Below are 72089 nucleotides of genomic sequence, written 5' to 3'. Positions count from 1 at the left end.
GTGTTCAAGCCTGTCTATGGAGCAGAGTTTAGACTATGAAACTCTTAAGAAAACTGTGCTGCAGGCGTATGAACTTGTCCCTGAAGCATATCGCCAGAAATTCAGGATTCTTAATAAAGCTGCTAACCAGACTTTTGTTGAGTTTGCGCGAGAAAAGAATGTGTTGTTTGAGAAATGGTGTTGTTCATGTAAAGTTAAAACCGTGGAAGAGTTGAAAACTCTTATTTTGCTGGAGGAGTTTAAAAAGTGTCTGCCGGAACGCATCGTGACTTATTTAAACGAACAAAAGGTGTCGTCTCTCACTAACGCGGCTCTCCTGGCTGACGAGTTTGTTTTAACACACAAAAGTGTGTTCCGTGCACAGAATTCGTTTCAGGAAAATTTATCTGAACGAAAATGGTCACCAAGTGCAGTGCGTAAAAACGTACCACAGTTTAGTGCTAAATCAAACGGTCGGGAATGTTTTTATTGTCACGATTCAGGGCATTTGATTGCTGCGTGTCCAGTATTAAAAAGAAAAGAAGCGAGGGGCACTAAATTTCCCGCAGGCGTGGGTTTGATTAAAACCGCTTGCTCGCCAAAAGTGCACGTGGAGGCTGAACAAAACCCGAAAACTGACGTTGATCCGCAGTTTCTACCATTTGTGTCATGTGGCTTTGTTTCGTTGACAGGTGAAGAACATGATAAAGTGCCAGTCACGATTCTTAGAGATACGGGTGCGTACCACTCGTTTCTACTAGAGTCTGTGCTGCCTTTGTCTGAAAAAACATCCTGTGGTTCCGACATACTAGTATGGGGAATAAAAATGAGCGTCACCAAAGCCCCTCTGCATATGGTGCACCTGCACTCGCCGTTAGTGTCGGGCTACGTTAAAGTCGCCGTGCGCCAGCGATTACCAATCGAAGGAGTTTCCTTCATTCTTGGTAATGATCTAGCTGGTGGGCATGTTTTTCCCCCGCCAGAAGTTGTTGATATTCCTGCCCTTGCTGCTGACTCAAGCTCCACTGCTTCAGAGGTGTTTCCTGCGTGTGCAATTACTCGTGCTCAGGCTCGTAAAATGGGTGAGATTGTGGATTTGTCGGGGTCGTTTATGGCTACGCTTGATGAAGACGACTCTTTCGTGTCACCCATTGATTCTGTGAAACTCTCCACATGTGACGTCCCTGAAATGATACCTGAGGACATTAATCAGAGCTTGAATATTACCAGAGAGCTGTTGATCAAAGCACAGCAGGGTGATCCTTCACTGGTGCCTTGTTTTTCCTCTGTTGTGGACAGAGAGGGATCTAAAGCTCCCGTAAAATATTTCATTGAGAATGGTGTACTGTTGCGATCTTGGTCTCCTGATTCAACTGATTTGCATCGGGTAAACCAGGTTTTGGTGCCAAAGGAATATAGACCCCAGATTCTCAGTCTCGCGCATGATGCCTGCTTAGCTGGACATCTTGGGGTCAAAAAGACGTATCATCGTGTATTACGTAACTTCTTTTGGCCTGGTTTAAAATCAGATGTGGTGAAATATTGTCGTTCGTGTCATACATGCCAAGTGGTGGGAAAGCCAAATAAACCGATTCCGCCAGCGCCTCTTCACCCGATTCCAGCGCTGGGTGAGCCGTTTGAGAGAGTTCTATTGGACTGTGTGGGCCCGTTGCCAAGAACAAAATCAGGCCACCAGTACATGTTAACGGTAATGTGCGCTGCCACTCGTTTTCCGGAGGCAATTCCATTACGTACCTTAAAGGCAAAGAACGTTGTGAAAGCCCTCACGAAGTTCTTTTCGACTTTTGGGTTACCCAGGGTTGTTCAAACTGATCAGGGAACAAACTTTATGTCAAAAGTGTTTGCCCAGGTTTTAAAGGAGTTAAAAGTTAAACATCAAACGTCCAGCCCTTATCACCCAGAGAGTCAAGGTGCACTGGAACGATTTCATCAAACCCTAAAGACCATGTTGCGCAAATACTGCCTTGAATCAGGTAAAGACTGGGATGAGGGACTTCCGCTTTTGCTTTTTGCTGTTAGAGAAACCACCCAGGAATCCCTTGGATTTAGTCCGGCTGACCTGGTTTTTGGACACACTGTACGCGGTCCCCTGCGACTGCTTAAAGAAAAGTGGTTATCTGAGTCGCAGCGAGCCGAGCATAACGTGTTAGATTATGTTTGCAGTTTTAGAGAGCGTCTTTTCCGGGCATGTCAGTTGGCCCGTGACAATTTGGAGCAAACACAAGGCAACATGAAAGCCCGGTATGACAAAAAGACAGTGGTCCGACATTTCGCTCCTGGTGAAAAGGTTCTAGTGTTGCTTCCTTTAGTTGGGTCTAGCCTCCATGCGCGGTTTTCTGGTCCCTATGAGGTGGACAAAAGGATAAGTGACACTAGCTATGCAGTAAAAACCCCTGATCGAAAGAGAAAACTGAGGGTTTGCCACGTTAACATGCTTAAACGCTATGTTTCTAGAGAGGACGTGGCAGCTGACAAAACTACACCCATAACGCCTGTCTCTGTGTGTTCGGCACCCCCATTGTATGTTTTGCAAGATGATGACTTGACTGACAAGAGCAGTTGTATGCCGTTGGCCCGTTTGCGAAACTCAGAAGCGTTAGAAAACTTAGACTCTTTCCTGTCGCATCTGTCAGATTCCGCCCGCAAAGATATCCTTGATCTGATTGAAGCTAATTTGCTGCTTTTCTCTGACCATCCGCGGCAGACGTCTGTGCTCTTTCATGATATCGTTGTGGAAGTTGATAAGCCAATAAAGCAACATGCTTATCGAGTAAATCCAACCAAGCGGAATTTAATGCAACAGGAAGTCGAATACCTGGTTAAACATGGGTTAGCTGAGCCCAGTAACAGTGCGTGGAGTTCACCCTGTATTTTGGTGCCTAAACCAGATGACACCCCACGTTTCTGTACCGATTTCAGAAAGGTTAATGCTGTCACAAAACCGGATTCTTTCCCTCTCCCCAGAATGGAGGACTGCATTGATCGTGTCGGCTCAGCTACATACGTCACTAAATTAGACCTGTTAAAAGGATATTGGCAAGTCCCGTTAACCCCCAGAGCTTCTGAAGTCTCCGCGTTTGTAACTCCAGATCATTTCCTCCAATACACGGTAATGCCCTTTGGGTTGCGAAACGCACCCGCAACATTTCAACGTCTAATGCAGAAGGTATTGTTTGGAGTGAGAAACTGTGAGGCATACTTGGATGACATTGTCATTTATTCTCCAACATGGTCAGAACATCTGGAAACGCTCTCTGAGGTGTTCAGACGTTTTTGTGAATCTTCTCTCACACTAAACCTCTCTAAGTGTGAGTTTGGTAAAGCCACCATTACTTATTTAGGGAAACAGGTCGGACAGGGGCAAGTGCGCCCTGTTGCTGCGAAAGTACAGGCCATTGTTGATTTTCCTGTCCCGCAGACAAAAAGAGCACTGCGTCATTTTTTAGGAATGGCCGGTTTTTATCGAGGGTTTTGCAGAAATTTTTCTGATGTGGTTAGTCCCCTAACTGATCTTGTTAGCCCCTTAAAACCTTTTATTTGGTCTCCAGCATGTCAGGTGGCATTCGAATCTGCCAAAGCATTGTTGTGCAGTGCACCAGTGCTAGCTGCGCCGAATTTTGAGCGCCCTTTTAAACTAGACGTTGACGCCAGCTCGTGTGGCGCAGGCGCTGTTCTGTTACAGGAAGATGATCACGGCGTAGATCATCCCGTCTGCTACTTTTCAAGAAAGTTTAACAGACACCAGACCCATTATAGCACCATTGAAAAAGAGGCCCTTGCCTTACTCCTTGCGTTACAGCATTTTGAGGTCTATGCTGGGTCAAGTGTGCTGCCTGTGCAGGTGTTTACCGATCACAACCCACTGGTGTTCCTTTCCCAAATGCGCAACTCCAATCAAAGACTTATGCGCTGGTCCTTGTTATTGCAAGATTTTAACTTGGAGATCAGTTACAAGAAAGGGAAGGATAACGTATTGGCTGACACCCTGTCTAGAGCACTGTCTCCTTGAATTAAACATTTTGGGGTTAATGTTAATTCTTGGGTAAGGGGGTGTTACGACTGTGACCGTAATTGTGTGTGGATTTGAGTGTCCAGGTGCTCCTCCGGGATTGGTGCATCCAGGGTGGATGGCTCACACCGATTGGCTGAGGACTGGGAGACAGCGGATAAGAAGAGCCCGCCAGGGACTGCCCAGTCATTCATCCTCGGCCCAACCCAGCCGGCAGACCGGTCACTGTATCGACGTATTATGTAATGTAAGAGCATGTAGGGGTGGACCGCCTTTTTGGTTGATCAGTTTTCTCCTGTTTTTGTTAGGTAGGGAGGAAAGTGATTGTCGTTTTGTTTAGTTCCTTTGAGTAGGTAAGTTTCGTTTATTCCTGAGATAGGCTACTTTTGTTTGTTGTTTTGGCCTTGGGTTCACCCTGAAGCTATGATATGCTCCCTTCCTTTGTTTAACCGCACCTATTGTAAATAAATCACTGTCACAAAATAGTAAGTGTGTGACGTGCTGCTTGGGGTTGGACGGGGATGGATCACCCTTTATGTTGTGGTCTGGCCGCGCCTAGACGGGCCATAACACTGCAGATCTTAAGTTCTGAGGAAGAGAGTTCCACAGTATGGCGGCCACAGTAGCAAAAGCTCTATCACCCTTGGTTTTCAGTCTTGTATACTGAATAACAAGTAGGCCCTGATCACAAGACCTCAGGGACCTACTAGGGGCATAGGGCTGTAAAAGTTCAATGATGTACGCTGGTGCTTGTTCTTGAAGAGCTTTAAATGTCAGAACCAGAATCTTAAAATGGACTCTGAATTCAACGGGGAGCAAGTGCAGCTGTATAAGCAATGGTGTTACATGAGAGTATTTCAATGTTTTTGTCAGAAGCCTTGCTGCAGCATTTTGGACAATCTGCAGACGCTCCAGGGAGTTTTTGTTTAGACATGTAAATGGTAAATGGCCTGCATTTGTATAGCTCTTTTCTAGTCCATAGGACCCCAAAGCGCTTTACACTACATTCAGTCATTCACCCATTCACACACACATTCACACACTGGCGATAGCAAGCTACATTGTAGCCACAGCTGCCCTGGGGCGCACTGACAGAGGCGAGGCTGCCGGACACAGGCGCCACCGGTAGGCAAACATGGGGTTAGTATCTTGCCCAAGGATATTTGGCATGCAGCCAGGGTGCAGCCTGGGATCGAACCACCGACCTTCTGATTAGTGGCTGACCTGCTCTGCCACCTGAGCTACAGCCACCCGCTGTAATTCACTGTTTACAGTGAATTACAGTAGTCCAATCGTGATGAAATGAATGCATGAATAACAATCTCCAGTTCAGTATGAGATAGTATGGGGCTCAATTTAGAAATGTTTCTTAAATGATAGAAGCAGGACCGAACCAGAGATTTGACGTAGACATCCAGGGTAAGAGCAGAATCAAAGGTTACCCCTAGGTTCCTGATAGATGATTTCACAAATGTTGAAAGAGGACCAAGAGCATTCATTATGTTAGGTACATGTCTGTCTGGAGCACATACAAGCACATACACATTTAGAATCTGCAGCTTAGAAACATCTTCAGGTTTAAAAGATATATATAGCTGGATGTTGTCTGCATAGCAGTAGTAGCAAATGTCCTCAAAGGGGCTCAAAATATGCTGGAGAGGAAGTAGATATATTAAAAACAATAAGGGCCCCAGCACAGAACCTTGTGGCACACCATAGGACAGGGACATGGAAGATGACCTAGAAACCGCCACAGAAAAGTATCGTTCATAGAGATATGAGGAGAACCACTCTAAGGCAGACCCAGATACACCAACCCAGTATTTCAGCCATTCAAGCAAAATATAATGGTCAATGGTGTCAAAGGCTGACGTGAGGTCCAACATTAGGAGTACAGAACACTTTACTGCATCGTTTTGCATCAGAATGTCATTGGAAACTCTAAGAAGGGCTGTTTCAGTAGAATGAGCTCTACGAAAGCCAGACTGAAATAGATATTATGTTTGTCTAAAACTGATGTAAGCTGCTTAGCCACAACCTTCTCTAATATCTTAGCAATTAACGGTATTTTTGAGATTGGTCTGTAATTACTAGTGAGAGATGGGTCCAGCATAGGCTTTTTTAACAGGGGGTGTATAACAGCAGTTTTAAAATAAGCAGGGACTTTACCAGATCCCAGTGAGGTGTTAACTATGGTGAGCACACAGGGACCAATAGAGTGGAAGACATTTTTGAATAACGATGCGGGTAAAATGTCGAGTGAACAGGAGGATGCTTTTGTTGCATTAACTATTTTTTCTGATAGTGAGACGGGTAAAAAGCTTTCTAAAACGACAGGCCGAGCTGGCGTAGGAACTGACAATGCAGATGCTGATGGGGACAATTGTTTCCTTACATTACTCCTCCTAATCATGTCCTGGGTTTTAAGTAATTAATAATAGAAAAGGAAAAAAAATCACAAAAAACACTTAAGGTCATGAAAATTAATTGCGATTTAGCAATTCAATGAGGATTCCACCTTATTTATTGAAAAGTATTGGTATCAGTATCGACGATACTGGCCCGTATTTACTTGGTATCAGATCGATACCAATTTATGTATTATCACACACCACTAGAGCTAGCTGCTGGCATTACAGTTTTTTACAGATGCTAGGACACATTTCTCAATACTTAGGTCACTTTTGCAAAACTCCTCACACAGTGAGCACAACAGAAGTCTATGTGGGCTAAACTGAGGATCAGTTATCATTGTTTTGGCACAAAATGCATTCAATGACTACATCTCTCAAATTTCATGAAGTATTTTCTCACTCAGACACAATGTAGCATAGAAAAGATGGTCTCTCAAACTGATGGTTCACAATCCTTTTATTAAACAGCCGTGTATGTGAACACACCGTAAGAGCTACAACATACAGAATAAAAGACTATTAGTAAATCAAACAGTGTGTTACCTTTAACCTTTTGACTTATTCATTAATCACAAATTAATTCTCCTTACCTTACATAACAAATAACACTAAAACTTGTAAATTATTGCATATAACAGGGAAATCGTTACATCGCTGCCTAAACATGACGAGGTACGTTAGCACCCTCTAGTGGGTGAAAACTTAGCCTTTATGCTTAGTAGCGGTCAGCAGCCATATGCTCCGTAAAACAACAAAATACATATCTACAGGTCAAACCTTGTTACAAACCTTGTTCCCTCATTAACCAGGTGCTAAGAAACTGCTTTCAACTCAGTGTTGCACCTTAATAGCCGTTCTTTTTTCCCATTCCCGTCCATTAACCATAGAGCACACCTTCTCTCTGTGCATTAAAACTCGCGCTTCCGCCATATGGTTTACGCCACTTGATTTACGGCACCTTGTCGCTCTGTGACTTTCAAAATAAAAGCATTCACCCCAACAATATAATAGCCACTCATAAGTTTACAAAACACTTTACCAAATATTAATGAGGTCATTTACACACAACAACTGCCAAAAATCTTTGTACGTACAGGACATTTTGCATCTACTTACATACTGTTTTCAAAACTGTTAAACTTATGGTCAAAACAATAACATACTGAATAACTGAAATACTGAATAAGACAGCAAAATTCAACAGCAATATTTTATTGAAACATATTTTAAATCTAAAAATGCAGTTTAACCAGCCACAGCTGATTCTCATTGTAGATGAACATCTACACAGGTGTTACTCCTTCAATTTCATTACAAAAGGCGACAACTGTTGAATAGGTTTGTTTTGTGATGTAAACATGGACCCAGCCAGAAATGGAGAAGTGGCTGAAAGAGGAAGAAGAGTGGCTGGGAGGGGGCGAGGAATACGTATGCGTGGTGGAAGAAGAATAAGTGGAAGATCAAGAGCTGTAGTCTCAGATGAGATCAGAGCTACTGTAATTGATCATGTAGTAAATCATGGTCACTCAATGAGAGAGGCTGGTCAGAGAGTGCACCCAATCTGCAACGCTCTACAGTGGCATCTATTGTTAGACTTTTCCGGCAAACCAACAGGTAACTTGTATTCTGCAGGGGCATTTGCATATTTCAGATGTAAATAAGCTTTTGTGTAATTGTTGTTGCATTTCTGCTTAGGACTCAACGGTTACCTCACACAGGAGGGAGAAGATGGATGTTCACTAATGTGCAGGAAACTGCCATTGTTGATATGGTCATCAGAAACAATGGGATAAAACCCACTGAAATTAGACACAGAGTCTTGGCAGACAACGTTACTTTCACAAATATTCACAGTGTAAGCATAACAACAATTTCTAGAGTCCTGAAAAAACATCAGGTCAGGATGAAACAGTTGTACACTGTGCCTTTTGAGAGGAACTCTGAACATGTCAAGCAACTCAGGAACCAGTATGTCCAGGTAAGATCACAATAAAATACAGATCTGTTTTTGAACAAAACCAAACACACACAAAGACAATTTTTTACACATTTATTACTGTAACAGTTTATGTTGCCTTTTGGATTTATGTTAGAGAGTCATGGAGATTGAAGGCAGGCAAACGCACCACATTTTCATCTTTGTGGATGAGGCAGGTTTCAACTTGGCCAAAGCACGGCGACGAGGGAGGAATGTGATTGGGAAGAGAGCCACAGTGACTGTCCCGGGCCAGATCGGTGCCAACATCACAATGTGCGCAGCAATATCCACTGATGGACTGCTGTTACACAGACCACTAATTGGGCCATACAACACTGAACGGCTCCTTGCGTTCCTGCATGATCTCTATGGAAGGGTTGTGCTAGGTGAGGAAAGGGATGCGGAGAGAAGGAAGCAGCCAACATTTATAATTGTATGGGACAATGTGGCATTTCATCACTCCCGTGCAGTCACCGAGTGGTTTGCAGCCCATCCCAGAATGGAGTCTCTTTTCCTCCCACCTTACTCTCCTTTCCTCAACCCCATAGAGGAATTCTTTTCCTCATGGCGGTGGAAGGTTTACGACCATCATCCACATGATCAAATGTCCCTCCTGGATGCAATGAATGCTGGATGCCTGGAGATATCAGCAGAAGATTGCCAGGGATGGATCAGGCATGCCAGAAGATTCTTTCCTAGGTGTATTGGCCTAGATGACATAAGATGTGATGTGGATGAGAACCTGTGGCCAAATGGAGGAGACCGAGTAGATTAGCATTACTATTGTATGTGTATCAGTGGATGGTGTGTATACAAATTCTTGTATTTTGGGATTACTTAGTGCAAAAAAATAAAAATACATAAACAAATATTAACGAATTCTGCATGATGTCTGATTCATTCCAGTAACATATATTGAAATTATGAACAGCGATGTGTCCTTGTTTTACACAGGAAAACACTGTGTAATGCTACATGTTGTTAGTGTTTTTTAGGTCATTGTTTTGTGGGTGACAAAGTGTGTTTGTCGGCTGTCAACCTTTGCTAGTGTTCTGGAAGAATGAGTTTATTTGAGACCTGAATAAAGTGTTTTGGTAGTTGTAGTGCATTTTGAATGTGAAATGAACTGCTTTGCCAATGTTATGGGTCCCAAAGATGAAGACCACGATGACAATATGTTACCTGTAAAAGCAGGTGAAGAGCGGAGTAAGGAAGACACGATGCGTCTCTGCTTTCCTCCAGAACGTGTCTGAGTCTGATTTATTTCACACAAATAAATGCTATAAAACACTAAACATGAGCTTTCAATATACTGTTCAGCTGGTTCCTCATTCACATCAATTACCTTTACTTATTTCACAACATCAGTGAAATATACTCTTTTAACTGGTTCAGTTTCTTAAGTTCACACTTCTTTCCATAACAACTACATTCTTTTATCATATCAATAAACACATCACATTGTCTTCTGCAGTGTCTTACTGGCTAAACAGTTATATTCAATAACAGCATTGGTAAATACATTACATTTGTTCCCTCCAGTAATTTACTGGCAAAATCACTATTTAGTGCATCATGAAACACAGCTTGTTTAATTAACCCGTGAATGCCTCTGTTAGCTACACAGAGTTGCTCAGAGTGCTTGTGTTACACTAGCTAATCTACTCAGTCACTTTCAACATAACTATTAACATTCACATCTCACAGAACTGATTCGCTTGGAGCATTACAACACGTTTGCACCGAGCATAGGAGCGCACTGACTCTGCTTCACGAGCGCTCCACCTAACGAGCGGGCTCGCGGTGCGGTCGCACGGGACACGCCTCGGGTTTTCTCCCGCGTTTACATGTAATTAACTCGGGCGGACCGCCTTAACTCTCTCATTCACGTTAACGTGGGTAACCATGGTAACAATAAACAACATTTTCGGTGCGAGCACCATTTACCGACCTGTAAAAGCAGGTGAAGAGCGGAGTAAGGAAGACACGATGCGTCTCTGCTTTCCTCCAGAACGTGTCTGAGGAAGCAGCGGAAGGTGGGTTCCACTTACTGCACCCCCAAACCCCGGAGCAAGCACCAAAGTTCCGCCCTCACTGCTTTCTAACATAAAATGAATCCCTATTACATGGATTTTCTATCCTCTTAAAGAACTGAAAATAAATACATATAGCAATGAAAAATGTCCCGTTACATGAGTGTTTTACACAAAATAACATTAATGTGGTCATTCCCTCACAGGGGTGCCACACACTCCCCTACAACAAAAGTGGCTCCTGACACTTGAAACAAATTTACACTCCCAATCTCTGTATTCTCGTCAAATCTCGGACAGTGAATAATCAAACCCTTAAATTAAAACTTCAAGCACTTAGGAATGTTTGGTTCTCTAGGATTAAGCAACCACCATAGTTTAGGGCTTCTTCCTAATAACTACATATGGGGTAGAGAAGAGAGATATATGGGACCTGGACGACCGGTGGGCCTTGGAACGAAGATAGGCTTGGTTGTGGGGGCCACAGGGTGGCCGAAGGCACGAGGTAAGTATCTACCATGTTTACAGTGGGCCGTGACTGGTATGTTGGATGACCTAGAGATGAATAGGTGAGCATTTGGCCTGGACGCCTCTGTCGGGTGGATCGCCTCAGTGGGGCAGGTGAGCTAGACTGAGAGTCTCCTACCTGCTCATCACAGCACTCATGTCGAGGTAACTCAGGTTCCACTTCTGACTGAGGCAAGCTAAGGGCTGCCGAACTGTTACTCCCCTCGCGGTCACACTGGTGAGTCTCAACTTCATCTCCATTCTCAGGTGCCATGGGACCCCCTCTTCCTAATGGACCTCCTTCGTGGGCTCCAGCCACCTCTGACAGATTCTCAACAATGTCCTCGGCATCTATCACAGGTGTCCTTCGTCCTGGCTCTTCAAGATCTCTCGGGCTCAGAACAGATCCTCCTTCAAACTGAGCCTGCGTCTGCCTACCCGGTCCCAATCTGTCCTGGCTGACAGCCTGTTTCCCGGAAGGGACGGTTGTTCTGAACTCAGCCTGGATTGGTGGTACCCTCAGCCAGTAGCCACTACCCGGGTCATCATCTGAATCAGAGGTCTCAGCATTTTCTATCCGTCCTTCACTGTCTTTACCCCTCACTCGAGCATTGGTCTGTTTGTGAGTCGATCTTAAGGTTAGTTTAGTTGGTTGTGGTGGGAACTCTACTGGCAAATCATTGACCAAGAGGAGCAAGTTCCGGTGCAGGGTCCGAGTCCTTCCCTGGTCATTACCCTCTGGATGGACGACATACACTGGGTTATCCGAAGCCTGTTCCTTGACCACATATATCCTGTTCTCCCAGTAGGAGCGTAATTTGCCAGGTCCACCCCGCTCGCCTAAGTTCCTCACCAACACTCTGTCCCCTGGTTTCAGTACCACTCCCCTCACCTTCCGATCATAGTACGACTTCCCCTTAGCACTAGCTGAAAGGCTATTTTTGGTGGCAACCTGATAGGCCTCTGTCATTCTCTTACGCCACTTTTCAGCATACCCCCCGTGCGACACTGGTTCAGTTTCCTCAACCAGGCCGAACAGCAGATCGACCGGAAGGCGGGGGTGACAGCCAAAAAGCAAGAAATGTGGGGAATAACCAGTGGACTCATGACGAGTACAGTTATATGCGTGTACAACCTGTGGGAGATGATCTTTCCATGTTTCCTTTTCTTTGTCTGTCAGGGTACGCAACATCTGCAGCAAGGTGCGGTTGAATCGTTCTGCAGGATTACCCTGGGGGTGGTATGGGGATGTCCGAGAATGACCAACCCCTGAGAGCTGCCCAAGAGTTCGGAAGAGCTCATTTTCGAACTCTCGCCCCTGATCGTGATGGAGTTTGTTGGGGAACCCGAAGCGAGGTATAAAATCATTGTAGATCCGCTCGGCTGCAGTCCGCCCGGATTTGTTCTTGGTCGGGTAGGCCTGAGCGAACCGTGTAAAGTGGTCGACCACCACCAAAATGTATTCATACCCGCCTTTGCTTTTCTCAAGATGTAGGTAGTCTATACAGACAAGTTCAAGTGGTGAGTTGGACTTCAGGTTGCCCATGGGTGCACGCACATGAACTGTGGGTTTCTTTTGTTTAATGCAACAGCATTTCTTAGTGACGTAGTCCTCTATGCACCTCTTCATGTGAGGCCAATAGAACCTCTCTCGTGCGAGATGAAGGACCCTCTCAGTACCGACATGACCCATCTGGTCATGAAGATGTTTCAAGACCATAGGCTGGTACAGGAGAGGTAGGACTAGTTGTTTCCGTTCGGGTGTTCGTCTGTACAAGATTCCACTTTCGAGGTGTAATCGGTCCCACTCGCGGAGGAGTTTACAAGCAGATCCTTCTAACGACCTCCTGATACTCTCACTGAGTCTGACATTAGACTCTTTAAGTCTGATGACCTCCTTCATCGTGGGGTCATCCCTTTGTGCCTGCATCAGGTCATCAGGTTTGACTTCCTGGAGAGCCGCGCCTGGCTGCAGCATGGCATCCTGGGAGGAAGCTAAAAGGACAGCCGCCCACGCAACTTCTTTCTGCTGGGCTACTCTTGCTCCCTCCCAAGCCGCTCTCACCACCTCATGTGACAACTCTTCGGTGCACACTGACGCAAGGTTGTTCACATCCAGAGGAACGCGGGACAGCGTGTCGGCATCTATGTTTGTTTTTCCTGGCCTGTATTTGATGCTAAATCGGAAATCAGACAATTCCCCAACCCATCGATGACCAACTGCGTTCAGCTTAGCTGTGCTCATGATATACGTAAGCGGGTTATTGTCTGTGTAAATGGTGAAGTGTGGTGCATAGAACAGATAATCTCTGAACTTTTCACACACCGCCCATTTAAGAGCCAGGAACTCCAACTTGCCACTGTGCAGGTGGTAGTTCCGTTCAGCAGGCGACAGGGTTCGTGACCCATAGCCAATGGCGCGCAACTTCCCGCCATGCTGTTGGTAGAGTACAGCGCCCAGTCCCTGCTCGGATGCATCAGTGTGCAAAACAAAGGGTTGGTCAAAGTCTGGATATGCTAGCACTGGAGGATGGACTAGCATGTCGACCAGTTGTTCCAGTACCCTCTGATGCTCAGGAGTCCAGTCTATGGGCGCCCTTGATGGCATTTGAGGCCCTTTGGTTTTACTCTGATGGCTACGAGTGGGCCGTTCTGAAGACTTGCTCTGGAGTAGCTCGTACAGTGGCTGAGCTATCCTCGAAAAGTTCTGTATGAAAGAGCGATAGTAGCTAAGGAAGCCCAGGACCCGCCTCAGATCACCCACCGTCTGCGGTGACTTGGTCTTCAGGGCCAAGACAGCCTCCAGATCCTTTGGGTCAATCCTGACGCCCTCAGCGCTAACTAAGCGCCCCACGTAACGAACTTCTGCTTTAAAAAGCTCACACTTCTCAGGCCGCAGCTTCACACCGTGGACCTGTAGGACCTGAAGAACTTTGCGGACCACCTCGACATGGGCTTCAAAAGACTGTGAGTAACAGAGGATGTCGTCAAGGTATGGTACGCAACAGTCATCCCTCAGCGAACCTAAGATCTCTTCCATACTTCTCTGGAAGGCGGCGGGTGCATTAGTGAGCCCAAACGGGATTCTCACCCATTCGTATAGGCCCCAGGGTGTGGTGAAGGCGGTGAGATGGCGGGAGCCTTCATCCACAAACCCCTGGTGGTAAGCCTTGCCTTGATCAAGGATGCTGAACCAGGAGTATCCCCCTAAGGTGTCAAGCAGGTCACGTATCCGAGGTAGTGGGTGTCGGTCCGGAACAGTTTTCTGGTTCAATAGACGGTAGTCTATGCAAAGACGGAGTGAACCGTCTTTCTTCCGTACACACACGATGGGAGCAGCATAAGAGGACTTGGATCTTACTATCCATCCCTTCACCAGGAGGTCTTGCACGTACTCTTTAACCTCCCGTAGCAGCGGCTTAGGTATGGAAGTATATGCTCTCTGCACTGGTATGTCATCCTTTAGGTTTATCACCATTTTCAGATCAGGATTACAACCAATATCATTCCCATCCCTCGCAAAGGCCCTGCACTCGTCGAACAACATTCTCTCCACAATCTCTTTTTGTTCCTCCTCCAAATGTTCAAGGTTCACTGGCGGATGCCATGACGTTGGGAGAGGTTCAGCTGGCTCCACCGTTACCTCGCGAACTGTTACGGTAGGTTGGGACTCGTTTGGGGCCTCGGCCTCCACAATACGTTCAACCGGCTGTAGGGTGCCCAGGGCAGTCTTCCTCGTCAAGGTGATATCATGTTTGGTGTCGTTACTCAGTGCAATGGCGACGTACGGCTTAGCTGGATTCTGTATTTCAACTAACCCCGTCCAAACATCCAACTGCTCTAGGGCCTGATTACCCTCATCAGCCTCAAACAGCACCAAACAATCAGGTGGATTCATGAATGATGGAACCCGGCACTTTACCCAGGTGACCTGTCCAGCAGGGATAATCACATCCCTTTCACCTGTTCTCAAGCGCCCTTGCTTCATGTTTGGCTCTGCCGTCTGGATGAAGCTTACGACCACCTCAGCTTTCTCAGGGGGAAGACAGATGGCATTGCACAGCAAGGTAACAAGAGTAGGTATCAACCGCTCTGGTTGCCCCTCAATGATCTGTTCCAAGACATTGAAACCGATCAATGGTTTGTCCATTGGCAAAGTACTGACGAGGACCGGAGTACTGACGGAGAGGCTGGGGTCTTCACCCCCCGGTAAGTTGATCATGATGGGTACCCAGCCATCAAATGGTATGGTTTCCCCATTGACTGCGCACACTTTCAACTCATCAATTTCCTCGATGATCTCTGACAGAGGTCGCATGACTAAGTCAGGCAAGTATCTGTCTTTCCAATCTCGACTTATGATGCTAACTTGAGCACCTGTGTCAAGTAGTGCTTTCACTGCTAAGCCATTCAAATTACACTGTATGAGAGCTTTCTTACCGATTAGCTTAGCAACTGCCCCACGTTTAGTGTGGGGTGTCATAACACCAGACGTAGCGAGTGCCTCACCCTGCTGCCGGTTAACTCCTGATGTGACTGGTGAGGGGAGACTGGGTTTGCTACTGTTAAGGCTAGGTTGGGTCCTCACCTCCCTTAAGCGCTCACTGTGGGGCTCTCTTTTGGACTCGGTCACTGGGCGCCCCGCTGCAGAGACCGGTTCACGTTTCCCTGGTTCTTAGATTTTTTTAAGCAGCCAACCGCCCTGTGACCCTCTTCCCCACAGATGAAGCAATGGCAACAATCTGGACGGTTCTGTTCAACACAGTTTGGACACCCAAAGGTTTTGTCTTTTCTGTTTCTTGACCTGTTTTGTGAGTATGGGTTCGCTAGGTCTGAGGCTCGTGCTAGAGTCTGTTGTCTCATTGCCTCCACCAGCCCAGCGAGCTCATTAACTTTAGCTGTGAGTTCTTTAATCGGGTCAGTCTTAGTTATGTCAACTGGTCGGTCTTGCTTACTACATTCCTGGATGGTGTTGAGCTCAGACTGAGCACTATGTGCGTTAGTTGTGTTCTGTCGACGGGACGAGCCTATTCTCTTTTGCCTCTCACTTTCCTCGCTAGTGATTCTCATTATGTGGCGCAAAATTGTTTCATCACTCACCTCTCCGCTTGACAACAGAGGTTTTAACTCTCGCCTAATGTCACTGTGCTTATACCCAAGCCCCTGGTAGACTGAGTGCAAGAAAACATCCTGAACAGTAGCTGGACTGTACTTTATGCCTGCATCAGACATTTTGGAGGTGAAGAGGACCCGCTGCTTCAACCCTATCACCCGGTAGAGAAACTGCTGTGGTGTCTCACTCTCGTCTTGTCTGGCACACATTAATTCCTGAAAGAGTTCTGTACTATTTTTCTCTCTCAGGTGGGCCTGGAGGAACCCCTTCAGTTCAAGTACAGTCAAATCGTCTTTATTGATTAGCATATCTTTAAAAGTTCCAGGCTTTATTATCCTGAGCACTCCACGAACTATCTCTGCGTCAGGGAAGCCTTCTCTAATCCCCTCATCCATCTGTTTGCAAATGTTGTTGTAGCTAATGTCGGATGAATGGTCACCAACTTGACCCCCTTGTACTCTAAATTCTCTTCTCTGGAGATAAGAGAGGTCTCTCAGAGAGATCATCCCCTCACGAGTGGGCTGGGCCCGTGACTGCCCGGGTGGGTTGGGTTGAAATGGGTCGCTCTGTGTTAGGTTAGCTTGAACTAGCAAACCTGTTGGCTGTCGAGGTGACTGTTCAGTGGGGACCATTACACTTTGTCTCAGTTTTTTACCAAGCGCCTCATAGTTATTTAACATCTCCTGCAGCTCAGTGTTAGTGATATCAGAGATAGAGCTAGCTAGGCCAGTAAGACTAGTTGTACCTGCAACTGGCGGCCGGTTAACCATGTTAGCTATCGTGGTCACCGGAACAGGTTGCGTAGGACTATCACCCATGCCACTTGAGGGGTGAGCTGGTTGCAGAGTTTGTGTAAGTGTCTGTGTAACAGGTGAATCTGCGTACACACTATCATCACATACTTGTCGATTTTCAATCACATCATCAATGAAGTCCTTTAACATTAACAAGTCCACCATCCCACCATCTTCTGCCTCAAGCAGTGGCTTACTGTACATGAAAGAACTGATGTGGTCAAAGCAGCCCTCCTGGTCTGTTGCGTCGAGCTCTGGCTGACCCGGGTCCGCTGGACCCACCTTCTTAGCGATCTTGTAGAGTTCTCCCATTGACAGGGTGAGTAGGCTTCTCCTAATGTCCCACACTAGGCTCTTCCTCCCTCCCTCGGCCATGGCTGCAACTCCTTGCTGTCCCTCTCAATGGGCCACTCAGCACGACGATGGATCAGTCTCGGCTCCAACTCTCAGCTCGCTCAGCCAGCATCAGCTCGCGTCCTGGTCCCAGATGTCATTTATGGATCAGCCCCGACCACAAGGTGGCGCCGATCCCGGACGAGCCCCCAAGATTTGTTATGGGTCCCAAAGATGAAGACCACGATGACAATATGTTACCTGTAAAAGCAGGTGAAGAGCGGAGTAAGGAAGACACGATGCGTCTCTGCTTTCCTCCAGAACGTGTCTGAGTCTGATTTATTTCACACAAATAAATGCTATAAAACACTAAACATGAGCTTTCAATATACTGTTCAGCTGGTTCCTCATTCACATCAATTACCTTTACTTATTTCACAACATCAGTGAAATATACTCTTTTAACTGGTTCAGTTTCTTAAGTTCACACTTCTTTCCATAACAACTACATTCTTTTATCATATCAATAAACACATCACATTGTCTTCTGCAGTGTCTTACTGGCTAAACAGTTATATTCAATAACAGCATTGGTAAATACATTACATTTGTTCCCTCCAGTAATTTACTGGCAAAATCACTATTTAGTGCATCATGAAACACAGCTTGTTTAATTAACCCGTGAATGCCTCTGTTAGCTACACAGAGTTGCTCAGAGTGCTTGTGTTACACTAGCTAATCTACTCAGTCACTTTCAACATAACTATTAACATTCACATCTCACAGAACTGATTCGCTTGGAGCATTACAACACGTTTGCACCGAGCATAGGAGCGCACTGACTCTGCTTCACGAGCGCTCCACCTAACGAGCGGGCTCGCGGTGCGGTCGCACGGGACACGCCTCGGGTTTTCTCCCGCGTTTACATGTAATTAACTCGGGCGGACCGCCTTAACTCTCTCATTCACGTTAACGTGGGTAACCATGGTAACAATAAACAACATTTTCGGTGCGAGCACCATTTACCGACCTGTAAAAGCAGGTGAAGAGCGGAGTAAGGAAGACACGATGCGTCTCTGCTTTCCTCCAGAACGTGTCTGAGGAAGCAGCGGAAGGTGGGTTCCACTTACTGCACCCCCAAACCCCGGAGCAAGCACCAAAGTTCCGCCCTCACTGCTTTCTAACATAAAATGAATCCCTATTACATGGATTTTCTATCCTCTTAAAGAACTGAAAATAAATACATATAGCAATGAAAAATGTCCCGTTACATGAGTGTTTTACACAAAATAACATTAATGTGGTCATTCCCTCACAGGGGTGCCACACCAAGCTGAAGGTCAGTTAGGAGGATTGTGTGAAGAGTTTTGCAAAAGTGACCTAACTATTGAGAAATGTGTCCTAGCGGCTGTAAAAAACTGTAATGGTCAGTTTTAACTATAATTTGTTTGTTAAAATAAGAAAGTATAAAAAGAAAGAAAAAAAATTTGGACACTATATTTTAGCATATTTTAATCATCTAAACACATGGCAATAAGTCAGGAAATTAAACAAACAACTGCCTCATTTAACAGGGAATATGAGATCTTGCAGTTGGCCTATTTTAAATTCTTATCCCAGAGTCACTTCAAAAATTCTTCATCTGTAGTGAGCGCACCCAAAGTCCTGCATCTTTTCCCTGTTGTCTAGGTTGCAAGTCCACTTTCTACCTAAGCTGTCATTAATTGTGTTTCAGATTAACTGGCTTTTACATCAAATGGTTGACTTATTTACATTTGTTTATCGTGCAATATTTAATCTGCTATTTCCAGTTCATGTGAATGCATAGGTGTTGACATTATCTTCAGATAACAATGCGAATTATAATTACAAATGTTTTAATAAAGTTAAAATAAATATGTTTCTGTGACATAAATCACAAGCAACTATCTTTCTTCTGATTCCACCGAGCAGCTCAACCAGAGTTTACCTGCATTTTGCTGATTTAGGAAACGCATCCACATTATCTGGTGAATATTTCAGCAGGCGAAATTAACACTGATGGGATTTCTGTCTTTTGAAATGTTTGAGCATTTTTAATCCAGATCACTACAGTGTCTTTGATTCATGTTTATGATGCAAAATTCCAGTTTGTGATAAGGACAAAGTATCCTTAACTTCTGCAGGAAACTTTAATGATGACATTTTTAAGGGTGCGTGTGTCGTGTTACTGCTGGACTCGAAGGAGGTGGTCCCACATCAGGCTGTAACTGCTGATCATTTTCATTTGCCGACTGATTTTTCATTGATTGTTTGGTTTATAAAAAATTGAAATGATATCTACTCACTGCTTAAACTGTCTAATAGTCCTCTAAATTATTATAAATGATTGAAAGGTAAGACAAAAAAAACAACTGTTGCTCACCCTAATCGGCTGCTGTAAAAGTGAACAGTTGTATGTTTGACCTTTAACCTCTCTGCTCTTTGTTGGTTCCTCTTTCAGACCAGAAAAACATCACAGTTAAGGCTGGACTGGACGTCACACTGCAATGTCGAGCTCCGGACAACAACATCATAGTTGTGGAGTGGAGAAGAGCTGACTTGGATGAGTATGTCCTTTTGTACAGAGATGAGGGGTCTGTACTTGAAAAGCAGCATCCATCTTTTATGAACCGGGTGGATCTGCTGGACAGATGGATGAAGGATGGAGACGTGTCTTTGATTGTGAAGGATGTGACGAGTAATGACACTGGAACATACGAGTGTCGTGTCATAATGAGAAAAACACGATCATGGAAATCCACAGAGTTCACAGCCACCATCATTAAGAACACCTCTATCAGCATCATCAACCTGAGTGCTGTTGATCCTCCAGGTGAGTGAGTAGAGTTGAGTGTGTGTGTGATCAGAGGTGAAGCTGCTTCCTGGTTGTTGATGTTTGTTTCTAAAGATGTTGTTGATGAGACTTTGTAGGAAGCAGCTGGTCTGAGTGATGTGATCAGAGTGCAGTAGATAATGTCTGACAGCAGTTTGAAGAGGAAATGGATTCTGTTCTGTTCTTCACTCATCACCTACCTGACAGCTGACACCTCACACCTGTTTCTCACCTGCAGGAGGACCTGTTGGACTGATTGTGGGTCTTTCCGTTTCTGCTGTGCTTCTTCCTGCTGGTTTTTTGATCTACAGAAATCTCGATTTCTTGATCAGATGGATTTTTACTTTGTTGTTTCAGCAACATTAAATATAAAAATTGTACTTTTGAGTTAAAATATATATGACAAATATATATATATAATATATATATTTGTCATATATATATATAATATATATATATATATGACAAATTAAAAAGGCATGAACATTTTTTTTGTATCGAAAAAATCGAACCGTGACACCAAAGTATCGAACCAAACCGTGAATTTTGTGTATCGTTGCACCCCTAATATATATATATAAATATATATATGTGTGTGTGTGTGTGTGTGTGTGTGTGTGTGTGTGTATACACATATATACCACCAGTTACAGTTTTTACTGAATGCTTAAACCCTAACTGTGATTCCTGTAGCACAATTTCTAAAATTATTCAGACTTATAGCAAAACCACTCACTGAGTTTGCAAAAGTAAAAGCACAAAAACTGCTTTGCACTCAGTTTGCAATTTTGTAACACACACTTTGCAAAACTGTAGGCACAATTCACTGCACAACACTCAATTACCAAATTTCCAACACACTCCTAGCAAAAGTATACACATGTATGGCTATCATTAACACTAATTTGCCAACTGTCTGGCACACTTTCACATGTGAAAACTGTTTTAGATAATTAGTCCACTTTGCAATCAGCCTAAGCACTATAAACAGGCCACAGGTAAGCTGTCTATGTGGAGTACAATGGAAGGAGCAGTAAGAGTGAGAAGAGTGAGAATCAGAGGAGGCCGAGGGAGAGGACGTGGAGGTGAAGAGGTTGGAGGAAGAGGACGTGGAGGTGAAGAAGTCGGAGGAAGCGGACGTGGAGGAGCAAGAAGAGGACGAGGAGGGGAAAGAGGAAGGGTAAGAAGAGTAAGAAACAGAATAACTGATGACACCAGAGCTACAATAGTGGACCATGTCATCAACCATGGGATGACCCTGAGGGAAGCTGGCCAACGTGTTCAGCCTAAACTGAGCCGCTACACTGTAGCAAGCATCATTAGGACATTTCGAAATGAGAATCGGTAAGTACTTTGTAGCACTGCCATACTCTAATGAGAAACACAACAGTACCATACATGCAAAAATACTGAAATTGTTACTTTACAGAATTGCTAGACGTCCAGATGTTGGGGGCAGAGGCAGAATGTTCACTCCAGAGCAAGAGACCCATATAGTGAACATGGTGATTGCCAATAATGCAATAAGACTGCGTGAAATACAGCAGCGCATAATGGATGATGACACCATCTTTCAAAATATACACAGTGCAAGCATTTCTACACTAAGTCGTGTACTTGCGCGCCACAGAATAAGAATGAAGCAAATTTACAGAGTTCCTTTCGAGAGAAACACAGAACGTGTAAAGCAACTGCGATATAACTATGTGCAGGTAAGCTAGTGTCATTGGTTCTGAATTTGGAAGTGCATACTGTAGTGCTGTGCATGGGCCTGATGTGTTGCATTTGTTTTGTCTTGTCCAGAGAGTGATGGAACTAGAAGCAGATGCAATGGGACATGAGCTACTTTTTGTAGATGAGGCCGGTTTTAACCTCAGTAAAACCAGGAGACGTGGCAGGAACATTATTGGACACCGTGCCATCATCAATGTCCCAGGACAACGTGGTGGTAACATAACCATGTGTGCAGCTATAAGCCAAAATGGTGTTGTTCACCATCATGCAACCATAGGCCCATACAACACTGCACACATTATTGCATTCCTGGACACCTTGCATGACATGCTCACTGTTCAGAGACCAGAGCAGACCCGATATGTCATCATATGGGACAATGTTAGTTTCCATAGGGTTGCTTTGGTCCGCAACTGGTTTACAGACCACCCATCCTTCATGGCACTCAACCTCCCTCCATACTCTCCATTCTTGAATCCCATCGAGGAGTTCTTCTCTGCCTGGCACTGGAAAGTGTACGACCGTCATCCTCATCAACAGGTAGCCCTTTTACAGGCAATGGAGGAGGCATGTGGAGATATTGACCAGGCATCATGTCAGGCCTGGATACGGCATTCAAGGAGATATTTTCCCCAGTGCCTTGGACTGGAGGATATCGCATGCGATGTGGACGAAATTTTGTGGCCGGACCCAGAAAGACAACATGATGTAGGCTGATTGTCTTTTTTTTCCTTTTATTTGTGGAATTCCTATTTTGTGTTCTGACTTTGTCTTGGTTTTGATGAGTGTGAATAAACAGCAATACTTGACGTTTGGATCCTTGTATGTTTACATGACACTATGACAAAGGTGTGACCTCAAATTGACATCTGTACACAGAAAGCAAAAGCCAGATGTGTTTTGTATTCATACCATCAGTGTGCAGTTGGCACATTGTGTGCTTAGTAGATGATGGCTTGTGTGTACTGTTTGATACGAAAACACCATTTTTACAAAGGTGTGAAGAGTTAATCTAGCTGTGTTCGCTTTTGCAAGAGAACTACAATGTTTTGATTATTGGGTGACAGGTTTTTTTATTTGTGTGTAGAGTTTTGCAAAATTAGCCAATAGTTACGAAAAATGTGCTTAAGCAATCAGAAAAAACTGTAATAGAAACATGGGGAAAAGAGGAGAGGAAAATAAAAATAACACAAAAGGGTTTTTTGTTCATCACAACTGTTACATTATTACTATAAGATTACTTAACAGATTTAGCTGACTGAATCGTGTTAAAGAATTGTTTCATTGGAGCTGAAAACAGATGTCTGAATATGTTGTACTAAGTGTCAAAGCTGTGTTTTAAGAATGAAAAGAAAGAAAGGCATCACAGTACTTTAGTGCTCACTATAAAGTACTTTAGCTTATCACCTCTCAAAACTCACAAGCTCTTCCATTCATGTCTTTAATGTCAACGCTAAAATACAACATACATGGGTAACAAACTGTAAGATTTTCATTAAGCTAAACGGGACACCAGAAGAGGCAAAAGTACTGATAGTGAGGAACATGGAGGATCTGGACAAGTATAACTGGCACCAATGTATCAATTACACCAGGAAACGACATGGCAGCGGGGTTGCTATATATGTTCATAACTCTATAAAATATAATGTTGTAACAACTATGTCTATGGCTACTGATGGAATTTTGGAATGTTTGACTATTGAGATTATGAATGAAAAAAAGAGAAATGTTATAATAAGTTGTATATATCGGACACCCAGTTCAAGTATTGACACTTTTAATGAATGGATAGAAAAAACGTTTGCTTCGGTGAACCAAAAATTACTATTTATCTGTGGTGATTTTAATATTGATTTGCTAAATCCAACAAGGTTAAAAGCCATTGACGACTTTACTGACACGATGTACAGCTTATCACTATATCCAACAATAACAAAGCCAAGCAGAATAACATCACATAGCGCCACTATTATTGACAATATTTTTACTAATGTCATGGATTTCCAAATTAATAGTGGCCTGCTTGTCTGTGATATAACTGACCACTTACCAGTTTTTACTTTGTGTGACTGTGATTTAAAAAAAATAGATACCAAGATTACGATAGCAAAGCGAACAATAAATGAAGAAGCAATTCATGCCTTCAATTTCGATTTAGCACAACAAGATTGGAGTTCGGTGTATGCAGAGTCAGATGTGGACAAGGCTTATGATAATTTCCTAGATATTTTTACTATGTGGTACAATAAACATTGTCCTGTAAACGAACACATGACAAAGAAAAAAAAGATTAAAAGTCCTTGGCTCACAAAAGGAATTATTAATGCTTGCAAAAAGAAAAACAATCTGTATAAACAGTTTATCAAAGTAAAAACAAAAGAAGTGGAACAGAGATATAAAGCATATAGAAATAAATTGACTGATATTATAAGAACGAGCAAACAACTTTATTATAGAAGAAGATTATATGTAAATAAAAACAATATAAAAGGAACTTGGGATGTGTTAAACAACTTAATTAAACAAGGATCTTCTGGAACATCATATCCTGAATATTTTACTGATGCAAATGGTGAAAATCACAACATGAGTAATATTGTCGATAGGTTCAATAAATTCTTCATTTATGTTGGCCCTGAACTAGCAGCGGACATCCCGTGTCATAAAAATGAAAATATCAGTAATATAAAATCAAATCCCTTTTCACTGTTCCTCTCAGCTACAAATGAGCAAGAAGTAAGAAATATCACATTAAAATGTAAAAGTAAGTCTTCAATGGATTATCATGACATAAATATGTCTGTAGTTAAACAGGTTATTCTGAATATTGCTAGTCCCTTAACATATATCTGTAATTTATCATTTCAGTCTGGTTGTTTTCCAAAAAATTGTGAAAGTAATACCACTATATAAAAGTAATGACAAACACAGTTTTACCAATTATAGGCCTATTTCTCTACTGCCTCAATTCTCAAAAATTCTAGAAAAACTTTTTAATTCAAGATTAGAAAAATTCCTTGAAAAACATCAAATAATAAATGTTGGTCAGTATGGTTTCAGAACGCAAAGAACCACTTCAGTGGCGATAATTGAGGCAGTAGAATAAATTGCTGATACACTGGATAAAAATAAATATGCAGTTGGTATTTTTGTTGATCTCAAAAAGGCCTTCGACACAATCAATCGCTCAATTTTATTGGATAAATTGGAAAGATATGGTATTCAAGGGAAAGCTGGTAACTGGTTAAAAAGTTACCTAACGGGTCGGGAACAATATGTTAGCATAGGGCATTACCATTCAGAGAAACTTGGTATTACATGTGGTGTTCCCCAAGGGTCAGTGTTGGTACCAACACTTTTCAATGTATACATAAATGATATTTTTGATGTTTCTCAAGTACTTAAACTCATACTGTTCGCAGATGACACCAACATATTTTTCAGTAGCGATGATTATACTGATCTTGTAATGACCGTAAACATGGAGCTAAAATTAATAAAAAAATGGATGGACATAAATAAATTATCATTAAATATAAATAAAACTAAAGCAATGTTTTTTGGTAATTTAAAATATAATATAGAATTACCAATTATCATTGAAGGTGTACCAATTGATAATGTGAGTGAAAACAAATTTTTGGGAGTCGTAATTGATAATAAAATTTCATGGAAACCCCACGTCAGACACATAAAAACCAAAATTTCCAGAAGCCTCGCAGTTTTGAACAAAGTGAAACAATTCCTTGATAAAGATGCACTTCGTACTCTGTACTGTACCCTGGTTCTTCCATATCTTACATATTGTGTGGAAGTGTGGGGAAATACATATAAAAATACAACTAATCCATTAGTCACAGTACAGAAACGAGCACTGCGTATTATTCACAAGGCTGGTTATCTAGATCATACTCACAAATTCTTTCTTCAGGCAAAGTTACTTAAATTCCAGAATCTGGTTAATTACAATACATCCATAATTTTGTATAAAGCTTTTACTAAACTTTTACTGGCAAATTTACAAACTAGATTTGAAATTTGAGAAAAGGTTTATAATGTGAGAGGCTTTGGAGAATTCAAATTACCCAGAACTCGAACAACCCGTAAAGGTTTTTGTGTGTCTGTATGTGGTGTGAAAATCTGGAACAGTCTGAGTTTACAATTGAAACAATGCAAAAATATTCATAGATTTAAATTTCTCTACAAACAGTTGGTCTGGTCACAGTATACTTAATGATGGTTTTTAGTGTTCTCTGTAATGTATGTTCTCTTACCATTGCTGGTATGGATTCCAAAAAAAAAAAGTGTGCGTATGTATGTACATATATGTACTTGTGTGTGTAGATATATATGTATGTATATGTATGTGTGTTTGTTACTTGTAGTTATTACTGCCTGTTACCTGTGGTAATGCAATTTATAATTTATACATTCTGTATTCAGTTATGAAGGCTCTAATTGTTGTTTGCGAGCTGCCGTTTTAATTATCTAATACTTAAATGTCTAAGTCGCTCCAACTTGTGTCGAGGGATCAGCATGTTGTTAGTGTCACTTTTATTCCACTGACTGTTTCTCCAGCAATGATATTTCTCTGTAAGATCTTTTTCTATTGCTAGAATATTGTCTGAACAGACTGTTTGAACTGAACATGAGCAGGAGGAAGTTTCAGACTGATGAAATAAGACATTAAAATACCACAGTGACAAAGCATTGAAAGCTGAACAGCCTGGATGTTGTTACTTATATGATAAATTTAAAGGAACAACAGAAAATGTCTATCACATTTCCTTTCATTGCACATACAATAAATGTGTTGCTACATACTGATATTCATCCTTCTCAACCAAAATACAAATAAAATTATTATTCATAGTTATTGTGGTGACCTCGTGCTTCAACACCAAACAGGCTGAAAACACTTTAAGGCTAGAAGCAGGTTGCGAGGTTAACATCTGCATGCTTCATTTGTGTAAAAACCTTCCAGGCATCTTTGAAGTTCTGTGAAAATTAAGTGAATCCCACGATACATATGTTTGCAGATCCAACTTAAGGAGTTCATTTCCTGAACTTTAATATTTAACCTATTAAACAGAGACTGTGATCTTATTTGGCTGCCTCTCACACTCTTAGTGTCAGGGGCTGGGATCTGTGACCTAGCATTTTGAGTTGATTGTTATATTTGTGATTTCTTAGGTACATTGAAAGGATGTTAAATTCTTGTATTGTTATCAGGTTGCCTTGAGTTTTAAGTCTAGTTTATTCTATTTAATCTTGGTTATGAGCTTGTTTCTGTTTACTACGGTATATTATATGGTCTGCATTTGGATCCGTTCCTTAAACACACCCTGCAGTGACACTTAGTTTCCTTTAGAAGCATTGAGGGGACTGGTTAACAGGACTCCACCTGGTGTTTCTGTGCAGCGATTAGCATCGCAAAGAAAAGAGGAACCCCAACACCAGGTTATACTGTAGAGTCTCCTCATAAGCCATTGTTGGTCTTATTTTCTGTGGTACTTAAATAGCAAAGCTGACTTCCTTCCTGCTTTTGCTCTTCTGTTTAGGTGCAAGAGACATACACGTAGCTTTCGTAGCTTTCTCTTTTCCCCTCTTTTTTGTAAGCAGAATTTTCTTGAATTACAAGACTTACTCTCGCCCTACTTTCCTCCTCCCATATCCTCAGAGCTGTTCACTAAAACTTCTCTGTTTCATTCAGACTACGACACTCCTTAGAGTGTGCGAGATGAATTCTGTGAAAGTCGTGTTTTTGTTTCTGATTTGCATTGTAACATTGTAACACACTGCAATCTGTAGGTGAGTGAACAAAGACTTTTTTAAAAGTCTCTTTTTAACCAAAAAACCCCCCAAAAAACATCAGTATGACAAGTGGGTCATGTTTAAAACTGTGTCCATGTGTTTAAATGACATTTGGTTTTTAAATATTATTTCGTACAATTGATTTTTTTGTGTGTTGTTCAAATCACAAAAAAGAAAAGAAAAAAGAAAAGCTTTCTACTATGTGATAGAGTAGACAGCCAAACCACTCAAACCTTTAACCTGCTCTAACATGCATAGATGAGTCAGCATGTTGCTTGTGTTGTTTTTCCTCCTCAAATTCCTGCCAATGGCTGGATGAGTTTAAACAAGCCTAGTTTAACATTTTAACACAGTTATCACAGCAGTAAAACAACACTGTGATTTAAAAAAAAGGGGGAAAAATACCTAAACACATTTTTTTCTTTTTAGAAAATTTGAGAAAGAAAGCTTGTGACTTCACACCTGAAAACTGTTAATAACAAACATGTAGAGGAACTCCAGGGAGCTGAGAGTCAGTGAATTGTAACTAGTGCTAAAACATCATGAGGTCGGTATTTACTAAAAACACAGGGAAACAAGAACACTACTCCATTCATCTCTGATAAGTATGAAATCGCATGTTCAACAGGAACCTTACAACATTTATTCCTTCATTATTTGATAATTTCTACCTCAGACAAGCTCATCTCTGATCCAAAAGATAAACTTGTTCAACTTTGGTCTCTATCCCTGTCTGAGGACTGTGTCTGTGATTCAGGTTGTTTTCATTGATTCAGTTGCAGTAAATAAAACAGAGGAGAAGCACACTGTCATCACCTTCAGAGTTGGAACACAGTTCAACATCGGGTTTCTCTTTTCAGACCATTCTCTGTAAACTCTATACATGGTTGTGTGGGGAAATGCGACCAGATCAGAAACACAGATCTGAAAGTCGAGTACTGCAGCTGAGAGTAACCACACAACAGACGGCTAGAATAGAGCCTGGGTCTGTAGAAAAACATACATACGAGGCAGCAGAAAAGGAGCCTGTGTGGGTTCACTACCACAGTCTAAAGACACGAATGTCATGTTAACTTCTTACATGTGCTTATGCTGTTCTCGATCAAGCCTGCATATCTTCCCTCTAACACGAACATAAAACTTAAAAACTACAAAAATGTGAAAAAGCAACACCAGGATGTCAACAAGGAAAACCTTTATTCATAAAGTTCACATGAGCAAAGCCAGGTGTTATGATATCGCATGTAATTCAGTCACAGTGAACTCCCTCTGATGGAGCATGAGCTTAGAACTGATGCTCAGTGGTCACCGCCCCAATATCGTCATAGTCCTCACACAATCTCTGCTCAGCATTGGTTGCTGTTGCCATGGGGATAGTGGGGTCATTTTCTGTAACATGAGGTCATCAGAGAAATAATACAAAAGCAATCATAAATGATAATGATAAATTATCGAGGAGACTCAGGGAGTTACCTTTGGCTCTGCCTCGATATAGAGACACCACGATGAAAGTGGAGATGAAGTATGGACAGAACACCACCAGGTGACAGACTACTCTGATCACAAGATGGAGGGTGGTAGAGTAAGGGGACAAAGCAGAGGTAGGTGGCATATTTTTAGAAGTGGTGGGCGAGGTTGTGGTTGTAGGTCTACCTGCAGAGAGAATCCCACATGTTCAGGTGAATATGTGGATGAAGTAAGAGGTGAAATCAGAGTGAAGCTCCTCACCTGTGACAGTGATCCAGCTGGATGGAGACTCTCCATGACCGCTGATGTCACACTTGTAGAGGCCTTCATCAGACCTGGAAACATGCTGGATGGTCATGTGACCTGTAGGCTGCTTCCTGATGAGGGAGCCATCTTTATAGAAAGCAGCTGGGAGGTTGGAGGGAGTGGTCTTTGTTTTACAGAGCAGAGTGACGTCATCTCCCTCCATCACAGGGAGGACAGGACTCTGCAGGATCACTGATCCACCTCAACACAGAGACAAACTACAGCATTTCATCCATTTACACACAGCTTCATCAACACTAACTCCACACACTCAGCTTACCAGTGACTGTCAGGTTAACCATGTTACTGATGGGACCCTCTCTGGACTCACACCAGTAAACTCCACTGTCCAGTGGGAAAAGAGTGATGTTACAGGAAGAACCAACTGGTTTTCCCCACCCATCTCCACACTGAGTGATGTTTCCTACGTTTGTGTTTCTCCTCAGAGTCCATCCAGCAGAGCTGTCGTCCTCCTCACAGCTCAGAGACACAAAGTCTCCTTCAAAGAACTGAGAGCTGCTGGGACTCACAGTCAGACGAGCTGTGAGGGGGATGTTTTGGGATTATGTAAACAAAATAAATTATCTTCTTCTAGTCTGTTAGAACCACTCGAGATTCATACTGTCTGCTTCCTGTGGTTAAATTAAATACTGATCAGTATATTTAGAAACTGGAATTTTTAAGGGTGAATATACTTCCTTTATACTTTGGAAGGTCAATTAATCAGCAGGCTTCAGCCATCAATTACTGTAGTAATTATCATCTCATGCTACAGCAAAGCATAAAAAGGACCAAAGGTATAACCCATTAACTGATTTAAATGGACTGACCTTGATTTGTTGAGCTGCTCAGCAGTGGGATCAGAACTAAAGAGAAATGACACTGAGGTAAGTTTCAGTTTGACATTCAACAGAACAGAAGAACAAACAGAAAACCACCAAACTGTGGAGAACACAGACGTTATGTGTTTGGTTGAGTTACACACTGATGAGTGAAGAAAGTAGGAAACTTCTATATACTACACAGAGTGCTGGCAATCTGTTAATATAACTACAAAGAAAAGTAAAGAAAGTGAAAGCAAAGAAAGTAGCACTTTATAGAGTACAATTCATACCACGTGTCTGAATGTTTTTGAGGTATTTCTTTGTTTTGTAGTTTTATACTTCAGCTCCCGCACATTTTGGATTCAATCACTGTGTTCCTCAACATTTATAATAGATAAAGTTACACATCATTATATAAGTTGTTCTAACCATCTCAAGCTGCAACATTAAAACAAAACACACACAAATAAATGATATCCAATATCACTGATATAATTTGGAAGAATAAGTACTATTTCTTTAGGTATATTACTTTTTTTTGCCTGTTTATCATTATTCAAGAAGGATTCCGACTTTTACTAAAGAGTCAAAAAACTTAACTTATTAACTTTGTTTAAAGTCTTGTGCAGCCATCTGCATAGGTGGAGCATATTACAGTTTTTTCTGATTGCTTAAGCACATTTTTTGTAACTATTGGCTAATTTTGCAAAACTCTTCACACAAATAAGAAAACCTGTCACCCAATTATCAAAACATTGTAGTTCTCTTGCAAAAGCAAACACAGCTAGATTAACTCTTCACACCTTCGTAAAAATGGTGTTTCCGTATCAAACAGTACACACAAGCCATCATCTACTAAGCACACAATGCACCAACTGCACACTGATGGTATGAATACAAAACACATCTGGCTTTTGCTTTCTCTGTGCACAAGGTAGGCTATGTCAGTTTGAGCTCATACTTCTGTCATAGATCCATAAGCATAGAGGGATCCAAACTTCAAGTACTGGTGTTTATTCAAACACATCAAAACAAACACAAGTGTTTATTTCCAAGTATAGGATTATTTGCAATCGCCATAATGACTATATGGGTTACTTGGTCTGCAGTGAACATGCTTCCTCTGCCCCCAGCATCTGGTCATCTAGCAATTCTGTAAAGTAACAATTTCAGTATTTTTACATCAATGGTATTGGTGTGTTTCTCATTGGCATATGCTACAAATCTTTGTGCGAAGTGACTGTACTAACCGATTCTCATTTCAAGATGTCCTTATGGTACTTGCTACAGTGTAGCAGCTCGAGTTAGGCTGGACCCGTTGGCCAGCTACCCTCAGGGTCATTCCACGGTTGATTACATGGTCCACTATTGTAGCTCTGATGTCATCAGCAATTCTATTTCTTACTCTTCCTACCCTTCCTCTCCCCCTCTCCTCATCTTCCTCTCCCCCCTCCTCGTCTTCCTCTTGCTCCTCCTTGTCCTTGTCGTCCTCTTCATTCTACTTCTTCACCTCCACGTCCTCTTCCTCGGCCTCCTCTACTTCTCACTCTTTCTGCTCCCTCCATTGTACTCCGCACACACAGCTTACCTGTATTATAGTGCTTAGGCTGATTGCAAAGTGAACTAATTATCTAAAAAAGTTTTCACATGTGAAAGTGTGCCAGACAGTTGGCAAATTAGTGTTAATGATAGCCATACATGTGTATACTTTTGCTAGGAGTGTGTTGGAAATTTGGTAATTGAGTGTTGTGCAGTGAATTGTGCCTGCAGTTTTGCAAAGTGTGTGTTACAAAATTGCAAACTGAGTGCAAAGCAGTTTTTGTGCTTTTAGTTTTGCAAACTCAGTGAGTGGTTTTGCTATAAGTCTGAATAGTTTTAGAGATTGTGCTACAGGAATCACAGTTAGGGTTTAAGCATTCAGAAAAAACTGTAACTGATAACTCAGTGTTTCCACATCAGTTTTCTACACTGTATTTATTTGTAAAGAAAATCTTTGATTTCCTGTTGACCCCTTTTCCTTGTCTCAATAATAATAACATGATCTAATACCTCTCCGATTCTACACGAAACTCACTGTTTAAATTGGAGTACCAACAGATTTTCATAGATCATTACAGTGCACTTACAGAGCAGCCACAGCAGACATCTGTTCTTCATCCTGCTCTCGGTGATAACAGATCAATAGTTTAACCAGCTCACAGTCACTTATAGTCAAACCCTCCTCCTTTTCCTCTGTGACAGGTTGCCAGTGTTACGGTCATCAGTGAAATGGTTTCTCTGTCAGACTGCAAAAAAAAAAAAAAAAAATCACTAAATGTTAAACCAAGCATTGAAAGTGGCTGAAGTCAATCAGGAAACCACAGACAACAATAAACACATATAAATGAAAACATGTCAGTACCTGCCTCATGCCTTCATTGACAGTTCCCTGTGTTCTGTGTGGCAAACGTTTCTTATATAATATGAGAGAATCTCAAAAGTGATTATCTGTGTATTTGATTAACTTTGATCTTAATCATCTCCTGTGTTGGTCGTGTTGCAGATTTGTGGAAACAATGTGGTTCTTTCTGTAGCTGACTGCAGCTCATCTGAGAGACAGTGACCTGCAGTTGTTTTGATTGCTGCTTCTCTCTGCTTAAACCGTTGACTTGCTGTCAAAAACAGGTAAAACTTCTATTACTGAGACAAAGACCAACACTGTGATTGGTTCTGTTTATCCAAAGTCATCAGTGTGGGAGAGACACATTTATAAAGTCTTTTTTTAACCCCTGACTGTGAAGAAAACAGGAAAGGTTTTATGCACGTTGAGATGTCACTGTCTTTCTGACAACACTGCACCCTTAAATATTACATTGGGGCAGCAGCCTAAACAGAGAAGCCTAAGACCTCCTTCTCCCCTGGGCACCTCCTCCAGCTTGTCCAGGGGAACAAGAAATCGTGCCCAGGCAAGCCAAGATACATAATCTCTCGAGGGTGTCCTGGCTCTGCCCCGGGGCCTCCTCGTGATGGGACGGTCTGAAACACCTCACCGAGGAAGCGTACCTTTCAGATCCCAGAAATACCTATTTTCAATGTGGACGAGCAGCGGCTCTACTCTGAGCTCCTCCTGGATGGTCAAACTCCTCATCCTATCTCTAAAGGAGAAGCCAGCTACCCTTAGGAGAAAGCTTATTTTTCACTGCTTGTATCTGCGACCTTGTTCTTTCAGTCACTACCTAAAGCTGTTCCACTCTGCCTGTCGGTCCCAGTTGCTGCCTCCGGAGATTGAAGGGAGCAATCTTCAGCCTGATTGCTCCCTTCACCTCTGATGTCCACCATTTGTTCGGGGGTTACCACCACAACAAGCACCAACCACCTTGCGGCCATAGCTGAGTACAACAGCAGCAATGGAGGTGTGGAAAATGGTCCGTTTGAGTTTAGTATCCCCAGTCTCCCTCGGAATGCTGTTGAAGCTCTACTGAATGTGGGAGTTGAAGATTTTGGAGATCAGGGCATCTGTCAGATGTTCCCAGTGTACCCTGAGTATACGTTTGGGTGCCTCAGGTCTGTCCAGCATCCTCCCCACCACATGATCCACGTGATCTGGTAACAGAACACCACTTGGGTTCAGATCTGGCAGAGCCTTCCTCCAGGTCTCGCTATCGTTTCCCACATAAGTGTTGAAATCTTTCAGTAGGACAACAGAGTCCACAGGTGGAGCACCTTTCAGCACACCGACTATATCTAGCCAGTACCTCTCAACCTCTTTGCCTAAACTCGGGCTCCTTCCAGAGAGGTGACATTCATTGTCCGAATAGCAAGTGTCAGTAGCCAGGGATCAGTCTGCCAGGGTCTCCCGCTTCTTGTCGCCGCCCAGCACGCATTGCACCTACCCCTATAGTGCCTCATATGGGTGGTGGGCCTAAAGGAGGGTCGGAACCATCCTTTAGGACCTTGTTTGTGCTGTGCCGGCCAGGCCCCATGAACTAGGGCCCTGCAGCACAATAAAGTAGCGATTCATGTTAATCAATTTGTTGTTAATGATGCAACATCATTAGTTTTTTATTTCTGCTTTGATCTGCTTTGCCACAGACCTGAATAGCACTGCAGTTGTAGTAGATGTTTGTTGTGAGGCGTGCTGCAGACAAAGCTGAGAGCAAACACACCACAGATGGCTAAAGTTAAGCCACAGCCAACGTGTCAGTTACAAAGAAAGGTGTCACACGTGAGTCTGCTGGCTGTGATGTACACGAGTCTGTGGAAAACCAGACAGCAGACAGGAGCATGTGTGGGTTTCCTACCACAGTGTAAAGATATGCATGTCATTACTGGTGACATGTGGCTGAAGCCAGAACGTGAGGTGGTCCTAAAAGCAGACTTAAAACGGAGGCCCAGAATGAAGTGAACAAGAATTTAATTCACAGTGATGTTGTGACAATAATATTTACATGAAGTAAAAATGAAGTTACTGTAACATGAAGTATGAGGTCTCAGACAAAGTGAGTGTGATGTACTATGAACAGAAGCTATGAGATTACTGTGAACTTTGAACATAAACTGTGATAGACGCAGCTCAGCAAGGGGAACAGTGGTGATGGAGTGGCACTGAAAGAGCTGAGTCCGAGTTGGTTTGGGAAAATGACAACGCAGATCCACAGTTGAAGAATGAAACAGAGATGGCGAACCACTGATCATTCTATTGAGAGATATGGAGCCAGAAGAGAGGAGGTCCTGTCGTGTATGTGAGTTGATTCTGGTCAATCAGGTGGGTTTGCCAGGTTTTAGTTTTTTTTGTTTACTTTGGTTTTGTGCTTATTTATGTGCGTGTTTCTATCTGAAAATGTGAAAAACTTAAAATGTCAAAAATACGCTTTTCATAATTTCAAAGTTCAAAGCAACACAGCGGTGGCCCAATATCAAAAAGAACTCCATTCTATAGAGTGAGCAGTCATAATGAAGCAGTTTGTTTTATTTTGTAGATTCAAGCTGCTCGTCATATTTTTGGCCACCAGATGTCACCAGAGAGGACTGTGCAAAGCTTCGCGTAATGAGCCGTTTTTCAATACAAGCTTCAATGCGTCAGAAAGCCTCATTTGGCCATCACTGATAAAAAGCAGCTGTGATGTTGGAGGGAGTGGTCTTTGATTTACAAAGCAGAGCGACGTCATCTCCCTCCATCACAGGGAGGACAGGACAGTGCCCTTCATGCCACTCTCGGTAATATCAAATCAACACTGACCAGTTCAAAGTCACTCAAGCCCTCCTCCTCTTCCTCTGTGACATGATGTCGTTGTTGTGGTTATCATGAAAGCAATGGTTCGACTGTTTGACAAAGCTTTCAGAAAGCGTTCAAATGCTCAAACAGAATGATAACTAACTATAAAGGAATAATTTGATGCCTTCTTTGACTGTTAAAACAAATTGTGAGTGGCTGAATTACAGTGGGGCAAAAAAGTATTTAGTCAGCCACCGATTGTGCAAGTTCCCCCACTTAAAATGATGACAGAGGTCAGTAATTTGCACCAGAGGTACACTTCAACTGTGAGAGACAGAATGTGAAAAAAAAAAAAAAAAAAAAAAAATCCATGAATCCACATGGTAGGATTTATAAAGAATTTATTTGTAAATCAGGGTGGAAAATAAGTATTTGGTCAATAACAAAAATACAACTCAATACTTTGTAACATAACCTTTGTTGGCAATAACAGAGGTCAAACGTTTACTATAGGTCTTTACCAGGTTTGCACACACAGTAGCTGGTATTTTTGCCCATTCCTCCATGCAGATCTTCTCGAGAGCAGTGATGTTTTGGGGCTGTCGCCGAGCAACACGGACTTTCAACTCCCGCCACAGATTTTCTATGGGGTTGAGGTCTGGAGACTGGCTAGGCCACTCCAGGACTTTCAAATGCTTCTTACGGAGCCACTCCTTTGTTGCCCGGGCGGTGTGTTTTGGATCATTGTCATGTTGGAAGACCCAGCCTCGTTTCATCTTCAAAGTTCTCACTGATGGAAGGAGGTTTTGGCTCAAAATCTCACGATACATGGCCCCATTCATTCTGTCCTTAACACGGATCAGTCGTCCTGTCCCCTTGGCAGAAAAACAGCCCCATAGCATGATGTTTCCACCCCCATGCTTCACAGTAGGTATGGTGTTCTTGGGATGCAACTCAGTATTCTTCTTCCTCCAAACACGACGAGTTGAGTTTATACCAAAAAGTTCTACTTTGGTTTCATCTGACCACATGACATTCTCCCAATCCTCTGCTGTATCATCCATGTGCTCTCTGGCAAACTTCAGACGGGCCTGGACATGCACTGGCTTCAGCAGCGGAACACGTCTGGCACTGCGGGATTTGATTCCCTGCCGTTGTAGTGTGTTACTGATGGTGACCTTTGTTACTTTGGTCCCAGCTCTCTGCAGGTCATTCACCAGGTCCCCCCGTGTGGTTCTGGGATCTTTGCTCACCGTTCTCATGATCATTTTGACCCCACAGGATGAGATCTTGCGTGGAGCCCCAGATCGAGGGAGATTATCAGTGGTCTTGTATGTCTTCCATTTTCTGATGATTGCTCCCACAGTTGATTTTTTCACACCAAGCTGCTTGCCTATTGTAGATTCACTCTTCCCAGTCTGGTGCAGGTCTACAATACTTTTCCTGGTGTCCTTCGAAAGCTCTTTGGTCTTGGCCATGGCGGCGTTTGGAGTCTGACTGTTTGAGGCTGTGGACAGGTGTCTTTTATACAGATGATGAGTTCAAACAGGTGCCATTCATACAGGTAACGAGTGGGGGACAGAAAAGCTTCTTACATAAGACGTTACAGGTCTGTGAGAGCCAGAGATTTTCCTTGTTTGAGGTGACCAAATACTTATTTTCCACCCTGATTTACAAATAAATTCTTTACAAATCCTACCATGTGGATTCATGGATTTTTTTTTCACATTCTGTCTCTCACAGTTGAAGTGTACCTCTGGTGCAAATTACTGACCTCTGTCATCATTTTAGGTGGGGGAACTTGCACAATCGGTGGCTGACTAAATACTTTTTTGCCCCACTGTAACTCAGGAAGCCGCAGACAGTAAATCCACATGAATGAAAACATGTCAGTACTTGTGCGATGCCTTCACTGACAGTATGATGCCTCTGAGATTACAGAGCAAAACTTTTCCTTTTGAACCTGAATGACTACCAATGACTTTGTTTAATGTTTATCTTAACGTGACTTGTGTTGATCGTGTTGCAGATTCGTGGAAACAGCTTGCATCTTCCTGTAGCTGAAAGCGGTTTGAGAGGAAGTGAGCGGAAACGTTGTGTGAATACTGCTTAATCGACTGCACCTCTCTGCTTTAATAACTTCCCACTGAGGCTGAAAAGCTTCGTGCATGTTGACCACTAATCTGCTCACTGATCAATAATTTCCTGACACAGCCCCCCCCCCCCACAACACGAAACGAAAGAAACAAAACAACAACAACTGTGAGTCACCAAAGAGTCAGAAAACTGAACGGGAATGGAAAAAAAAAGAGAATGACGCAACTCGAACATAAGCATTTGTAAGACTCCGCTGCGCGCCGTGAGGTGAGGAGGCGTCTCAGCGGAAGGATAAATAGTTCTTATATCAGGTATTTTTTACACTGGAGTTTCTTCTTATTGTATTCATCTCCTTCTGTGTCCTCTTTTGATAACAAAATACACATTTAGCTCAAATCAGTGACGTTAAAAATTGAGTTTCGAACATCCAAATCAAGTTCAGAGCAGGAACTTACAAGTCTAAAGTTTCGGTATCAATACGCAGCCTAGTATTGATCCTCCGGTACGCTGTAAAACAGAAGCTGAAACATGGAGTTGTATTTGGAATAAACATGTGGTAGTGCAAAGTATTTCCTTATCTGTATGAGCATCACATCATACACAAATCCACTACAGGTGACAAGCAAAAATGCTTTGCTTTGGTAGGACTGTTATTTGTAAATGAAATGTTACTTACCTTGAAATGTCTTTTACAAAAGCTTGCACCATGCAACCCAACATGTGTGAATTTGCCCGGGCTAGTTAAGTCGGTAGGGGAGGGAATTTGAAATCAGAAGTTACAGTGGAAAAAAAATAAGTTATCTATTCAATTTCTTTAAGTAATTACAACTTGAATTTTATTTTGAACCCACTAACATTGGGATTTAATTTCAAATTACATATAAAATTAATTTAATGTAATTACCAACATTATTAATTCAACACAACCCAAAAAATAAAGTTTGCAACTTAGAAGGCCTATCTTAATCAATAAATTAGAATTTTTATGTTGCAGCCATGGATTTAATCAAGTGGTGGTAGAAGGCCTGATGAATTACTTTTTAGAGTGTACCGCAATACAGCGGTGGTCAGGTGGCTCGCCATCCTGCGCTGATCAGGGGTTTGATAACGGGGAAAAAACTCTGACTTAATCAAGGTTAAAAACATAAATTAGCATTCACAGTTAAATTGGAACAGCGTTCTACTGCCATTACAATTGAAAAATAAATCCATAAATAGAAAAGTCAAATAATTAATGTCATATTTTATATAACAGCCAATAAACCAATAACCAAAGTCATAACATTTGATTCTTATAATGAATTTCATTCAAAAATAATGTTATAGAAAACCATTTGCATGGGTCCGATCAAAGTAAAGTAATTTAGCAATAAGAGTAATAAACATTATCCAAAGTTAATCAAATATTTCCAACACACATTTAATTATATGTGTTGTGCAACACGTTCAATAATCTAAAAGGAATTCAAATCAATTCAGAAGTCCCAAAAGAAGGCCGTTTTGGCATTCACTTAGAAAAGTAACAAAAAACTTCCAAAATGGACAAAACTACAAAAATCAGATCTCTCACTCAACTCTTCAAACAGTAATTTAACATTCAGCCATAGTGAAAAACTGTCTGTCACCAACTGTTTGCCATCTATAATTCAGTTTTGAGATCCTTTCCCAGACACCTTAACACCTACGCACATCCTGGGCCTTTTGACCTCTCATAATAGGACTAGGGTCTTATGGGGCTAGATTTCACAATGAACTCACCTGAAACCTTGGCTGATTGTGACCTACACCTGTTTTTACACCTTGGCTATTGTGATTCGGTAGAGGATCATTAGGGGGTCCATGTCCCTTTTGGGGGGACACTCTTCTCGGTTGAGAGGTGAAATGTCTTCAAGAAACTTAAAGAAGTTCAGACGCTCATTAGACTTGATGTTTGTTTCTAAAGATGTTGTTGATGAGACTTTGTAGAAAGCAGCTGGTCTGAGTGATGTGATCAGAGTGCAGTAGATAATGTCTGACAGCAGTTTGAAGAGGAAATGGATTCTGTTCTGTTCTTCACTCATCACCTACCTGACAGCTGACACCTCACACCTGTTTCTCACCTGCAGGTCAGACAGGAGGACACACAGAGGATGGAGTCATTAGATATAAAGTGATATATTTTCTTTTGTTTCTTGTACCAGCTCTTGTGGCTGTTATTTTGATCTGTAAAAAAAAGAACAAAAATAATCCCCCACTTCCTACTCCTCTGACTGATGAAGTAGGAAATGAAGTTTACTGAACAATCTCTGCATTGATATTAGGGCTGCCACGATTACGTCGACTATCAAAATCATCAACAACTAATTAAATAGTCGACGCGTCGTTTGAAGCTTCGTAAGATCCCAAAAGACGCAGGAATAAGTAGTAGGATTTAAGAGGGTAATAACGGACTGAAACAGAAGATGGCAGCACTGCATGTACAAGGATGCCAGCTGCCGTTAAACCCCGAAGAAGAGGAAACTGTGTCCCAGAGTTCATAGTGCGGCCCTGCTCAGTTTACAACAATGGCGGCAGTTAGTTTTAATATTACTCTTATTATTCTTTCTGGGTCACAAAATAAACATTTAACACATTTTCAGGCGAGAATGTAGCTGTGTAAACCTAAAATATCTGCTCAATTTATCAAGGCACCACATATTTTCAAAAGCGCTCCGACGTCTTCTGTTACCCACCAGCTCGATAGCTAAGCGGGGTTCAAGGCTCACCAGAGCCGGTGAGAACACCGGACTCCCGACAAATCATTTTCAAACCTACCGCGGTCTTTCGCTACTCAGGTTAATTTATAATTAATCTTTGCTATATTATTAGACCTTTATTTATCCATATAAAAATCTCATTAAGATTCAAATCACATTTCCTAGCAACATGACAACAAAAGTAAAAACACATACAGCATATAATAACATAACAATATCTATATCAAATTGATATTACTAGAATTTTTCAATAGTGTTATGTAAAATCAAAAGTATCTCTAAAACATCAAACATCAATCAAACTGATTCGATGTACAAGGATCTTTGATATATCAAATCTTGTGATTTGACATCAATAGGGCAGCACGGTGGCATGGTGGTTAGCACTGTTGCCGCACAGCAAGAAAGTCCTGAGCTCAATTCCACCATCAGACCGGGGTCTTTCTGTGTGGAGTTTGCGTGTTCCCTCCGGGTACTCCGGCTTCCTCCCACCGTCCAAAGACATGCAGCTTGTGGGGATAGGTTAATTGGATAATCCAAATTGCCACTAGGTGTGAATGTGAGTGTGAATGGTTGTCTGTCCCTGTGTTTTAGCCCTGCGACAGACTGGCGACCTGTCCAGGGTGTACCCCGCCTCTCGCCCTATGACAGCTGGGATAGGCTCCAGCGCCCCCCGCGACCCTGAAAAGCAGAAGTGAATGGATGGATGGAGATCACTTGTCATCGATCAAACTCTGATTCGATGTACAAGGATCTTTGATATATCAAATCTTGTGATTTGATATCAATAGATCACTTGACATCGATTACACTCTGATTCGATGTACAAGGATTTTTGATATATCAAATCTTGTGATTGATATTGATGGATCACTTGACATCGATCAAACTCTGATTCGAGTTCGAGGCAGCAGAGAGGACCTTGTATGGGTTTACTACCACATTCTAAAGGTACGCATGTGATGTCAACTGGTGAAATACAAATTTGACACACCAACATCAGGATCAGTGCTTTCCCTCAGACTGACATGTAGAGAATGTGAGCTGACAGAACAAATAAAATTTATGTACGAAGTTTACACAAACAACCAGGTATTATAGTATATATATTTATATATATTATAGTGGCACACGTAATTCAATTACAGTGATCTGAGAGCCACCTTCTAACTGATGGAGCACAGGCTCAGAACTGATGTTCATTGGTTACCTGCGTAATGTCATCATAGTCCTCAGACAATCTCTCTGTTGACAAAATAATAATAATGTAAGATACTCATAGTGTTACCTTTGGCTCTGCGTCAATATAAAGAAAACTGTTAATATGTCAATGTCAGTTAGCAGTCTAACAAAGCTCTGCCTGCAGTGCACAAGCTAGTCCAAAAACTGTTTAGCAAGAGATGTGTTACAGGGGTACCTGTAACACATCTGTGGCACAACACACACACAGTGGTTTAGCTGTGATGCTTGTGGCCTTATTAATGCAGCTTATTTCAAGCTGCCGTAAACACTGTTGTACACACTGCTTCCTTACCTAGCTTGCTCGTCCTGCACTAAACTCTCCCCTCTTCCTTTCTAGGTCCTGGCATTCTACTGAAGTAGGGAAGGCATCATTAGATGATGACTCCTAGTGATGGTAAGATGAAGCCTTGTGAGGAACTGAAGGTTTCCATCCAACTGGTCGACTCATGGTTCAAAGCATTGTGATGATTCATTTGCTCTACTGCGCCATCAAGTGGACGATTCAAGTGAAACAGGCTCTTTGATTGTAATGATGGGATGTGTAAACCTCTAAACTGAATAAATAAAATGTTTTCATGGTTATTTATTACGAATATTGTCTCAGCATGTCTGATACAAAAGAGAAAGTGGAAACTATCAGGACAGAGCTTTGGTATGATTGTGTAACTGTGTAATCATGCTTATGTACATCTGGATAATCACACAAACTGTGTGGCGCTTCACTTTTTAATAAACCAGTGATTCTTGAGATAAGGGAAGAACATGTCCAGCAGATAAAACCATATTTTGTGGTTAAAAATATGCATACAAGTGTTAACCCAACTGCCTAAAAGACAAACCAAGGCAATGTTTATACAACAAAACTACGATTTTGCATTTTTTATAAATATATATTTATTTTAAATGGTACAATACATTACCAGTACCTTAAAAATCCATTGTCCAGAAGCAGGTGTGATAATATTAAAATACAGAAAAAAAATTAAAAGTAATGTAGTCAATATTTAAGTCAATACCTTATATAATATCAAAATATGCAATTGAAAATTTATTCTGACATATTTTTTAAGTGATTAAAATCGTGCGTCAAGTCGATGTAATCCAAGATTTGATTATTTTTTCTTGTAAAAACAGCCTCATTTAGGTAGATTGTTGAGGCCATAAGCAAATGATGAAAAACAAGATGGCTTCTGTCAGAAAAACATGTGTTATGAGAGAAAGTATGGTATTTTGTCAACACCATCAGATGTCTGATACAAAAGAAAGTGGAAACTATCAGGACAACGTTTTGGCATGCTTATGTACATCTGGATAATGACACAAACTAGTGTGTGGTGCTTCAGTTTTTAATAAACTAAAAGACAGAAATCAGATTATAGGATCTGTGGCGTTGTTTATTTATATTATGGTTCTTATCATTTGTGATATTTATTACTCTGTGTATACTTTATTAGGTGAGATGAGATATAAAAAAAATCTCTTCCTTGCTGGTTACATTGAAGAAGAAGCTCAACTATGTAGCACGTACGTAATCAAATTCAACAACACAATGTGATGGGGGAATCAGCTGTGTTTTTCTGCCCATTTTATTTCGAATCTGGCACACACCAGCAAACCAGCTCCTGAATCAGTCACGTGGTACGGACTGCCCGCGAGGCCTCGAGCGTCACTGCATATACGTAATCAAAGCGTGCCTCGATATGTGCTTCACAAAAACAACTGAGATTACCCGACACACGCTTCGGAGTTTCGACACACACGACACATCGTTAGGCTTCAGTGATCAATTACTGTAATAATTGTCATGTCATGCTACAGCAAAGCCTAAAAAGCATCAAATGTCTGAACTCATGTCAGGTTTAAATTGACTGACCCTGATTTGTTGAACTGCTCAGCAGTGACATCACAACTCAATTGAAATGCCACTGAGGTTAGTTTGAGTTTGACATTCAACAAAACAGCAGAGAAAACAGAAAACCACCAGACTGTGGAGAACACAGACGTTATGGGTTTGGTTGAGTTACTGTCATGATCCTGGGCCATGTTGGCCCAGTATTCTTAGTTCTCATGTGTCTTTGTATTCAGTTCCCTGTTTAGGCCATGTTTCCTGAGTTGCCCTGTTGTGTTGTTCCCTGAGTGCTTTCCCTTTGTGACTCTCACCCCCTGTGTGCCCCTCTGTGTATTCATGAGCCCTCGTCCCCTTTCGTGTTTATTCCGGTTCTCCCCTGCCCGTTATGTTGGTGTTCTACTTGTGCTCTCTCTCCTCCTGTCTGAACCTCTGTACTTCCTGTTTCACCTCGCCCGTCTCCCATCAGTGTTGTGTTCACTCCTGCCATGTCTCGTGATTATTATCAGTGTCACCTGTGTTCCCCGTGTGCTCCCACTTCCCTCGTTAACCCTCTGTGTATTTATGTCTGCGTCTCCCTCAGTTCTGTGTCGCGTTCTCCCTCATGCTGTGTGTGATTCCCCCTGTGTTTCCTGGTGAGCTTTATGTTAGTTTTTCCCAGTTTAGTTTTGTATCTCCTACTATCTTTTGTCAGCAATAAAGCTGCCTTTTGAGTTCATCCCCTGAGTCTGTGAGTTTTTGCGATTGGGTCCTCATCCTGCCTGCCACACAGCCGAGCCATGACAGTTACAGTTACAGACTGATGAGTGGAGAAAGTAGGAAACAGCTTATTCTTCTATATCTTACACAGAGTGCTGTAAATCTGTTAATACCACCAGTGACACAAAGAAAAGTAGTACATGTACTTGAGTACTTATAGAGTATAATTCATACTGTATGTTTGAACCGTATTGATGTATTTTTTTTTTTTTTGGTAGTTTTCTATTTCTGCTCTACTGTATTTTGAATTCAAACATTGTACTCCCTGACATTTATTTAATTACTATGTAATGCTACATTATTATAGATAAAGTGACTCAGCAGTATATAAGTTGTTCCAACCATCTAAAGCTGCAACATTAAAATAAAACCTACATAAATCAATAATTATGATCCTGTATCATCTATATGATTTTGGAGAGTAAGTTCTGTTAGTATTTCTTTAGGTATACTTTTGTATGATTACTATATTCTCTGCACTTATAATCCTGGTTGCGCTTACTGACCTCAAACCGATTTTACGTGGTACACGGTGCTCAAACCCTATCAAAAAATGTTTTAGTATGACTTTGGTGGTTAGAGACAAATGCAATCGCATGGCAGGATGCTGTAAATTGACCTTCAGTCAGGAGAACAACTGAGATAATCCATCCACAATACCAGGTTAGTCATTAATATACTGCAACAACATGGGAATAAAGCAGCTGTGAGAGAATTCAACATGAATGAATCAATGGTACGGAAGTGGAGGAAGCAAGAAGTCACTTGAAGTCACTTGCATCATCTTTCTTCTTGATTCAGATTGTTATCAATCAGGTTTCTTGATAATGACTAGTTACCAAAAACTGAATTGAATTGAAACTGTTTGCTGTGTTGCTCTTTGTTTGCTACACCAGCTGAACTTAGTTTCATTAGAGTTTTGTGATGCTGGCTTGCCTTAGTTAACCCTTAGCTTTTATTTTGTGTGCTGCCAGCTTGCCTTAGTTAACCTTTAGCTTTTACTCTTGACTGTTTTTTTTTTTATGTAATAATGGTTTGCCCAGTGGTCTGTTGAACAGCCCTGTCGGTTTTCTGTTCAAAGCTTGAAATTAAAACCTTTTTCTTTACTCAGTTTTGTGTTGGGGGCTTGTGTATGTTACTTCTTCCCTGACACCTGTTACTACAGTGGTAGTAACAGGTAAATGAACATTTTTTTTAATTATTTGAATATATATGAGTGCTTGTGTATAAATACACAAACAATACACACATGCTTTCAATCATGTAATTTAAGTGATCTAGGTAGCTCCGTTTTGGAAGTTCAGTTCATGCTAGAAATGTGTTTTGGAGTTTGTACATGCTTTGTCTCTAGGGGCCACCGCATATATTTATATCTAGACGTATATAAATAAAACCACTTTTTTTACATTAGTAATTCCTTTTGTGCATAATTTTATATTATTGTTAATAATAAATTAATTAAAGCAACAAAACAACCTGAAGAGCCGGTTCTCTAAAAAGAGACGGAAACCCCATCACTATTGATATGAACGCTCAAACCTACTGCCATGGGACTGTGCAGACAGCGGAGGTACAGCTGTACTTAAATTTACATAACCTGGCAGAATTTGTGACTTTGTGAATTATGAGGGAAAATACAAAATCTTTTATTTCACATGTGCTTATGTTTAACCTTTTTAAATCATAATGACATCAGAAAAAACCCAAATGACCCCAATCAAAAGTTTACATACCTTGGAAATTTTGGCATGATAACAAACAAGTTGACACACACAGGTCTAAATGACTATTTTGGTAACCATCCTTACCTGCCATTTGTTTGCTTGTTTGTGTGTGTTATCAAAAGTCAGTGAGGTTCTGGTCTTCAGACACACCGCTGCATGTTTTTTTGCACTGACGTTGATGAAATCAGAGACAAAGAGACCACAAAAGAATTATCAGAGAATTTGTAGAAGAAAGTTTAACTTTATGAAATAGTAAAATGATATTTAAAGATATCCCACAAGTGAAAACATCAGTCAGCAATGTCCAAACTCTAATTATGAAGTGGAAAATTAAGAATTCTGTAGAAACCAAGCCTCAGTAAGTAAGCCAAAAAGAAATTTCAGCCACGGCTGCCAGAAAAATGTTTGGGATGAAAAGAACCCACAAATAACTTCATCGAGGACAAAAACTGACTGTGGCTGTGTTACGTCCTCACAAATGAGGTCTGGGGGGAGGGAGGAGGGGGGGGGACAGTAACAAACAGGTCCAGAATAAAATGAAAAGGAAACCAGACAGAGGTGTTTAGCATATAATATGGTTTTCAAGATGCACAAAAAAGAGGTGCTTCAAAAAAAAAAAAAAAAAAAAAGGGCTGCATGGTTGAGCCGCTAGAATAAACTTTTACTACATTAATGCCACAAAGCAGCTCGTTTACAAGATGCCAAACAGCTAAGTGACGAGCACAACTGTATGTGTTTTTCAGAGGTGTCTTAAAAAAACAAATATTATTCTATATATTCTTTTGTTTTGATTTGTTTGTCTGACTTTGGTAATCAATTTGTTACTAATGATGTGACATCACTGTTTTCTATTTCTGCTAAACATACAAGGCAGCAGAGGGGAGACTGCATGGATTTACTACCACAGTCTAAAGATATGGATGTTATGTTAATTACTTATGTTGTTGTTGATGAAGCCTGCATACCTTCCCTCTCACTGGTGCTAACATAAAACCTATAATATAAAAATGTGACACAGCAACATCAGGATGTCAACAAGCTCTTTTTATCATTTTGACATGTAAAAATAAAAAACTCTGAGCTGACAGAACAAACAAAACTTTATTTAAGAAGTTCACACAAACAAAGACTCATTTATGATAACCACCATCTGATGGAGAAAAAGCGCAGAGCTGATGCTCAGTGGTCACCTCGGCAATATCATCATAGACCTCTCTCACCAGTTTCTGTTGCCAAGAAGATGGTGGGGTCATTTCCTGTAACATGAGGTTATCAGACATATTTAAATGAGGCAAAAGTAATTGAGCTTAGTAAAAAAAAGAAAAAAAAAGAATCAAGGCTATTCAGAGTGTTACCTTTGGCTCTGCGTCGATATAAAGACACCATGAGGAAAGTGGAGATGACAGATGGACAGATCACCACCAGGTGACAGACTAGTCTCAGCGTGGTGGAGTAAGAGGGCAAAGATATGGTTGGGGGCATGTTTGAAGAGGTGATGGGTGAGGTTGTGGTTGTAGGAATACCTGCAGAGACTTCTGGTCAGTGAATATATGGACAAAAAAAAAAAAATAAAAAAAAAAAATAAAAAATAAAAAAAATAAAGTGTGCGTATGTATGTACATATATGTACTTGTGTGTGTAGATATATATGTATGTATATGTATGTGTGTTTGTTACTTGTAGTTATTACTACCTGTTACCTGTGGTAATGCAATTTATAATATATATATTCTGTATTCAGTTATGAAGGCTCTAATTGTTGGTTGCGAGCTGCCGCTTAGATGCTTGTATGTGCCCGGAGCTGTTGATGGGTCTGTATGCAATGATGGGCGTAGCTGTGGGAAGTTTATTGTTTTTTTTTGTTGATGAGTGAGTATAGGGGTGGGATTTAATAAGTTTTCTTCGTCCCACTCCTTTTTCAGGCAATTCTTGTTTTTTGTTTTGTGTATTTTATGTTCAATATAGGTATTTGTTGTGCCTGAAAATGAATAAATAAATGAAATGAATGAATGAAAAAGAAGGTGAAATGAGTGTGAAGCTCCTCACCTGTGACAGTGATCCAGCTGGATGGAGACTCTCCATGACCGCTGATGTCACACTTGTAGAGGCCTTCATCAGACCTGGAAACATGCTGGATGGTCATGTGACCTGTAGGCTGCTTACTGATGAGGGAGCCATCTTTATAGAAAGCAGCTGGGAGGTTGGAGGGAGTGGTCTTTGTTTTACAGGGCAGAGTGACGTCATCTCCCTCCATCACAGGGAGGACAGGACTCTGCAGGATCACTGATCCACCTCAACACAGAGACAAACTACAGCATTTCATCCATTTACACACAGCTTCATCAACACTAACTCCACACACTCAGCTTACCAGTGACTGTCAGGTTAACCATGTTACTGATGGGACCCTCTCTGGACTCACACCAGTAAACTCCACTGTCCAGTGGGAAAAGAGTGATGTTACAGGAAGAACCAACTGGTTTTCCCCACCCATCTCCACACTGAGTGATGTTTCCTACGTTTGTGTTTCTCCTCAGAGTCCATCCAGCAGAGCTGTCGTCCTCCTCACAGCTCAGAGACACAAAGTCTCCTTCAAAGAACTGAGAGCTGCTGGGACTCACAGTCAGACGAGCTGTGAAGACGATATTTAGTAGTGATGGGACGTTCTGTATCGAGGCTTCGAAGCTTGTATCGAGTAATTTAGGGGGCGTTTCCGCGATGCGCATATCGAGGCTTGCTTCGTTTATGGGAGGAGCTGAAAATGATGACGTCCGAAGCCTCGCTGCCCGGCTGTACCACGTGACTGGTTCATGAAGTGGTTCGAACTTTGCCGCGAGCTATGACAGCGATATAAACCCCTCAGACTTCATTCAAAATGTAGGTGTTTGATGGAGAGTTTGGAGGTTTATGAGAGTGAGGAGAGAAAGTCAGGAGAGAATGGAGCCAGCTAAGAAGAGGAGGATGTCCTCCCCTGTGTGGGAACATTTTGATCTTATTCCTCCCAACAAGGTAAATTTCTACAGAAGATGTATTTTCATAATACTGATGGTGCAATACAATTTATATTAAGCTATGTGCCAGGGAGCTGGGATATAACAACAACACCTCATCCATGCTTAGGCACTACAGAGCTTTGCATGAGAATAAGGGGAACACCGATTGTGGAGCAAGACCAGGTGAGCCATCAAATCCCATGATAATATAGCATGCTGTAATGTTACTAAATTGTATAACAACATTATACAGCTGTAATAAGTTACGTGAGTGATATTTATATTTGTGCTTTGTTTTTATTGTCTTTCCTCAGGAGAACAATCTCAAATAGATGAAGACCTGGTTACCATGGTGATTGAGGACTCCCAGCCATTTATCATTGTGGAGGACAAAGGATTCAAAAGATTTGTTAAATCATTAAATCCTAGCTATGTTCTCCCCACTAAAAAGGTCATAAAAGCAGTGAAAATTTAGTTTTTACTGAATAAAATGTGAACAGGCAGGACTGAGGCCTCAGTCTGTAGCTGTCCATACCTCAACGTTACAAAAGCACAACTACTGTCCACACCCCAACCACACCTCACCTCACAGTAAATGATCATTTCCATTTTAAGCATTTCCAAATGATCATTTTCCATACTGCCACTATAAATATACACAGTATACTGCCATCACTACAATATACATGTTTTACACACTCCTTTTGTTGTTGACATTTACAGGCTGTGTGCAAAAGGCCACACTCTTCAAATTCATGCCAACTAATATTTTTACGTCCAGTAGGTGTCCTACTAGAGCAAATGAAGCTTCAAGAAGCTTTGTGCTGGGATGAACCAATTGGATGAAAAGCTTCAGTGCTTCATGAAGCTTCATCTGCCCATCACTACTATTTAGTAATTTAATTTACATAAAATAAATGATGTGACTCTACTTCTTTTATACTTATGAGGGTCAAATATTTAGCATTCTTAAGTGATGAGTTTCTGCATGATTGTCATGTCATGCTACACCAAAGCTTAAAGAAGGACGAGGCACTTAGTGAGGTGTAGTTCATGTCAGGTTTAAACTGTGACAGAAGAAGGTTACTGACCTTGGATTGTTGTGCAGCTCAGCAGTGAGATCAGAACTAAAGAGAAACGAAACACAGGTTGATTTGAATGTGTCATTTAAAAGAGCAGTTCAGCTGGGCCCACATCCTCATTTTACGTTTGGCAGCGTTTTAGCAGGTAAAGGTGAATGCTTGGACATGACTTGAGCTGGGCTTTGGGAAAGGCCTCAAAGGGGACTGACGACGGCTCCCAGGCCTGGCAGATCCCCATGTACTAAATAGGAGTGAAGAAGTTAAAGAATTGTAAAAAGGAGGGAAGGTTGAGAAATCCGAGACCAAGACCAAGACCAAGACCAAGTTGAGACGAGACCAAGACCGAGACAAAAAAAAAGTCTTTAAACTGCAGCCAAATGCTGCTTTGTTTATGGGTGTCAGGCATATTTATGTGTTTTTGCTTTCACACAGCCCTCCTCACCGCTGTCTCACTCACTTACTGAAAGGACAGACGGATGCTCCACTTGACTGTCGCGTCTCTCACCCTCTCTGTTTTTCACATAATGATATTATCCTATATCCTCGCATGTGATTGGCCACAATATGGAGTGATTGGAGCATAACTGAGCCACTTTGTGAGAGCTGAGCAGTGAAAGGAAATTAAGTGAGGGTAGAAATGACTGAAAGATTATTATGGTCTGTTTTGAGTTTTGTTCAAAAAAGAATGACATATATATATATATATATACACACACACATATATATATACACTCAACAAAAATATAAACGCAACACCTTTGTTACTGCTCCCATTCCCCATGGGATGGACGTAGAGACCTAAAATTCATTCCAGATACACAATATAACCATCCCACCTCACAGGTGTGCCACATCAGGATGCTGATCTGACATCATGAGTAGTGCACAGGTGTACTGCAATGTAATGCCCAAGCCTAAATTCAGTGTTTTATAATATTTTTTTGTAAATAAAATACTTTAAAAAATCTAGATTTCTAGTTTGTAATTACATTAACACACATGATTGGCATAAATAATTAGGATTAACACACATTTTACCGTTTTAAAATGCATTAAATTACTTATTACTTATTTTTAACACACAAAACATTTGTTTCGTGGCTGGTGTGAAAAGACCTTCACACACCAGACACAAATTTGGTATCCACAGCAAAATGTTTGCTCATACTCTGCCGAACCAAACAACATTGGTCATAGTTAAATTACAATTTAATGTTTTAAAAATGTTTTTAAGTTTGTTTTTTTATTTTGTTCATTTTAGGAATTTAAAAAAAAAACATTTAAGAAAATAGTTCCCACGCGCAGTCAGGGTGGGGCCTCACGGAAACGTTGTCTCAGTATCAGTCCGCAGTGTGCTATAAATTCGAAGAAGGACCAGCAGCAAAGCGGCGGCTCTTCTGTGTGCAAAGCAGGGGACTCCAAATTCTAATTCGTATCTCATATCTCATATCGTCTTTTTGATTATGGAAAATATGAATAGAGTTAACATGATCAAAACAGGCGTTATTAGCGAAAAACAACTCAATTGGATTGATTTAAAGAGTGCCTCTGTTGCATATAATTTAAGGTTTCCTGCATACACACTGAAGATCTGCACCGCATTCATGTTTCTGCTGCTAATCACACCTGTCTCAGCCTCCGAAAGTAAGTAGAAACCAGCTTTATTTCTTTTGACTGAACTTTCTGCAGTCTGCCGGTTGTTCTGCTGGGCCTCTTAAATGCATTCTTTATACTTCGGTGTTTTCACTCATTTATTTATTTATTTTCATTCTCTTTCAGTTCACTTACATTTAAGAAAGTCACAGGAGCAGTAGCGGTTTTAGATACGGGCGACACGGGCGGTTGCCCGGGGAAGCATCGTGGTGGGGGGTGGCATCATGGGCATCGGCAAAAAAAAAAAAAAAAAAAAAAAATTATATATATATATATATATATATATATATATATATGAAATATTGCTCGTACTCATGCTGCCCCGACATCAGCCAGCGCATATTGGGAATGGCATAGGCACCGATCGGTTTTCTATCGCCCATTTGCTGGGAGTAAGGGCGCCCTCCGTTTGCGAGGTGCGCCTGCTGCTTGAGGGCGGGGGAGAGGGCGGGGCGGCGGGGGATTCTCTGGCTGGCTGGCAGCGTCTAATAACCAACTCACAAAATAAAACAAAATAAAAACAAAACAACAAACATAAAAACACCAGAAATAATACAGACTTATAATTTGCACCGATGTTTTTTCTAAATTCTATACGCGAAAAGTGAGCGCGAGAGCCCTCGGTGCACCTGCTTGCTGCTAACGAAAACTTTATTGTCATCTCCGCTACAGTCCAGTATATAGAGAGACGAGACGACGAGGCTCCAGTTACAGCAGTGCAAGTGAACAAACAATAAATATAAGAAGAGTAAGAAAATTTACAGTTTGATGATTTAAAGTCTCACACAAAGGGGAGGGGGGCCGGCTGCTTCCAAATAGAGCACATTTCATTCATAATGTTGTAAATCCAAGCCCATTATGTATTCATGATTTGAATCCCGGGTTGTGTGAAATCCCAGAAATAAACCTTAGAGAAAGCAAATCTGTGAACTAAGGTGTAGGTCTATTAGGTTAAGTTGTGGCGATCCTCGAATTGGGGGATTTGTGTTCATACTGGAGTGCAAAATTAAAACCAATATAAGATGGACAAGAAAAGTTCAAAGCCATCAGGTCCTCAGTTTAGAAAAACGAGAAAAGAAGAGCAGGAGAAACAAGATACAGGTAAGCAGATGTGTGATTGGATAATGGCAGGTCATCCTGAAACAATCAGAATCAAAATACTTTATTAATCCCTAAGGAAATTATGTGGGTTACAGTTGCTCCAAAAGGAAATGGTAAAAATAGTAACAGTAACAGACTAAACTCCAAACAATACATCATGTTACAGATTTTAATATTAATTAGTCATTGTCAATTGTTGATTTGTCCTGTTCTCATTGTATGACGAATTATGATGGCTGTTTGGTAGCCGTTTGCATACTATGCATACTCTCTCTCTCTTCATATATGTGTGTCTGTGTGTGTTTCTCTGGCGAAATTCAGTATGGTTCTGACAACAGTTTTATGTTAATGTATAATCCAATCGATAACAGCATGTATGTAATCACTAAATCAGCAGTCTGCCCTCAAACATCTGTTGTAGCTGAAACTGTTCACACTCTCTCTCCACTGAGTCAGTGCGAAAACACAGTTAGTTCATATCACTGTACTTCTTTTTGATTGGCTAATTTAATTAGTGGGAAACTCCTGTTATACAGACTTCAACTGAGGATGCTTTGAGAATGTTGTTTCTAATTGAAAGATCAGGTATCAAAACAGTTCTCTATCTCCTTTGGCCCAATACAGACCACTGGTCTCTTCTACATCACCATTGCTGTAGAAGTTAACAGTTTATTCCATTTAACCTCTACGCTCGGTTTCCTTTTTCAGACCAGACAAAGACAGTTAAATCCGGACAGAACATCACTTTGCCATGTCGAGCCCAAAACAACGTGTAACGTGGAGGAGAGCTGACCTGGGGGAAGAATATGTCTACTTGAACCGCCAAGGGCACCATCAGCCACAAGAGCAGCATTCATTTTTTAAGAGCCGGGTGGATCTGCAGGACAAACAGATGAAGGATGAAGACGTGTCTTTGATTCTGAAGAATGTGACGACTAATGACACTGGAACATACGAGTGTCTTGTCTTCAAGGAAGAAACACACTCTTGGATATCTGTCTGCAACATCACACTGAGTGTTGTTGATCCTCCTGGATCTGTTGGACTGAAAGTTGATCTGCTGTTTTTGTTTTTTTGTGTTTTCCTAGTTGTGATCATCATCATCATCATTGTTGTGATCTGTAGCAGACAATGGAAAAATCTTATCTTAAAAAAAATGTTCCTCTCAATATACATATATACATATATATATATATATATATATATATACATATATATATATATATATATATATATATATATATATATATATATATATATACATATATATATATATATATATATACATATATATATATATATATATGTATATACATATACATATATATATATATATATGTATATACATATATATATATGTATATACATATATATATACATACACATATATATATATATATATATATATATATGTGTGTATGTATATATATATGTATATACATATATATATATATATATATGTATATGTGTATGTATATATATATGTATATACATATATATATATATATATATATGTATATGTGTATGTATATATATATGTATATACATATATATATATATATACATATATACATATATATATGTATATATATGTATATATATTAGTATATACACTGGGTGAATGTGCAGTAGTAGCAGCAAGCAATAAAAGGAATAGCATCTTCTATATACACTATTATCAATGAAAAGTTACCTGACTATAATAAAGCGTCTTTAAAAAGAAAATGGGAGACAGACCTGGGCTATGTTTATGAAGAGGTAGAATGGCACCATTTATTGGAACAGGCACAGACCATGTTAATTTCTACAAATCACAGGCAAATGCAATTTAATATATTTCATAGGATATATTATACCCCTTATAGGTTACATAAAATTGATATTAATTACTCCCCCAAATGTTTGAGATGTAAGGTGACAGATGGTGATCTCCTCCACATGCTGTGGAATTGCCCAGTGATAGAAGAGTTCTGGAGACGGGCCATTGAAATAATCTCAAGGGTAATGGGGATCCAAATCAAACTGGACCCAAAACTATGGATTTTAGGTGACACAGGTTCTATAAATGTGAATTATCACAAGAAATATTTTATTTTACTTGCGAGTACTGCAGTGAAAAAATGTATTCTGCTACATTGGAAATCTGAAAACTCTCCAACACTGAGACACTGGATTAATGAGCTAGCGTCCTACTGCACACCTGAGAAGATATTGCATAGTGTAAAAGGGAAATATGGAACCTTCGAAAAAATTTGGGGCCCCTTCCTGTCAGTACTACCGTCTTTGGACCTAACAGATCATAGAGATGACGCCAATCCCCCTGGGTCTGCCTTGAGTTGATCCCCGGTTAGGCCCTTCTGACTTGATTTCCTGAATGCTGTAGTTTTATCTTGTGGGATGTTGATTCCTGTGTATGAGAGTTTCTATAGATAGGTGTAAATATGGGCTGTCTGGATACACGAATGTGATGAGGTTGAGAGCCATACGGGGTAAAGGGATGGTGGGAGGGGTTCACATGATGTGTTTTCTGTTTTGCTCAATTTATTTATTTTTTTTGAATTATTTGTTCTTTGTTTGTTTGTGTGTTTGTTTTAAATTTCTGTAATTACCAATATTGTCGTCATTATTATTATTATTTTTATTATTATTATTATTATTATGCCTGTATTTTCTGTGTTTGGTTTTCAGATGTTTGAAGTTATCCTTGAAAGGCATAGATACAAGAGTGTGCACCTGGGAGTGCTTCTGTGGTCACAATGGCCTGCCATGCTGTGGTTATTTGATGATACTTGCTCTGTCCCATAGTTGTGAGTTTTCTGTTTGTTTGTTTTTTGTTTTTGTTTTTGTTTTTCTTTCTTGTTTGTGTGTCTGTTTGTTTTTTTGTTCGTTTCCAATTCAAAAATGAAAATAAAGCTTAGAAAAAAAAAAGACACATGAAAAATTAGAGGGAACATTGAGCCCAGTGGCGGAGCAGGGGGGTGGCTTACTGGGCTTAAGCCCGGGTTGTTTTTTCAGAAGCCCGGGGTCTTTTGGAGTGTAATTTTTTCATAGTTAGATGCCTGGCTGACAACTGTATAAAACAAAAACAACACACAATATTCGAAGCACATAGTGCACACTGTGGGAATTTACGACTGTGCGTAAATCCCCCCTAATATTGGTATGATCCGAGCTCAGACACGAAGTGACTGAGCGAGGGGGCGGGGCAGCTGCTGCTTGCCAGTGCGCTGTTGGAGAAACGGAGCCAGGCAGACAGAGGAAAACTGAAGTTTGACCAGGTACCAAAGCAAATCATTTGTACTGTACAAATAATGTAAATATGACGGTGTATCACAAAAGATTGATATCAAACTGATCACACGTGGAATACTACCTACATCAAAAAAAAATGGGAAAATGAAACAAATATAGCAATATCAGATAACATTTGGTATGAGCAGTGCGCTTTTCAGTGGAGAATTTCTAGTTCTAATACATGGAGATGTTACGGTTGGAAGAGTATCTGTAGGTTTTTTATTACCCCTGCACAAAGTAAACATTATTTTAATCACTCTAATTGCTGGAGAAATTGTGGGGCCCAAGGAGTAAAACATTTTCATCTGTTCTGGTCTTGCCCAAGGATCAACATTTTTTGGGTATTGATCCACTCTGAGTTGCAGATTATTTTTGGTATGCAGCTTCCCTTTAATTGGGACGAACTTTTGTTTGGATATTTATACTCAGTAAATGTAGATAAAATGTCTAAGCAGTTGTATGGTATCCTGAGTCTGGCTGCCCGTAAAATTATTACCAAGAAATGGCTTAGTGTGAAAATTCCATCACTGGGTGATTGGCATGAGACTGTACATGGGATGTTTAAAATGGAAAGAATTACCTTCATTAAAAGACTCCAGTTTGATATATTTAGTGAAATTTGGGGTAAATGGAAACACTACATCCGGTTAAGGAGACCCGATCTTGTTTGAATCTCTGTAACTATGTATGCCACATTTCTGAATCGTTATGTGTTTATATGTATATGTTAGTATGTATGAGACTACAAGTGAACACATATGTAAGTAGGGATGGGTATTGATAAGATTTTAACGATTCCGATTCCATTTTCGATTCTGTTTAACGATTCGATTCTTTATCGATTCTCTTATCGATTCTTTTTTTTTTTAAAAAGGAGAACACTAAGGTCGATTAGCTCAGAGCTTTGTTTTATATCTTCTCTTTGAACAAGATAGAAATTTAGGAGTAACATGGCCTTACAAACCCAACAGTGAGATCTTGAGAGATCCAGCCTACGGCTCTTCAATGGGGTGTCACAGGGTCCCCAGGAAAAAAAATTGTAAATGTAAAATAATAAAATAAATATTCTTGTGAGACATATCACATATTGACGGGGTCGGGTTATGTTAAAAAGTATAAATTGTTATACTTTGTTCATTGGTTCAAAGGTACCCCACACTTCTTTTTTTGTTTGCTTGTTTGTTCTGGTGTATTTTTCATTTGAACTGTTACTCTGCCAGAGTACTCATATTTACAAGATGGCATTGAACGCCCCATTGGTGTATCAGGAAAACTATTTTGTACGTATGTTCCTTGAAGGGGATTGAAGTCGTTCTTTTTTCCACCGCAGCAAAGGGCTAGGAGTAGGAGAGGAGCTGCTGTATGTTTTTGTTATCGAATCGATCTGATTGTGAAATAAAGCATATGCAGTGAGAAAGCAACTCCAGGAGTCATCCCTGCCTTAAAGCTGCAACATTCTTCTGTAGCAATAACAAAGTATAACATAAATTGTTCTGTGGCAATTACACAAGAATATCCAGTAATGTCCCTGCCCACAATTAAACACATTCACTTACCAAAAATCGGGGGCATCTGCTGTGGCAAATGGGTGCAAGCCTTTGACCACAAACTTAGTCACTGCTCGGTGACATTAGTCTATCCTGGCCTGAAAGGAGACGCTACCGGTAGACTGCAGCGAGAACTGCCAGCATCTGAGCCAGACTCTGTCTGTCTCTCTCATCATGGTCACCTACATGTACAGTAATGGCAGGTTTTGGAATAAGGCAGATTGCGCTAACATAATATGCACTGTTAGTTGATTATTTACCTGCCGCATTAACGGGAGAGGACGTGCAAACGTTAGCGCTGCTGCTGGGTTGAGAGTCACGAGTCCGGAGCGGAATTAAAAACGCGTGTCATCGCGTGTTTTGTGAGCAAATGCTTTTGCATATTCGTAGTGTTTCCTCCCTTAAATGAAATATCTACTTTGCAAGTTGCCCTGTTGTCATCGGTTCTCATAAAGTATAATCAAACTTTTGAGCGTTTGAGCCGCTTAGGCGCCGTGTTTCCTGCCAGGTAAATGACGCTCCGCAACGTGGTGACGTCATTCGGGGCGACTGGAATCGATAAGGGAATCGTTTGCAAAAATGGCAAACAATTCCAAGGAATTGAAACAGTGGGAACCGGTTCTCAGCAAGAACCGGTTTTCGATACCCATCCCTATATGTAAGTAGGTATGTGTATGTATGCTTAAGAATATGGGTGTGTGAGTGAATATGTGTGTGCGAGTACATACACACTAGAGGGTACACCCGTCTGTTTTTCTTATTTTTATTTATTTATTTTTTTATTATTTACGTCTGTTCTTGATTATATGTTTATTTTGGATTATTTGTGTTTATATAGGTTGTTTAATAAAAAGAGAATAACAAACTGATCACTTGACCCATATTACGTTATTTGCTCTTCAAGTGAATCAACAAATGGCGAAATGAAAAGCCGAACAACAACAACGCTGTTTTTTGTTTAGAGAGTCTTAGCTTACATGTGTGTTTATTTCATATTTTCAGTTGTTACCCTCCATGGCTAAATAAAGTAATGTACTGATATACAAGAATGGACATAAGGGGCTTCTTTCAAAGAAAAAACTCTGGTAGTATTTTATATATAATGCTTTGTATGTTGTTCAGTATATTTCTATGCAAAACAAGAAGAACTTCAATACACAGCAGTATATTCACAGTTGAAACCAGATATTTACATACACTTTATGGAAAACACAAGAACATTTTTTACTGTACAACATCAATTTAGAGTAAACTTGTTTTGTTTTGGATAAATAAATATTGAAATATCTTTTGAATTAGTTAAATGTCAGAATAAAGAGAGACAGAGCTGTCTATTTATTATCACTTTCATCAAATTTAGGAGTACATATACACTAAGTTTATTGTTAATTAATAAGAAAACTCCAGACGATTCCACTCTGAGCTGAAGAAGCTTCTGATAGGTTAGTAGAGTCCATGTGAGTAAATTGGTGGCACAGCTGTGGATGCATATAAGGCAAAACACAGAGCCTGTTTATTTGACATGGGAAAATCAAGAGATGTCAACCAAAACACCAGGAAAAGAATTGTGGAGCGCCATAAGTGTGGCTCAATTGTGAATACAATTTGGTGCCATTTATAATTAAGAAATACAGATAGTTTCTCTCTTTATTCTTAAAGTTAACAAATATGTTTTTTTATATTCATCAACCTAAAAAAATAAACATTTAGTCTGATTTGATGTTACAATTAAAAAGTGTTTGTGTTTTTATCTGAATATATATCTGTATATTTGATGATGTTGGTGTTTGGCTTGATTGTCAGCACAAAGAGGGAGAGAGAGGAACAGAGAGGGAGATGGAGAATGAGGACAGAACAGAGGTGGAACAAGAGCAGGTGAGACACACATGTTAGTCAAATGGTCGTTTGCCAAAAGTATCACTGTATCATAGGTACTCATGTATCTCGCACCTAGTGTTTCTTTTTAGGTTTGTTATTTTTCAAATTCTATATTTATTAAGTTATGCAGGCTTGTTTGCACAACAAGGCTAAATAATTATATAAACTTTTCTCAAACTAAATAGTGGACTTTGGTAGAATTAAAAAATAAGTGTAGTGCAGGTCTATGATGATTTTTAGTGCTACTATCATCTAGTTCTGATTCTGGTTCTGTCTTGGTTAAATCCCAAGTAGTCCTGATTTTGAACTGTTGTAGTCCTGTTTTAATTCCAGATCAGTTCTGGGTCTGGTTGATTTGGGCTTTAGTCCTCGTGTCTTGATACAGCCCTGATTTTGTTCTGCATTGCTGCTTAATTAAAAAAGTAGTTTAAGGTGTCCTGCATATGTGATATATATTTTTCCCTATATGAAGTCATTCTTTCAATCTTACAGTCATTTGAACCCCCCTCCCACATGCATACTACCCTTTAGGGCCAAGCCCCGGGTGTATCAAATGTCTCCCTCCGCCTCTGATTGAGCCTCATTCTCTTTGCTTTCTCACAAGAGGACGTCATCCCATTTTAAAGTGTGGGATCATGCAAAGTCCATCATTAGCTTGAGTGATACCGATCATTTAACCACATTCAGTAATACACTTGCCCATAGACTTACACAATGCTGGCTTGATACCAGTGAAGAGCAGTGTGTGCATTTGGATCTGAAATAAAAGGACATTAAAATGAATGCTACAACTGGTAACTGCATGCTATTTATTTTTTTGTGGTCATTAGCAGCGCATCTACATTTCACAACAGTTTTTGCTTCAGTTCGTACCAGTACACCTCACGCAGGTCACCATGTGAAGCATAGACAGTATTTTTTCATGTATTTGTGTGAGACATTGACTACTTGGGTAGATATATTTGTACTTTCTAAAGTTTTTTGTAATGCTAAATTGTTTCAAATTAAATAGTATTTAAAATGTGTCCAATATTATTATTAATAATAGTATTAATTTTAAGATTATGTGTCAAAAAACAAATAAGACATTAAATCAACTTGTTTTCTGATAAAACTAATTGGTGTGATATTTGATATTCATATATCATATATCATAGCATCATCAGTACACTGTAAATTTTAATTGCTCCAGCAAAAATAGGTAGGTGTAGGTGCATTTTAATGAAATGTTGTTTCCTATCTAACTTTTTCCCCCCTCTTCTTCTCCACACAAGCCTCAAACAACACTTTAAGCAGCGTGTCAGATAACTCTTCTTCCTCTGCCTTTGACTGCGTTATGTCAAGCACTGGGATTTCCATAATTATTGCTTTTCTCATCACCAAGATATTTGTTACCCTTTGTCTCTCCATCCTCATCCTCTATGTGGCTTACCAACGATGGCAGCGGGAGTCTTTGGCAACAACAAGTCACTCTGATATTTTTACCTATAATGTGACTGCCTCTGAACTAATATTTGTGTTGGGGGCTGCTGCTTTCTTATGTGGCATATACACTAATAGCCCAGTGTTGCTTCAGTTTGGGATGTATTCAGTTTCTACAGTCTTCCCAGGAGAGATATTCTTTAACATTGTGACATGCATGGAGCGCTATCTTGCTGTTGTTCACCCCATCACCTATATGGGGCTGAGACATTCGGGTGGGGTCAGGATCAGAAACATCTGCATTGGGTGTGTGTGGTTAATGTGCTTTACTTGGATTGGAGTAACAGCTCTATATTACCCTGATGTTCCCTATATTCTATGCTTCTCTGTGATGGCGGCCACATTAATTATCATCTCTTTTTGTAGCCTCTCTGTTCTCTGTGTTCGGATTCGTCCAGGTCCAGGGGAAATGGGAGCAAACAGGGAGAAGATTGATCATTCAAAACAGAAAGCTTTCTACACCATCACAGCAATAATGATAGTGCTGTTGGTGTCTTTTCTAGGAATGCTTGTTACAGTTGGTCTGACTAACTCAAATCTGTTACATAACACAGACAGGTGTGTCATTTTCTTGTCTTATAACTGGTACAATTTGCCCATGAGTCTGATTTTACCTCTATTATTTCTACACAGAGCAGGAAAACTATCCTGTAGCTGTTTCAGCAAGAATTAAAAATAAACAAAATAGGCAATCACAAAAACAATAATAGGTGGAATTTAAGCAGAAGTGTTCGATTTGTGAAAAGTGTGATTTTCCTGTGTCAGTTTGTGTTGCTCTTTCTAAATACTGTGTTAAGTAGCAGGATTCAATTTGAGTCAAACTTTGTGCACCAACCTAATTCATAGTGATGTGTCGGTCGCGAACGAAATGGCTCTTAGAGCCAGATCTTTGATGTGAACAACGCGAGCCGGCTCCTTATCGCGAGTCGTGGGTTTTTTTTTCTTTCTCTCTCTCTCTCTCTCCCTCTCTCTCACACTTTTTTTCCGCTTCACTCCACATGCGAGCCTTGTGCTTTGCGCTGGGCAGAGGGGCGGTAGTTACACTCGCAGTAGCACAGGAAAAGAGCGGGAGGGAGAGAGAGAGAAAGAGAGCCAGGGACAACAACGTCACATTAGAAAGGTATAGTAATCATCCACAACTATTTTCAGTTGCAGATGATAACGGATTCAGAAACCTTATTCATGCAGGTCTATATGACAGAGAATATGCATCTTCTTTTTCTTTTCATATTTTAATTAATATTTTATTGTGTTGTGGTTTGCAGTGTTTTGTGTTGTTTCATTTTAAATTTGTTTAAAAGGAAAAAGCTGAAAATTGAAATAGTTAAAAGTTGAACTGTGAGTAGTTGGTTTTTGTATTATATGATTTATTTATTACATTTTATGTGGAGTGAATAAATAAAAGTATACTTACGATGTGTCTGTGAACATTCTCAGTTATCCAGGTCATCGTAGTCAAAGGAGCTTGCAAAGAAAAGCGTCTGGACTTCTTTAAGTTGTTTCACCTCTCATCCGAGAAGCTTCTTCAGTTCTAAGGTCAAATGTTCTAAGGATACTCCCACTAGGTTTATATCTGGGACTCTCCACCATTTGACCTTAGAACTGAAGAAGCTTCTCGGATGAGAGGTGAAACGTCTTCAAGCAACTTAAAGAAGTCCAGACGCTTTTCTTTGCAAGCTCCTTTGACTATACTTACGATGGCCCCAAGAGACAAAGCATGTACCAACTCCAAAACATGTACAAACTCCGAAACACATAAAAATTCAGAAGCACGTAAAAACTCCAAAACACGTACAAAAGACAATAGAAGTGCTCCAGGATGCTAGGGGCAGTGTTGAGCTTTTGTTCATAGAGGCTACACAAGCCAGCAAGTACCAACGACCGGATTTGGTGTGTGGTAGTAACAGGTAAATGAACATTTTTTTAAATTATTTGAATATATATGAGTGCTTGTGTATAAATACACAAACAATACACACATGCTTTCAATTGTGTAATTTAAGTGACCTAGGTAGCTCTGTTTTGGAAGTTCAGTAAACGCAAGAAATGTGTTTTGGAGTTTGTATGTGCTTTGTCTCTAGGGGCCACTGTACATATTTATATATAAACATCTATAAATAACACCACTTTTTTTTACATTAGTAATTACTTTTGTGCATAATTTATATTATTGTTAATAATAAATTAATTAAAGCTACAAAACAACCTGAAGAGCCGGTTTGGAGCCGAAAGAGGCGGCTCTTTTTAGTGAGCCGAGCCGAAAGAGTCGGTTCTCTAAAAAGAGCCGGAAATCCCATCACTACTAATTCAATTAAAATATGGACCTCACTGAAATTAAATGAAATAATAGCAGGTATAGAAAAAAAAATAACTGTAACGCCTGCAGTGTGAAATAATTGCATGAAACTGAAGTGTTCACTAAACCTTCTGACAAAAAAATAAATGTATTAAATTACATTAAGTTAAATTAAATATCAATTGCATATGACTTTTAATTTGTATGATTTTTGTTACATTTGGCATTTTTGTGCAGTTTATCACTCACGGCAGTACTGCCTGTGTCTGATGTATACAACAGGTTTTTCAGGAAAAAAGTCACAATGGTGATCTCAAAACTTGATGTATCACACATGATGCACTTGGCTTTAAGGTGAAGTTATACGTTAAATAAAGAATAGCACATCTGTTAAATTAAAGGACAAGTTTTTAACTTTCAGATTTAAATATAAATTCAGAGTTACTGTGTGCACAGAAAAACAATCAGAAAAACAATCAGAAAATCTGATAAAAATCATTACTGAATTAATCTCTTTTTGTGGTCAGTTTATGTTTATTTGAATAAAAACATTGTCTTTAAGCTTGTATGAAACCTTTCAGGTGCATTTGATCTATTATCTATTTTGCATGTCTTGTCATCACAGCCTATTCTGTATTATAATTGTGTTGCATTAAAACTTGAAAAGTAAACTTATAACATGTGTGCCTTTTCATGAACTTCTTCTGTCAAATGCATAAATGCAGACTTTTAATCCAACATCCATGCTGTATATATACTAAATCTGTATATATGATCATAAATGTGAGAAAGAAATGTCCAAAACGATAATATCGTGTCTTTAATATATATGTGTTTTGTATCCTATTGATGGTATAAGACATACTGTATTCCTAGCAACAAAAATACCATCTCTATGGCAACTGTATGCAGCCCCTCAGTTGTTTTTAATGTCAGGTTTTTGATTAGCAGTAGCACTGCAGGTTGAAGTTGAAGTAGTGGCCATTTGATTCACAGTAACCTTCATTTGCTTAAACAAACGAAACCATCACACCTGGCTGGGAACGAACGTGGAGAAAATTTGTTTAATTCAGAGAACACTTGATTTTACACGTTCACAGTCAGCAAAGAGCACACATTATGGAAACGTAGTCAAATTCTCTAAATGCTTGGTTTAAGTCAATATGAACAAACACCAGGCTTTATTTAGAGGTCATTTAGAGGGGATTCTGTCAAACAGCAAGTCTGTTTATATAGTTAAGAACTGGCATTCCAGTAAAGATGACTGTTCATGCTCATTATGAAATGTACATTATGTAAACTGCCATGTTTTCATTCAAATTTTCCAGTCTTTGGTATTTAAATTATTAGGTGAATGTTGGAGTCAAGCTTATTTAACAACAGCATTAAAAATAGGAATTTTTTGCTTTTTCTAAAAGATGCGTTCAAAAGAAAATGTATCCTACTTAAGTTTGTTTTAAGTAAAGTTCACATTTTAGCTACATTTGATGTTTTTAGTCTTTCAGATGAATCTCATGTGTTTAATCATCCTATAAATGAAGATGTATTTATAAGTATGTACTTCGGTTAAAAGGAAATCATCTTTTTTTCTTGGTCAAAGAAATAATGGAAATATAAATGTAATTAATATAGTGAATGAGAAATGCAGTTTGGGTAATGAAAAGGTTTGTTCTAATGTCAGGATTTTTTGTGAGTGGACATGATCCAGCTTTGACCTTCTCAGATTAATGTTTGTGTGTGGCTGCAGGAATCATGCCAACCCATCATACAAAATTCCAGGTCCACAAAGCACATGTAGACTGGTTGGGCAAACTCCCATGCACGCTCAAGTATCCTTGAGAGGATGAAGAGCTCGTCCAGTGTTCCACAACCAGGGCCAAAACCACATTGTTCCTCCTCTATCCAAGGTTTGACTAATGAACGGACTCTCCTTTCCAGCACCCTGGCATAGACTTCCTAGGGAGACTGAGGAGTGTGATTCCCCTATAGCTGGAATTCTTAAAAATTCTTAAAGATGGGAACCACCACCCCGGTCTCCTAATCCAGAGGGACTACCCCTGATCAACACTCAACATTGTAGAGGCGTGTCCACCAAGACAGCCCTAAAACATCCAGAGGCTTGAGGAACTCGGGGCAGACCTCATCCACCTCAGGGGCTCTGCCACCAAAGAGTTGTTTATCTGCCTCAGTGACTTCACCCCTAGTTACCGGGGTCCCGCCCTGGAGCCAGGCCCGGGGAGGGTGCCCGAGGGCGAGGGTCTGGTGGACGGGCCTTAGTCCATGTGACCTGGGTCCAATGGACTTTAAGGTTTTTAAAGTTTTTGTTACATTGCTCACAAAAATTTGTACTGTTATTAAGAAATGATCAGACAAAAGAGGGCTTTCAGAAAATGTAAAAGATCAAGAGCAGGGGTTCTTAACCTTTTTACCTCAGGTCCGACTTTTCCACTACAAAGTGGCCCGGGGCCCATTCAGATATTAACACTGCGCTGAATATATTGATGTTGCATTTGGTTTGATTTATATTTAATAGGTAAATCAAGTCTAGTTAATTTCAACGGCTAAAACCTTGTCAAATAAGCATGATGATGAAATGATACAATGTAACAATCCCAAACTCATTTATTTATTATGTGTACTTGAACCTGGACATAAAACAAAATGCCAAACAGGTTAACAATTCATGAAAAAAATCAAACTGCAAGTAGAAATTCAAAGGCTCAAGTCAGAGTTAATAACAAAAAAATAATTAATAATTCAATTTTACTACAGCAAAAGAAAAATAGAAATCGGATAAATAATGTGGTGTTAAAATAAATACATTGAAAATAATTTTCCAATTAAATGAATAAACTGTAATAAAATTTCAATAAAGCGCAAATTAACATACAGCAGAATATGAAAGTTGCTTCAGCAGTAAACCTTTTTTCATTGGCAGAACCAAAAGTTACTCTTTATATTGGAGACAAATGAACAACAACAATCACAACATTCAAATTTTTTTGCAAGCTGCAACTCCCTTTTTATGTTCACCTCCCAATGAGACACTTGAGCAGGGGTGCCCAATCCCGGTCCTCGAGAGCTACCGTCCTGCAGCTTTTAGATGCATCCTTGTTCCCACACACCCGAATCAAATGAATGGCTTGTTATCAGGCCTTTGCCAAACACGATGGCATGCTGAAGAGGTAATCAAACCATTTGATTCAGCTGTGTTGGAGTAGGGATGCATCTAAAAGCTGCAGGATAGTAGCTCTCGAGGACTGGGATTGGGCAGCCCTGCACTTGAGCCTGTCTCTGAGACACAAACATTTCGAGTCTGGGTGGAATGGAGGAAAGGCTCACTCTCAGAGTAGCTTTCAGTGTTGCTCTGAGTCTGTTTTGGGCTTTGGTCTTGGTTGTGGCCACAATAGAAAATCCTGATTCACACGGATATGTGGTGAACGGGAGCAGGAGTTTCACAGTTCTTAGTGCCAGACATGGGTACTCCTTTGAGAAAGGAATCCAGAAGGAGCTCAGGTCCAGTATCCCCCACTGCAACATTAAAGTGCTGTCAGTGGAAACTTCTAGTAGCTGGGATTCCAGATGTGAGGGCAAAGCAACATCATTTTCAGTAGGATGCACGGAAAATGTGTCCAAATTCCACATATGTCCTTCTCTGGGAAACTCAGGGTTTTTAAAAAAGCATTTTAAAAATCAGTTTATTAAATTGGAATTCACACAAGAATTTACAAATGCAGAATTTATTCTACAACTGAGAATGAGAATGGTTAGGCTGGTGTAGAAAATTGCTGCAACACCGCCCCCCTCAGCCTGTGTTTCGAAGTTTCTGGTAGTTAGAATGACTCGGTGTTGTTCATTCATTTAAACTAACATAATCATCCTGTTGCAACCAGGTTTCTGCAAGGCAGAGTAAATTGATTTGTTGATCAATTATTAAGTCATGCACTAATAGGTGCAGATGTGGATACTGTATTGTTCTTTCTTTGTGATTTTTCATATTTAAGTTTTTGTTTTTTTTTAGTTTGTTTTTTCTCTCTGTAGAAGCGGACACAGTCTCTAAGGGGATGGGGTTTTGGGGGGATAGCAAGGAGAGAAAAGCTGCAGAGAGGCATGTAGGACTGCAACTCTGCTTCATGGTCCCAAAAATGTCGCTCCTCGTCCGATTGGGAAGGGGACCAGAGAAAAAGACAGTGTGGACAACACACTGGATAATGAACAATGTACACAATCAAAAACAACCTGCCAGTCCAGCAGCCAACAGATGCCGTCACATTTTACAGTGTGGGATCATGCAAAGTCCATCACTTGTTTGACTGATGCCCATCTTTATAACACATTCAGAAATACATTTGCACATCCTTACATACTGTTGGCTGGATGTCAGTGAAGAGCAACGTGTGTGTTTGGATTAAAACAATACTAAAAGGAGAACAACAAATAGTAAGATGGAATTATTTTTTTTTTATTGCTATGTACATTTTCACTGGTTGTTAAAAGATGTTGGGGGCACCTCTATATTTCATGTGGGTTTTTGCTTCAGTTAGCACCAGTTACACCTCAGGCAGGTCACCATTTAAAGCATAGACAGTATTTTTGGTGTATTTATCTGAAACACTGTTTACTTTGGTAAATTTCTTTAATTAGATGTCCCGACTAACGGTTTTCCTTTTTTGTCTCCACACAAGCCCCAAACACCCCATTAAGCAACATGTCAGATAACTCGTCTTCCTCTGCCTTTGACTGCGTTACCTCAAGTATTGGGATTTCGATGAACACTTCTTTTCTCGTCACCAAGATATTTGTTGTACTTTTTCTCTCTGTACTCATTCTCTACGTGGCTTACCAACGATGGCAGCAGCAGTCCTTGGCAGCAACAACTCACTCTGACAATTTCACCTATCATATGACTGCTATTGAATTGATATATGTATTAGGGGCCATTGCTTACTTATGTGGCATATACACCAATAACTCAGTATTGCTTCTAATGGGGATATGTTCACTTTCTATTGTCTACCCTGCAGAGATATTCTTTAATACTCTGACATGTGTGGAGCGCTACCTGGCTGTTGTTCACCCCATCACCTATATGGGGTGGAGACAGTCGGGTGGGGTCAGGATCAGAAACATCTGCACTGGATGTGTGTGGCTGCTGTGCTTTGGTTGTCTTGGAGCAGCAGTTTTGTGTTACCCTGATGTTCCCTATGTTCTATATTTCTGTCTGATGATGGCATCGTTAATTATCGTCTCTTTTTGTAGCCTCTCTGTTCTCTGTGTTCTGATTCGTCCAGGTCCAGGAGAAATGGGAGCAAAAAGATCGAAGGTTGATCATTCAAAACAGAAAGCTTTCTACACCATCACAGCAATAATGATAGTGCTGTTGGTGTCTTTTCTAGGAATGCTTGTTATATTTGGTCTGTATAATTCAAATCTGTTACGTAACACAGAGAGATGTTTCCTTTTATTGTCTGTTGATTGGTTCACTCTGCCCATCAGTCTGATTTTACCTCTGTTGTTTCTACACAGAGCAGGAAAAGTGCCCTGCAGCTTTAATAACGTCTAATAATGGTAAAAAGCAGGGAGCAGGGATAGCTCAGTAGATAAAGTGGTTAGCCCATTAGAGACTGGCCGGCTGTTTGAATCCACCAAACGGCTACCCTGAGGTAACCTTGACCAAAGGAACCATTTCTACACGCTGCTGCTCGGGCGCTGGATTGGTAGCTGTCCACTGAGTGAATGGGTTAAATGCAGAGGACTATAAATATTCTCACGTGTGGAACTATAAGGGCTTTAAAATATATACTTAAAAGAGTAATGACAAAGCTGGAGGTTCTTAGCTCTATGCTTTCCTTTTCATTTAAATTATCCCATTTCATTTCCACACATAAGATGAAAGATATATATATATTTTTTTACACTACTGATCTCTTTACATAGCACATAAATTCAAGTTAATGTAACTTTATCGTTAAATAAAAACATATCCTGTCATGTGTCAGAAACATGTCACAGCTCTTTAACTGTTGTTACAAGATATATATATATATTTCTTAATGCTTATTTTCTGATTATATTGTTTTATGTATTTTAATAAGAGAGGCCTTAAGAATCCAAGCCCAGACGAGACAAAAACTAGGTCAGAGGGTGACAGTTTGCCCTGGCAACACACTTTAGAAAGGGAAAGTTTAGTGCAGAGCTGCACAGGAAACCAGACACAAAAAAGAGGAACTAAGTAAACTGTGTGTCGGTGTGACGTAGTGCAGAAATATATATATGGATTTAGCTGCAGAGAATTCAGACCTGAGCTTGTGTGTTCGTGTGGCGGGTCTCCATTTCCGGAAATGTAAAAATAAAGATTATTATTTGCGCTTGACCTGAGTCCAGTCTTTCACTGTCGCCAGACAAATTCAAAAGAATGGAATTTAATACTGTGTATAATTAAAAATCAGTGTGCAAGTGTGAGTTTTAATATGTATCATTTTTGCTTCAGCCTGAATTTCTGTGCAATTTATTGCTTACAGTAGAACAGCACGTGAGATTTTTAGGGTAAAAAAAACAGTCACACTGATGATTTGGAAGTCTCAAAAACATCAAACATGAGACACTTGGTGTTACAGAGTGACGTTATGAACTAAATAAAAAGTAAAATGTCTGGTTTATTAAAGAAAAGATTTTTTAATTTCAGATTTTAAGATAAAATCAGTGTTATTGTGGACACCAAATACAACCTTCAAATAACCTCATAAAAGTTCTATTATCACTTATCTCACAACTTGACTACATCATGATTTCATTCATCTCTTTTTCTGTTCATTCTTTATTTTATTTGGATAAAACACTGTCTTCAAGTTGGTGTTAAACCTTTTAGTTGCATCTTATCTGAATTATTTTCGATCTCTTGTTATTACAGAAAAATCTTTATTATAATAATTTTGTGTGTTTTGTTACACATGGAAACATAGTCAAATCCTCCAATAGCTTGGTTTGATTCTATCTGCACACCAGTCTTTGTGTAGAGGTCAATCTGCCAAAGAGCAAACTATTTAAACAGCAAGTCTGTTTAGATAGTAAAGAGTAGAGAGTTTGTAACTCTAGTAAAATCACTCTGACAGTTGACTGTTCATATGAAATGTACATTATTTAAACATTTTCATAGAAAACAAAGTTGTTTGTTTGTTTCCTAAACACAATAATAGTCTTGATTATTTATTTATTTTAAAAAGGATTTCTGGTTTTTGTGGATTTAATGGAATATTGTTCCTCTTCTAATTTTTGTATGCACATAATTTGGGTTGGAGTTAAAGACTAAAATTTTATAAAATGCTGATTTGAAAAAGGAACCTACCTAAGTCTTGTGTGTCCTGTGTTGCAATCAGATCAAGATTCCTGTAACCAGAGAGACTTGCAAAAGCACTGTCCCCATATCAAAATACTGTTTACTTCATTTTAAGCATCATAATTCTAAGTATTTTTATTTGCTGTATTCATAGTTTTACAGAAATAAAACTAATTTCATCTGGTCCAGGTTCTCATCAAAAAGTTGAGTGAATTTTATTAAGTCTCTTATAGATAAAGTTCACCTATTGGCAAAATTTGATGATTTTAAGATAAGATAAGATAAGATAAGATAAGATAGAACTTTATTAATCCCTCGGGTGGGTTCCTCTGGGAAATTCGACTTCCAAAAAAAGCACAGCAACGACCGAAGTTACAGTTACAGAACTGTTATATATATATATATATATACACACACACACACACACACACACATATATAAATACAGAGACAAATATAAATAAAATATACAAAGGGGATAAATAGAATAAATAGGAATAAAAAATAAAAATACAAGTGAATTGCACATTTCAAGTATTGAGTCTATTGCACTGTTGACTATTTACAAAAAGTATTGCACAAGGTATTGTACAGTGAGGTGAAGAGGCACTACAGCTTAGTTGTTCCCCCCTCCTTTGTCCTCCTGTTTCCCCTCCCTCTCCCCTCCAGAGAGGAGTTAAACAGTCTGATGGCGTGTGGGACAAAGGAGTTTTTAAGTCTGTTAGTTCTTGTCTTGGGGAGAAGCAACCTGTCACTGAACAGACTCTTTTGGTTGTTAATGGCCGTGTGCAGAGGATGCCTGGCATTGTCCATAATGTCCATCAGTTTCTTTAATGTCCTTTTCTCTGCCACTGTCACCAGAGTGTCCAGCTTCATGCTGACCACAGAGCTAGCCCTCCTGATCAGTTTCTCCAGCCTGGATGAGTCCCTCTTTGCTGTGCTGCTCCCCCAGCACACCACAGCATAGAAAAGTACTCCAGCAACCACTGACTGGTAAAACATCCTCAGGAGCTTCCTGCAGATGTTAAAAGACCTCAGCCTCCTGAGGAAGTACAGTCGGCTTTGGGCTTTTTTATACAGGTTTTATTTGGCTTGACCTTGGAGCGTGTTTGTTAATGTCGGATGGGGGGATGGGAGTGAAGATGGCACAAAAGTGTCAGTGATTTCAGGTAATCTTACTTTTAAAATGTATGATTTAATGAAGAAATGGTATCAAGTATATTGTGATCAGCAAGCACAGAGGATTGGAGAGAAAAGGTAACAGAAAGTATAATTCTGAATTAAGAATGAATTATACTACTATTCACCTTATAGTACCATATCACCCTATTAGAGCACTTTGCTCTCGCTCTGCAGGCCTACTTGTTGTTCCTAGAGTATTTAAAAGTAGAATGGGAGGGAGAGCCTTCAGTTTTCAGGCCCCTCTTCTGTGGAACCAGCTTCTAGTTTGGATTCGGGGAGACAGACACTATCTCTACTTTTAAGATTAGGCTTAAAACTTTCCTCTTTGCTAAAGCATATAGTTAGGGCTGGACCAGGTGACCCTGAATCCTCCCTTAGTTATGCTGCAATAGACGTAGGCTGCCGGGGATTCCAATAATGCATTGAGTTTTTCCTTTCCAGTCACCTTTCTCACTCAGTATGTGTT

At 40.4% G+C, this 72089-nt stretch overlaps 1 protein-coding gene and 5 long non-coding RNA genes across 8 annotated transcripts in view; 3 read left to right on the top strand and 3 right to left on the bottom strand.

The window, feature by feature from the left end:
- Positions 1-4494, top strand: part of LOC145421881 (uncharacterized) — a 6213-nt gene extending 1719 nt beyond the window's left edge. Inside the window, exon 2 of the long non-coding RNA XR_013903258.1 lies at positions 1-4494. This exon is cut by the window's left edge and continues 535 nt beyond it. This is a non-coding gene — a long non-coding RNA (uncharacterized LOC145421881).
- Positions 4495-8205: 3711 nt separating this feature from the next.
- LOC145421884 (uncharacterized) lies at positions 8206-9539 on the top strand. The gene is made up of 2 exons (XR_013903263.1): positions 8206-8401; positions 8517-9539. It is a non-coding gene; the product is annotated as an uncharacterized LOC145421884 (long non-coding RNA).
- Positions 9540-28764: 19225 nt separating this feature from the next.
- On the bottom strand, positions 28765-38239 carry LOC113018072 (low affinity immunoglobulin gamma Fc region receptor II-like). 3 transcript variants are annotated; one of them, XM_080292787.1, is made up of 7 exons: positions 38151-38239; positions 32310-32468; positions 30190-30225; positions 29640-29900; positions 29315-29560; positions 29060-29239; positions 28765-28975 (listed from the first exon to the last, which is right to left on the bottom strand). In XM_080292787.1, the coding sequence occupies exons 2-7, from the start codon at positions 32338-32340 to the stop codon at positions 28872-28874; spliced, it is 858 nt and encodes a 285-aa protein (XP_080148913.1). In that variant the 5' UTR covers positions 32341-32468; positions 38151-38239; the 3' UTR covers positions 28765-28871. The 3 variants fall into 3 exon arrangements, with proteins under 3 accessions (XP_080148913.1, XP_080148915.1, XP_080148918.1); XM_080292789.1 differs by lacking the exon at positions 38151-38239 and adding an exon at positions 32585-32600; XM_080292792.1 differs by lacking the exon at positions 38151-38239 and having other exon boundaries at positions 29640-29704; positions 32310-32760.
- Positions 38240-38969: 730 nt separating this feature from the next.
- LOC145421888 (uncharacterized) lies at positions 38970-42824 on the top strand. Its single transcript, XR_013903265.1, has 2 exons — positions 38970-39579; positions 41789-42824. It is a non-coding gene; the product is annotated as an uncharacterized LOC145421888 (long non-coding RNA).
- Positions 42825-45504: 2680 nt separating this feature from the next.
- Positions 45505-49371, bottom strand: LOC145421887 (uncharacterized). Its single transcript, XR_013903264.1, has 3 exons — positions 48152-49371; positions 47827-48072; positions 45505-47303 (listed from the first exon to the last, which is right to left on the bottom strand). It is a non-coding gene; the product is annotated as an uncharacterized LOC145421887 (long non-coding RNA).
- Positions 49372-56757: 7386 nt separating this feature from the next.
- On the bottom strand, positions 56758-58099 carry LOC145421883 (uncharacterized). Its single transcript, XR_013903260.1, has 2 exons — positions 57711-58099; positions 56758-57632 (listed from the first exon to the last, which is right to left on the bottom strand). It is a non-coding gene; the product is annotated as an uncharacterized LOC145421883 (long non-coding RNA).
- Positions 58100-72089: the final 13990 nt, after the last annotated feature.

Source organism: Astatotilapia calliptera, chromosome 3 (genome assembly GCF_964374335.1).
Source record: "Astatotilapia calliptera chromosome 3, fAstCal68.1, whole genome shotgun sequence".
NCBI classification, from domain to species: domain Eukaryota; kingdom Metazoa; phylum Chordata; class Actinopteri; order Cichliformes; family Cichlidae; genus Astatotilapia; species Astatotilapia calliptera.
This window is presented reverse-complemented; position numbering and strand designations above follow the sequence as displayed.

Bases quoted from the DNA above. Each gene is read 5' to 3' on its own strand.
- LOC113018072 (XM_080292787.1), bottom strand. From the start codon at position 32,340: ATGAAGAACAGATGTCTGCTGTGGCTGCTCT. The intron at 29,901-30,189 runs GTCAGTCCATTT...TCCCCCTCACAG, and splicing joins GAGCAGCTCAACAAATCAAG to CTCGTCTGACTGTGAGTCCC. The intron at 28,976-29,059 runs GTAACTCCCTGA...CTCATGTTACAG, and splicing joins ATATCGAGGCAGAGCCAAAG to AAAATGACCCCACTATCCCC.